Here is a 72,089-nt window from a genome sequence, read left to right as displayed (position 1 = left end):
GGGCTAACATCCGTGCCCATCTTCCTTTACTTTATATGTGAGAGGCCTGCCACAGCATGGCTTGGTAAGCAGTGCAGAGGTCCATGCCTAGGATCCAAGCCTGTGAACCTGGGCCACCAAAGCAGAGTGCATAAATTTAACCACTATGCCATTGGGCTGGCCTCTTCATAGTTATTTTGACTATACTGTTTCCACATATTCTGAGAAAGGAACAGAAAGAAAAAAATAATTCAAAGTTTTTTGATGTTTAGTGTTAATATAGGAAATAAATAGAATAAATATAAATGTTGGGGAAAAATGATATTTTGAACTCAATAAATGTTTTATGAGTACCAGGTATGTGAAAAGCCATCATTGCAGTGTAGGAATAGATGAATGCATTCCATGTGGTAAGGTTTATTACAGTTTCTAGAGATGGCAGAGTGTTAGAAGAGTTCACAGATGATTTTGATGTGAGTTAGTGTGACAAGACAAGTTCTCACTAAGAGGTATGGGTTCTAGAGAGTTAGAAATGATTGCACCTCCTTAGAAATTGTAGAAAAGGTTAATGGGGTCACTAGCTTCTGGAGAATGCCAGCTTTTCCATCTCCAAGAGACATTTTTGAATAGAATTTCTTTATCAGGGTATAAAATTATTACTCTATGTATGCTCCTAAAATAATATCGTAAGAATATAATTTGCAGTTGACACACTTAGGAGACTTAATTTAAAAATAGAATATTCACAGAAAGCTCCAAGGAAACATGACAATGAAGAGGCTAAAAATTGAAAGATAACATGCCATATATGAAGGTGAAAGGTAATATGCCATACATGTGGGAGGGGAGTTTCTGAAAATGTTTTGGGTAAGAATATTCCATTTTCATTATTTGTCCCTGCTCAACATTCTTCCACATATGATCTTATCTACCCTTCCTCTTCCATGAGGCTCCTACTCTCTTTAGTAAGATTGGGAAAGAAGAATAAATAAATATTAATTTCATGTCATTTGGGGCAACCAGATATAGCAAACATAAGTAATGGGTATTGAGCTTATTGATGACTTTTTGGTTCTCAGGTAATGCTGTTTCCCAGGGCATATCTTGAACAGATAAGCAGGAATCATGTGATTCAGTTACACAGAATGAGGATTTCAGGGAAGGTAGATTATATTACTCTTTTATTTGGGCTTTTGAGGGGTAAAGAATCTCAGCACAACTTATTAACATTCCCACAGAGACTGGTAAATTCTGTGTAGAAATAAACTGAGTGTAGGGATTCTCCTAAAGATAGAAGTCTAATGTAACTCAATTAGGGAGGAGTGGGTAGCTTAAGAGACTGTGCCTAAGGAAAGCAATGCTTCTCACTGTAGCATCTGCAATAAAACATAGGACAGAAGGAACAACCTCACACTCTGTATTACACCCTCATCTGTTCTCCACCTCTTCCCGTCTGCTTTTCTTTCAGTACTTCTTTGTTTCCCACCCATTCTCAAACCAACACATTCTCTTATCATTGTTTTTGCAAATTTAGCCGTTTTAAAGTTGGCTTTTCTTGTTTGAAGAGTTGAGTTGAGTACAGTAGTTATTAGAAGATGTGCTATTTTACTGATGCTGTTTTGTCTATGTTACTGATGCTGGATGATTGTAACCTGTTTTTGTGTCAGATTCTATTGATAATCTGGTGAAAGATGTTAACACTCCTCTGGGGGGGAGGAAATTGGACATGTGGTCATATATATACCACACATAAAAACATGAATCAACATTAGGAGGATATGAAAAATGTCTCTCTTTGTACCCTTAAGGGCCTAGGAGTCATGAAAAAAATGCTTTAAGATTATCATTTTTATTAATGTTAGAGATTCGATGTCTTATATGTCATGTGATACTGTTCAGAGTACAACATCTTCTACTCCAGGTTGTACACTATTCAAACATTATTAAAATTGATTTCAGTTTTCTTTTCCTTTTTCTGGTATTAAAAATTGGAAGTATATTTGTCTCTCTACCATGCACAATAGACAGAAGGCCCCAGTAAATTTATGTTGTGAATGAGTTTTGTAATCAATATAGTACAGAAACAATGAGATAAATATTATCACATTTTAAGGGGTAGTAGAGAATATTCAATTTAAAAGCTCTTACTGAGCACCTCCAAAGTGCAAGACATTGGGTTGGAACTGTGGGAAATAAATACCTAAGAACACATAGTTTTCCAATATTCTCATTCTGGGAAGGAAGCTAAAATAAGCACACTCATTCTTGTTTTATAAGCAATAATACCTAATATTATAAGAAAAGCTATTTAAAAACCCTTTAGAGAGCAGGAAAATGAATTTCCCTTCTCACAGGCAATCGCTGAAGGCCATCTGAGGATGTTTCTCAGCAGTTCAGTCCTAAAGTTCACAGAAGGTTGAAGCAGCTGGAAATGGAAAGGGGTTCCAGGAAGAAAGAAGAAGGCAAGGTGAGCTTGATCCACTACAGCTAGTTATTTTTAATCCTTGGCTTCTACATTACTTCCATTATAGAGATTCACTTGATACATTTACTAGTCTTTGCATGCTCCCATTGCATTGTGAACGTACCCTGTTTATACATAGATTTCATTAAATATTTGTTGATTTGAGCAGTATATTCTCCCTTGTCTAAATCATGGGGTAGTATAGATTATAAAGTAGATTAAAAATCCTTTTGTTTAACATAAAAGAGAATCCTTAAAATGCACTTGAGGCTGCAGAGAATATGTTTCAAAGAAGTTAATAAATTTATGACTAAATTAACTTGGATTGTTCGAAACATAAATGGATAGAAATGAGCTTTATGAAGGAAGATTGGGTTGTAGACTTTTAATGTCATGGTGAAACTATTGATTAAATATTTGATGAAAACCCATAGTTATTAATGTTTACTAAATTATATGTGTATTATTATTAATTTTTTAAGTATATATGTCCAAATGTAAAAAGAAAATGTTTGTTCTAGAAATGGACAGGCTAATGGGATTGATAGTGGACAAAATCATTGACTAAGTAGAGTGAGAGACTTTCCCATCATCTTGTTTCCAATGCCTACCATATTTTCAAATGCTAATATTATACGATACAGCACTCATTTAAGTAAATAAAGGAAAGTATAAGTTCATCATAATGATTAAGATACCAAGACTCACTTCTCTTGTAGTTTCAGATCTTTGTCCAAGGTCACAAGGTCCAAAAAGACTTTTTTTTATCCTTGGAACTCCAAAGTGAATGACTTCATCAGACATTTTCCCAAGAGTTGTTTTTGATTTGGAGGATGATAAGGTAAATTTCAAGTCTGTTGAGAAGAAAATTTACTAAAGGAGAGAAAAAATATATAAGAGTAATTTTGTGTCTATTTAGTCTATCATAGTCTGAGCTTTGGTCAACTCACAACTTCCAAGACAGTGTATTGGAGGTATGGATGAGATTGGGGAGGAAGACAATAAGATAAGTAAGTCTTCCAGATTATATTTAAATATATTAGATCTCAGTTTATATTTTTGCTTTCATATAATGTCTCTTCCAACATCAACTTGGCAATATCTAGAAAAAAAGATTTTATTCTTGGAAATGAGGGTCATGGTATTTGTTTTCAAATTTGAAAATAGAAAACTTCATTGAAAGAAGTTACATTTCAAAGTTCAATAATCTTTGACTTTGCTAAGACAGAAAAATTAGTAAAGAAGTCCATTACTGACTATATTTTTTGCCTGTTTCTAAAACCACATCTCTCTCCCGTTTCTACTTCTCTGCTCTGTTTCATGAGTGTGGAGTTTGGGGGATTACAATCAAGATCTGGTCCTACATCATCTGCCTGGTGACACCTCAACACACAACCACTTTAGATCTATAATGCTTGGGCTAAAAACTTGAATCGTGAAAACAAACTATTAAGGAATATCTCCTGTTTAATTTAGAAATGTAACTCTAATGTGCTTTTCAGAAATTGAAGATATATGAATAGAAATGGTATATTTGAGATATTAACAACTATCAAACAACATTCATTTCTCTTCATTAGTATTGGTCAAGAACTAATATGCCAATCTTTCTTGAAGTTTGCAGGAGATTATTTAAAGGCCATCAGTATTTCCTGTTCCTCCTTTCAAGATGGAATATCTGGGAGAGATGTGCAGAGAACTGGAGAACATTGTTTATTTCTAAATAATATATGTTTGTATAAATGTATATAACAATATGTGATATGTAAATGAATGTATAAAGAATACATTCTTTGTCTTTTTGGGAGTGGTATGGAAGTTGTTTATTATTATTCATGACCGACAAAGGCAGTCATGTATATCCTGAATGCCAAGTAGTACACCATGCAAAACGTGGGCTCCAAGATGTATTAAAATTTTTAAAAAAATGAATGAAATAAGAAAACAGAGACTATCTCTTAAGTTTATAGTTGTTGAATTGGCAAAATTAATCAGAATGATGTCAAAGTTAACAAACGGTTCTACTTGAAGAGTGCTGTAGGAAAATATCACTTTCACAAGCTTATTTGAGACTCAATATACCCTATAAACTGGTCATTAAAAATTGAGGAACAAAGTATTGAAGTGACATTAAGAAATCACAATTAAAATGTACCGCTGAAGAATATCCACTTAAAATATTCCATAATCTCACATATCATATTAAATTAATTTGCTTAAAATAGTCCATTATTTCTAAAAGCACATCATGAATTAATTCCTGTGTTTTTTGCAAATAATCTATTTCACACTCACTCTTTCTTCTTGTTCATGAAATCATGCTGCCAAAAAATAATGTGACTGAGTTTATTCTGCTTGGGTTGACCCAGGATCCTGTTAGGAAGAAAATAGTGTTTGTCATTTTCTTGCTTTTCTATTTGGGGACATTGCTGGGTAACTTGTTGATTATTGTTACCATCAAGACCAGTCAAGCACTTGGGAGTCCAATGTACTTCTTCCTTTTTTACTTATCCTTAACTGATACCTGCTTGTCTACTTCCATAGCCCCTAGAATGATTGTGGATGCCCTTGTGAAGAATACCACTATCTCTTTCAGTGAGTGCATAATTCAAGTCTTTTGGTCACATTTCTTTGGTTGCCTAGAGATCTTCATCCTAATCCTCATGGCTATTGACCACTATGTGGCCATCTGTAAGCCCCTTCACTACGTGACCATGATGAGCCGACGGGTCTGTGGTGCGTTGGTGGCTGTGGCCTGGATGCGGTCCTGTGTGCATTCTTCAGCTCAGATTTTCTGGCCTTGAGTTTACCTTTCTGTGGTCCCAATATGATTGATCACTATTTCTGTGACTTGCAGCCTTTGCTGAAACTTGCCTGTACAGACACCTATGTGGTCAATCTACTCTTGGTGTCCAATAGTGGGGCCATCTGTACAGTGAGTTTTGTCATGGTGATGTTCTCCTATATTATAATCCTGCATTCTCTGAGAAACCACAGTGCTGAAGGGAGAAGAAAAGCCCTCTCCACCTGCATTTCCCACATCATCGTGGTCATCTTGTTCTTTGGTCCTTGCATATTTATATACACACGTCCTGCAACCACCTTTTCCATGGATAAGATGATAGCTGTGTTTTATACACTTGGAACACCTTTGCTCAACCCTCTGATTTATACACTGAGGAACGCAGAAGTGAAAAATGCCATGAGGAAGTTATGGAGCAAGACGTTGATCTCAGATGACAAAAGATGAATGGAAGTTTCAAATTTTTCTTCATTGTTGGGATTCATCTAGAAGTTCATACAGAATATGGTCTTATTGTGAAGTTATTACAATCCTAACTTGGGGGTTGAGAGTTAGTTTCTTCAGGAAAATAAATAATGTGAATACATAAACTGGTCAGAGTTCAGTCAAATTTATGAAGGGGAAACAAGAGCACCAGGTATAAATTGGTATGTAAGGCCCACTGCCTTAGTTGCTGTTCACAGCTGTGTCTCTGCCTCTTGCCTTCCTGGTATCACTTCTGGTTTTGATTTAGTGTTTTTCCTTCTCTTCATCCTGTCAACTTCTGGTGTTTTCTGCTTCTAGACTAACTGCCTCCCCTCATGCTTATATCCACAGCCTAGCTATTTTTACCTCTTCCAAAGTGTTTCATTTATTAGACACTTCTGTCTCATCAAGTTTGATCATGAACCTTCAACTTAGTTCTTCTTCTTGACTCAGTAGAAAGTACCAGATTCAAATAATTGTGTAAAGTTCATGTAGTAAGGGAGAATATAAAATCTAGTAATCTCTCTTCTTATTCTTGAGTGTTTACTCCAAATTCTAACCATGCATTTACTTAGATCTTTCTCAAACAGTGACATAACAGTGAGGAAATTCACTCTTCTGAGTTAAGTCTCTGATCTTAGGAAGTCTTTGACTATTGGGTTTATTCTCAGAATAGTATTGTTTAGGTAAAATCTACTTTCTGCTATTAAGTTGATTACTTCTAATTTAAGGGAAGTCTATTAAGGTTTCTTTTGTATCATATAAACTAATTGTAGCATAGATGGTCCAAATTAATGGCGATATATTTATGTAATCGAGAAGTAGAGTAATCAATTGATGTACTGAATTTTAAAATACTAATGGAATAAAACAATGAATGAGATAACATTGAGGAGGATATTTAGTTTTTGAAACAGCAATATTTACATGATAGTTATGAATTATAAATTCGCTTTCAGGAAAAGGCAAAACTGTGGAAACAGTAAAAGATCAGTGGTTGCCAGGGTTCAAGGAAAGCAGAGATAAGTTGAATAGGTCGAGCACCGGTCATTTTTAGGGAAGGGAAACTATTATTTATGATACTGTAATGATGAATGCACGACATAATGCACAAGTCAAAACCCATAAAACTGTACAATAAAAAGTGTAAGCCCTAATGTAAACTTTAATGAACTTTAATGCAATGTAATTGACTTTAGTACAAATTTAACAATATTAGTTCATCGCTGTAACAATTGTACAAACTAATGCAATATGTTAGTAAACAGGAAACTGTGAGGGGGACAGAGCAAATATATGCGAACACACGGTACTTTTTGCATAATTCTTCTGTAAACCTACAATGGATCTAAAAAATAAGGTCTATTTTAAAAAGTTACATTCACAAGAGAAAGTTTAACTTCTTATTACCATGTTTGAAAATATTTTACTTTAATTTTTTATACTAATTAATTATATAATACCAATATATGTATTATTAAGCCACATATTGATATCCTCAAGTTTTTTCCAGTTTGCTCTTTTATGCTATACAAATATCATTAATGAAGATACAAGATTGTATTTTCTGTGTGAAAACAATTTTTAATTGAGATATAAAGTCACAAGCATTAATTTAATTAAACATTAAATGTTACTGATCATGAAGAATTTGCACTAAAAGACTTTAGCTGAATTCCACAGGATAGTTTTTAATACTATATATTTACATATCTAAAAAGTTTTTTTCTTATCCTTTTCTTTATTTTCTTTCTTGTTTTAAATACTATCTTCATAGATATTTTCATGTCAATAAACACAGAAGATACAACTTTTTAAATAATTTGTCTCCAATAATAACAAAATATGTTATTTTTTCTGACTCCCTTCATTCATTTTGCCCACTCCCCCATCCGTCACCTCTGGCAACCACCAATCTATTTTCCTTATCTATGAGCTTGGTTTGTTTTGTTTTCTTTCTTTTAGATTCCACATACAAGTGAGATCATATGGTGTGTGTCTTACTCTGTCTGACTTATTTCATTTAGCATAATGCCCACAAGGTCCATCCATAGTGTCACAAATGGCAAGGTGTCAATCTGTTTTATTGCTGAATAGTATTCCATTGTATATGTATGTATATATATATTTATATATATATACCACATACCACATCTTCTTTATCCATTCACCTACTTAGGTTGATTCTATATCTTGGCTATTGTAAGTAATGCTGCAATGAACGTGGGGGTGCATATATCTTTTCAAATTAGCGTTTTCGTTTTTTCGGATAAATACTCAGAAGTGGAATTGCTGGATCATAAGGTAGTTCTATTTTTAATTTTTTGAGGAAGCTCTATAATGTAAAAAAAAAAATTTTTAAATCTAACTATATGTTGTCTACAAGAGACCCATTTTAAAGTTAAGGACACAGATAGGCTGAAAGTGAAGGAATAGAAAAAAGATCCCAGGTAAATGGTAACCAATAAAGGGCAGAATCGCTAATATCAGACAAAAAATAGACAAAAGAGACAAAGAAGGTCATTACAAATGACAAATGGTCATTTCCGCACAAAATTGTAACAAATACATATGCATTCAACATCACGGCATCAAAATACATAAAGAGTATATTGACGGATCTGAATGGATAAATACACAGGACTACAATAATAGTAGAAGACATTGATATCCCACTTACAAAATCAGGCAGATCATCTAGCCTGAAAATGAATAGGAAACAACAGACTAGAACAACACTATTGGTAAAATGTACCTAACAGACATATCTAGAACATTCCACCAACAGTAGCAGTACACATGGGCACACAGAATTTATTCCAGGATAGATCATATTTTAGGGCACAAAACAAGTCTTAACAAATTTAAGAAGATTGAAATAATCCCAAGAATCTGAGCCCAATGGAATGAAACTAGAAATCAATAACAAAAGGAAATAGAAAAATTTACAAATACACGGAAATTAAACAACACATTCTTGAACAACCATTGACCAAAAAGAAGAAATCAAATGGAAATTAGAAAATATCTAAGACAAATGAAAGTGAAAACACAACATACCAAAAATTATGGGATATATTAAAAGTGTTACTAAGAGGGAAGTTTATAGTGATTAGCATACAAATTTAAAAAGAAGAAATATTTCAAGTAAACAACCTAACATTAAACCTCAAAGAACTAGCAACAGAACAAACTTAACCTGAAGTTGAGAGAAGGAAGGAAATAATGAAGATTACAGCAGAAATGCATAAGTGGAGAATAGTAAAATAATATAAAAAACTGATGAAAATAGGAGTTGGTTTTGAAAAGACAACTAAAATTAAAAAAACCCTTAAAGAGACTAACAAAGTTAAAAAGAGAAAAGACCCATGTAACTAAATAAAATTGGAAGAGGAGACATTGCAGTCGATGCCACAGATATGAGAAATAACATAATGGATTATTATGAACAATTATATGCCAAAAATTGGATTAACTAGAAGAAATGGATAAATTCCTAGAAGCATAAAACCTACCAAGACTGAATTAAGAAGAAATAGAAATCCTTCAGACCAATTAGTAATAGGGGATGGAATCACTAACCAAAACCTTCCAACAAAGAAATGCCCAAGACCACATGGTTTTACAAGTGAATTCTCTCAAACATTTAAAGAAAAATAATATCAATCCTTCCTAAACTCTTCCAATAAATAGAAGAGGGAACATTTCGAAAATCTTTTTATGAGGCATCATTCCATTGCCAAAGCCAGACAAAGACACAAAAAGAAAAGAAAACTATAAGCCAATATCCCTGATGAACACAGATACAAAATCCTTAGCAAATTATTAGCAAATATAACTCAACAGCACATTAAAAGGATGGTACACCGTGACCAAGTGGGAGTCATCTCTGGGATGCAAGATCTGTTCAACATATGCAAATCCATCAATGTGATACACCATATTAGCAGAGTGAAGAATAAAAATCACTTTATCATCTCAATAGATGCAGAAAACTTTTCACAAAATTTAATATCATTTTATGATAAAAAACTCTCAAAACGTTAGGTATAGAATGACCTTAATTCACCATAATAAAGATCATATATGAAAAGCTAACGGCTAACATCATACTCAGTGGTGAAAAATTGAAAGCCTTCCTCTAAAATATGGAATAAGACAAGGAACCCCACTCTCTCCAGTTCTGTCCAAAATAGTACTGGAAGTCCAAACCAGAACAATTAGGCATGAAAAATAAATAAACTGCACCCAACCATAAAGGAAGAAATATAATTACCACTGTTTACAGAAGACATCATCTTATAACTAGAAAATCCTAAAGACTCCACAAAAATACTCTTAGAAGTAATCAAGTAATCCAGCAAACTTGCAGAATAAAAAAAATCAACATACAAAAATCAGTTGCATTTATATACACTAACAATGAATTTTCTGAGAAAGAAATTATAAAAACAATCCCATTCATGAAAGGCTTGTACACTTAAACTATAAAACATTGATTGAAAAATTAAATGAGACACGAATAAATGAGGAGACATCCTATGTTCATGGATTGGAACACTTAAATATTGCTAAAATGTCCACACTACTCAAAGTAATGGATAGATACAATGAAATCCTTATCAATGCCCTAAAGGCCTTTCTTTACAGAAATAGAAGAAACAATCCTAGAATTCACATAGAACCACAAAAGACCCTGAATAAACAAAGCAATTTTGAGCAAGAAAAATAAAGCTGGAGGCATCGCATTTTCTGATTTCAAACTAAATTACAAAGCCACAGTAATCAAAACAGTATGGTACTAGCATAAAAACAGACACATAGACCAATGGAACAGAATAGAGAGACCAGATAAAAACCCTCTCATATGCAGTCAACTGAAATTTGACAAGGATGTCAAGAATAAACAATGGGGAAAGGCTATCTTCTCAATATATGGTGTTGGGAAAACTGGATATTCTCATTCAAAAGAAAGCAATTGGGCCCTTATATCACATCAAACACAAATAATCAACTCAAAATGGGTTAAAGACTTAAACGTAAGACCTGAAACCATAAAACTGCCAGAAGAAAACATAGAGGAAAAGCTTTTGGACAATGACCTTGGTGATGATTTTTTGGATATGACCCCAAAAGCACAAAAAACAAAAGGAAAAAGCGACAAATGGCATTATTTCAAACTTAAAAGCTTCTGCACTGCAAGAAACTATTACTATAAAGTAATACTTTATTACTTATAAGTAATAAGTATACTTATATACTTATTAAGTATATAAATAAGTATATTTATATACTTAACTATAGGTATATATCTATATCTATTTTAAAAAATGGAAAAAAAAGCTTCTGCACTACAAAAGAAACAAGCAACAAAATGAAAAGGCAAACTATGAAATAGTAGAAAATATTTGCAAACCATGTATTAAATAAGGGTTAATATCCAAAATATGTAAAGAACTCACACAACTTAATAACAACAACAACAACAACAAAATCCAATTAAAAATGGGCAGAGGAAATAAATAGAAATTTTTCCAAAGAAGACATCCAAATGGCCAATAGGTACATGAAAAGGTGCTCAGCACTGTTAATCATCAGAAAATGGAAATCAAAAACACAGTGAGATAGCACCTCACACCTATAAGAATGGTGATCATCAAGACGACAAGAGATAACAACTGTTGGCGAGGATGTGGAGAAAAGGGAACCCATGTGCACTGTTGGTGAGATTGTAAACTGGTTCAGCCACTATGGAGAACAGTATGGAGGTTCCTAAAAAAAATTAAAAATAAAACTACCATACAATCCAGCATTCTCACTTCTGAGTGTATATAACTAAAGGAAATGAAAACAAGTTATTGAAGAGATATATACACTCCCATGTCTATTGCAGCCTTACTCACAATAGCCAAGATGTAGAAATCACCTACATGTCTATCAAAGGATGAGTGGATGAAGATATGATGCGTGTGCACGTGTGTATGTGTGCGCGTGCACACACACACACAATGGAATACTATTCAACCATGAGACAAAGGAAACTCTGCTATCTGCCATTTGAAACAACATGGATGGACCTTGAGGACATTATGCTAAGTGAGATAAATCAGAGAAAGACAAACACTGAATGACATCTCTTGTATGTGGAATCTAAAAGGAACCCATCTCAAAAAAACAGGGAGTGTTGTTAATTATAGCCATTCTGACCAGCGTGAGGTGATATCTCACCATAGTTTTGATTTTTATTTGTCTGATAGTTAATGATGTTGAACATCTTTTCATGTGCCTGTTGGCCATCTGTATATCTTCTTTGGGAAATTGTCTTTTGAGAACTTTGCCAGTGGGAAAGAGGAGCTAATGGATACATTTGTCCCATTTCTAGCTATTTACGGATGGTTTGGAAAAGGAACATGTAGCATCTCTTAAAAGGTCCAGTGAGATCAGTAAATCAGCTATGCTTACTATCAAGTGGTGGGCAGCTCATAAGCTCCCTTTAAGAGTATGAACAACTAAGAGTATGTTTGAGTTTTTGGATGTTGTAATAAAAAGGAAGAAAGAGGTGAGTTGAGAGTAGAAAGGGCAAAGAAAGAAAAGCCACAATGAGGGGAACGGAAAGAGTAAAAATAGGAAAAAAATAAGAAAGTATATTAGTGGTCAAGAGTCAATTTTAATGGTTTACTATCAAAAAGTAAAAGAACGAAAGCCTGCACTATGAATCACTCGGGTATAGGCTGGAAGTGAACTTCTTCCCCTCAATTTCTCCAGAAATCAGCGCAGACTGAATTAAAAAGAAAAGCAGTAAACCCCAAATAGCACTATTGAACCCACTATTTTCCAATCAAATAGAACTTTCAAAAAGCGTAGAACAATTAAAATTAATAGAGAAATACTCCCAAAAGATATTTTATTATATATGTTATATTAAATATTTAATGTTTAATATATATATTGAGGCACATTCATCCAAGGAACAATCATAAAGCAATTACTTATTTTTTATTCAATTTATGTATTTTTATTGAGGTAACAGTGATGTATAACATTATATAAACTTCAGGTACATATCATTATATTTCAATTTCTTTGTAGAATACATCATGTTCACCACTCAAAGACTAATTACCATCTATCACTGTACACATATGCCCTCTTACCCATTTCATCCTCTTCCCTCTCCCCTTCTGTTACAGTTACTTCTGTTTACTGAAATGCTTTGTATTAGTGTTATGGTCTTAAATGCAAGAATTGACTGGGTTTCAAATTTAGCAAATAAAGAAAAAAATTTAATAGTTTTTTTAACAAATTGAAAAGGCATCTGGAAATTAAAGTTCATTTTTAGTTGTGTGATGTGGTTCTGATTATGGAGGGAGACTGGGAGAAAGGCTTTCTCTGAGGTCATTAACATTTTGCATCATTCTCTTTAAATAGACCTTATAAGAAGCAGAGAAAAGAGCATTTGTTACCAAAGATACTGTGAAATGGCAGATTTCAGTAGATGAGAGAGAGAACCAGGAACGATAAAGACTTGACTTCTACTAGTCTTTGAGTTTCAGGGGTCAGAGGTTCTCCAGTACTAATTATTCATAAGGCAATTCCTAAGGCATCACTCTTACTTTATTTTGGAAAGCTGCACACATATTATCTCAAGAGAGACAGGAAAATACAGCAAAACTCAAGCCCTGGACAATACTGGTGAGACTTTTTTTTCTTCTAAAGCTAATATAAAACATTTATGGAAAAAGAATTCAATCAAATGTCTACATTTTGAATACCTGTAATACAATTGCAAGACACTTCTCAGAAATAAGCGGAGAAGAAAATTATTAAGATGATAATAAGATAAGGAAGTGCATTCATACATGATGATGAAGTAGGATAGCATGGTGGTGAATAAGAAAACGCGAATAATTTTAAAAGAAATTGAGTCATTATCATGTGTGAAATGCTTAGAAAGTGGAGGGATGGGTCTTGATTCAAGGGGAAAGAAGAATTCCTCTAGGACTTATGCTATGGACAATGGAGGCACAATTCCTAAGCTTCTTCTAGATGAAATCAAGCAACACAACTAACGGTTGTCAAAAACTGCTATGATGAGCTGTCTTAAATTGAAGGGTTCTCTCAGTGAGAGTAGTATTTTTTTCAATACAGAAGGAAAAACCAGAGGGGAATGAGCATGTAAAAAAGCAGAGGGATGTGCTTGAGGCTGAATTATTACTATTACTATTACCATTACTATTATTATTATCATTATTTTGTACTGTATAAGAAAAGGCACACCTGTAATGACTACTCTATCAACTCTATTATACAGACCTGAGGAAACACAGCCCTGTAGTTGCCCAAAATCTGGAAGCACCAGGCACAATGTTGCTGGAAGGGGATGCTGAGCACAGAGTTCGGTCAGAGTTGTAAGTGCTAACTTGACAAATCGTCACAGGAAGTGGCTTCAGGTGGACGAAATTCCTAATGATTATCTAAGACACTATCTAATCCTATCCTAGCCTACAACTAAAGGATCATTTACATCTGTGGCTTGGTTTTGGGAATAACTTGTAAGCCCCTTTAATCAAAACTATTCCACATACCACTTTTCACAATACGTTCCAGTGACCCCGTTAGAACACCTGAAATTCCACCACTGAAGACTCATCCATTTGAGTTAAATATTGCCCTCTTCCCAAACCCATCTTTCCGTATACTAAAGTATCTCTCAGTGATGACCTCTTCCACAAATATTTAATTCATTCTACATGGGAGAGCTAATATAGACTAGCATGAAACTTGAAAGATTAAAAAGATGCATGAAAGAATGATGACACTAAAGGGCAGAGATTTTTTCTTTTGTTGGTTAACACACAAATCTTTAAAATACCAAGTCAAAGTAATTCCTGGGGAATGCAGAAATCACCCAAGACTTCTCCTCCTCTCCTTTCAAATCAAACAGATCTTGCTTTGTCTCCAGCAGTTTATTTTATTGTTTTATCTTCTCTTATTTCTGCTCCTTACCAGAGTTTTATGGCTATTCCATGCCGACGGAATTGATTTAATTCATGGTAGAAATAACTGTTAATATGATAGATGATAGTGAAATTGAAACTATCTCATTTCACAAATGGGATAACGAAGACCCATGGAGATACACAATTTATCTAGAGTTACAGCACCATCATGTCAGAATCAGGTTTATATCAGGTCATCTTTCTACTACACCGCACCACCTCTTGACTGTAAGAGCTTGGTATCAAATAGGGGACCATAAATTCATGTACAAAAAGATCTGAGTTTCATAAGAAGAAGAACCTGCAAAGGTCACCTAGTTTCAACTACTTGAACACTCATGGCAGTATTCAGAAGGAAAAATGCAGACGTACATTTGCATTTTTGTGTCAAAAATAAGATGAATCTTTTCAGATATATAAATGGTACCATATCCCCAAACACAGAAGTTGTTTCAAAATTAGGTTGAGTGCCTTATACAGGATAAGAACTAAGTAAATTTTTAGAAACAAACAGATGAAAAAACCTTAATAATAAAGGTGAGGGAGGTGAGACTCTTGGTTAGATGTGTGACTTAGGGGATTTGCTTTATCTCGCTGGACTTTGTTTCCTCATCTGAAGTAAATGAATGGACTATCATATGGAGGTAAGATGACCAGAATATGTGCACTTCAATTTCTTTAAGTATGCATGCTAAGAAGCAGTAAGTATCCATTTTTCCATTTTCAACTACTGTGATTATCCATTTATTTTGAGTCAGAAGTAAATTTTGTTGATCCTTGTTATATTTTTCTTTCAGATAATTAATTGTATCTTGGTAACTTGGCCTCCCAGATTAAGTCTATGGAAAAAATTAGCAATGTAACTGAATTCATTTTCTGGGGTCTTTCTCAGAATTCAGAGGTTGAAGAAGTTTGTTTTGTGATGTTTTCTTTCTTCTACACAGTCATTCTTCTGGGAAACCTCCTCATCATGCTGACAATTCACATGGGCAACCTATACAAGTCTCCTATGTATTTCTTTCTCAACTACTTGTCTTTTGTAGACATTTGTTACTCTTCGGCCACAGCTCCTAAGATGCTTGTTGACTTATTATCCAAGAGCAAAACTATCTCCTATGTGGGGTGCATGTTGCAACTGTTTGGGACACATTTCTTTGGTTGCACTGAGATCTTCATCCTTACTGTAATGGCCTATGATCGCTATGTGGCTATCTGTAAACCTCTGTACTATGTATCCATCATAGACCGGGACAGATGCAATAAAATGTTGCTGGGGACCTGGGTAGTTGGGTTCTTACACTCCCTTATCCAAGTGGCTCTGGTAGTCCAGCTACCCTTTTGTGGACCCAATGAGATTGACCACTACTTCTGTGATGTCCACCCTGTGCTGAAACTTGCCTGCACAGACACATTTGTGGTTGGTGTTGTTGTGACAGCCAACAGTGGTACCATCACTCTGGGGAGCTTTGTTATCTTGCTAACCTCCTATACCATCATCCTGGTGTCCCTGAGAAAGCAGTCAGCAGAAGGCAGGCGTAAAGCTCTCTCCACCTGTGGCTCCCATATTGCTGTGGTGATCATCTTCTTTGGTCCCTGTACTTTTATGTATATGCGCCCTGATACCACCTTTTCAGAGGATAAGATGGTGGCTGTATTTTACACTGTTATCAGTCCCATGTTAAATCCCCTCATTTATACACTGAGGAATGCAGAAGTAAAGAATGCAATGAAGAAAATGTGCAGGAAGGTTTTCTGGAAGGCTAATGATAAATAGTTGAAAGTAACAATGTAAGCTGGATGATCTTAAATTTTCTCACCTGTACAATGAAGACAATAAAAGCAACCTCACATATTTTTTTCTTTAGGAGGAACAAATGAGAGAATAACACATTCTACAGAAGTAAGGTATTATTAATTATTATTATTATACTTGTTCTAATATTTCATAATCAGATAATTCTCTGAAGTATCTAGGCCAGAGAAATCTTATTAACCTCAGAAGCTCAGCATGATCATACTCAGCACCATTATATTCTTCTCCCCATTTTTGCCTTTTTGTAATTTTCTTTAAAGAATGAGTGTCTACTGTGAAGTACTTAAGGCTGTTTTCTAGTGTTTACAACTGCAATTAGTACATACCAGGGACTCAATGTGTATATATTGTATTAAAAATAACAGAGATCTGAGCTAAGACATTCTTATATAAGTCCTCCCAAACACAGCAAAAACTAAACCTAGTCAAGTTGGAATGGGAGGGGAAGTGTGTGCAGAATGGGAAAGAGAGAAAACACATACTTAAAAAACAAAAGACAATTGTTCCTCCTCTGGTCTTGGGAAATTTTTTCTTTCTCTAGAACTCATTTTCTTTACCCAAACAATAAGGAATTTGGCAAAAAGAAAAACCCTCTAATATCTCCACTTTAATTGTAAAATCCCATTAAAATTCTTCTGCTAACTGACTCTAATCTGTACTTGTCATCTGTAGCCACTAGTCACTAGCATGTAAAGTGACCAACAGGAAAAAGTAAAGAAGCTGAATAAAAACAAAGACTCCTGTGATGAATAGGCGACTGTCACTCAATCAACAGGATATGCATAGTTTGTGGAAATGCATCGTTGGGAAACTATATTTCCTCCAATGTTTGAACCAAGCAGCCTTACTGAATACAGGGAGCCATTTATCACTGCTTCCTTGACTAACGTCACCCAAATTCCAACTGTGGACTCCAGAGAGACTCATTCTGGACAAACACGACTTTCTTATGTGAACTGACACTGGCGCTGGTGACACATTCCTCCTTCACTGTGTGCACCCTGAGCTTTATTTTTCTATAGAAAAGGAATACATCACTGATTATCTTTTTGCCATTGTTTTATTGTCTTTTCCACAAAGCTGATTATTCAAGTTACTGCCTATACCTGGGTATGTGTTGATGGTTGTGGAGTATGCGTGTGTGTGTACACTATGTTAAGGATTGTACACAGTTAGTGTTTTAAAATATGATCTCTGATATTGATGCCTTCACAGAATTAATGATAAAAAAGACCAAAAGGGAGCAAGACATCTGGAATAGAAGTTATAATTAAGAAAACCTTGCCCTGGACCACAAAAATCCATGTTTATTGTCCCAGCTGGGACAGATACTCACTGGATCTCTATGGACCTCCCTTTGCTCAACTTAAAAATGATGGCTAGGTCAGTGCTTCTCACACTTGTCCAATCATTGGAATCATCTTGAGAGATTTTTGGACTATAACTGTACCTATTCTAAGAGTTTCTGATCCACTAGGCCAGGGTTAAAGGGTATAAAAAATCTATATTTCTAATAAACTCCTCTGGTAATTTTTATACGGTCAGTGGTACATCTGGGAACTTAGATTTGGAAACACTGGGACTAGATGATGCTTGATGTTGTTAGAGCACGAGAGGTCTATGAGTCAATGAAATCCGAAGATCCCTATCTTTGGAGATATACCCCCATCCATTCTGCTAAACAATACAAACGGAGCTAAACTTGAACTGAATTTAGAAAACTGTGAAGTAAATAAATGTTATCCATTTGATAACTTTTCTCCACAATACTCTTTCCTTTGTATCTTTGCACTAAAGTCTTGGCTATCAAGGGACATTAGTGATATTGAAATTCTGAAGTCCCTAAGAAGATAAAGCTGACACATTCTTTATTCTCAAAGACCAAGAAGTGGAGCATATAAAATAGTATTCAAGTTTCTACCAGAGACTTTGTAAATGTATTCCTGTTCTCAAAATTTCCTCAGAGTCAATCCCAATCAGAGGATCTTAGAGAGTCTCCTCTTGGTTTCTTGGAAAGAAATGGCCAAGAATCATGAGAATTCAGACTCTCCCCACTTTCAGTGGGGGTGAGTCTGGTCGACAACACCATCTTATTTCATGGATGTATGATCACAACATTGGCTGCCAGCTTTATAGTTTTATAACCTTGCTGTTACAAGATGGCAGGTGTACCTTTGATTATAGTCTTCAATGATGAAAATAAATGGCAATCTTTCTCATTTTCCAGATGAATAAATTAGCTTGTTTTCTAGTGGAAAACAATAAAAGTTTGTCTCCCTGTATCTTCTAGCCAGTGATTATACTCCTGTCCCTGGAGTAGCCTAAAATATTTTAAATATGTTTCCATGCACTGCTCAATTGAATATATAAAGATAGCTTTTATGTTCCTCAGTATGTTATCCCTTTCTCACTTAAACATATCCAGGAGATTAAAACATTTATCACATGTCAGAACCTCCAGAATTTCACTGTTTTTGATAGTAACTGGTTGGGAACATCTCATTTTGACAGTGTTCTGATGTGTCCAATTCCTGCATGGGGACCAGTTTTGTTTTGTTTTGAGGTATAATGCAACTTCATCACTTTATTCACATCTTCAAAATAGTGTTTATTGCACAATTTTAGTATGAAAATCTGCAAGTTAAGTGCACCACAGGGTAGAGAGAGACATACAATGCTGAACTTCTATAACAGTTAATGTACAAACATCACATGTACAGAGCACAAAAGTTCAATTTCAGCAAAGCTAACACTTCTATTTTACACATGAGAAAAAGAAGAACTATGTGAAATATATCCAAACCGACCCTGAAGTCTGCAATTAAGCCCCATCAAGCTCAATTCCAACTAGATCTGCTGAACCCCAGCTTACCAAAAGACACAAAAGAGAGAATTAAATGTTTATTAGTATAAGGCATGAGTTTTGGAATGGCTTGTTATGTGGTATTATTGAGCTGGCTGATCCAAGAATAGCATGGTCAAACTGTAGAAGTGGGGATTCTGAGGCATATTCTTGAATTAATAAAACCTCTAATATATTTAGTGTAAGGTACTCTGACAGGAGCAGTATAAGAGGCCAACTAGAGAGAATGGACATGAAGGACAGCACAGAACCTTGGTCATGTACATAAAGGACAAATTCTAAATACCTAAGTGTGCAGCCGGTCTCCCTCCCACTATTTCATCCACGGATAACACACAGGAAGAGAAGGACATAATCTAACCACACTTGGGTAGATTCATTTTCACCCCTCTTTTGTTAATAAATTATATGAAGAGAGTTAACAAAAGATAAATATGAGCCATATTCAAACAGACTTATGAAAGTTCTGTCTTCTTTTGGGAGAAATGAAAGAGCAAATTTGTCACAATAAGCAAATTTAATTCATTACCGGAGAATGTGGCCTACATATGCATCAATAACAGGCTTATTAAAAATAAACACCAGAATTAGCCTCGTGGCTATAGACATTTATGTTCACCTTAACCATCCTGAATTGAATAGTCCCACCAGGAGGTAATTGCCACCAGATGGTCAACATCAAATCTAAACCATGAGTTGATCTGCTATTGTTTTTGTTATCTCCTTTTCAATATACTTCATTACTTTTCTTCCTCCCCTTATGTTCTAAGTTCTCTGACTTTTCAGACAGTACACGTCAGGGGTTTTTTGGAAGAGAAAAAGTATTGTTGAAATCTTGACCAAACTACGGCTAATTTCTGCAAATGTACTCCTCACCTTAAAACTTGGATTGCTGTTGAACAAGCGACAATAATAATTTAAGTATATACAATACAATTTCTTAGTGTGGACTATGGTGGAGAGGATGGAGCGCCAGAAAAAAACAGAAATGTCCATATTTGACTACTTGGTGAACCCACCCTGTAGCCTCAGTTCCTCAGGTGTATGTTGTGCTAGTGGATGACCCTAGAGGACATCAGAAGTCCCTTCCGATTCACAAAGCTTGAGGATTCTTGTATAAATTAAGGACACGCACCAATGTACCAAAGATAATCTTGGCTTATGCCCCAGTTTTCAGTTGGTTTTACCTGCTTCTTAGTCTAATCTTCTTTAGTTCTCCCTAGTATAAGGGCCTCCCTAAGTGGAAAAGAGGCAGATTTGCATAGTTTGGATGGTAGAACAAAATATCAAAATATGCTAATTAGCATAAGGAGCAGTTAGAATTGGGCTGGCCCCGAGGCATAGCGGTTAAGCACGAGCACTCCGCTGCTAGCAGCCTGGGTTCGGATCCTGTGTGCACACTGATGCATCACTTGTCAGACCATGCTGTGGCAGCGTCCCATATAAAGTGGAGGAAGGTGGGCACAGATGTTAACCCAGGGCCAGTCTTCCTCAGAAAAAAAGAGGAGGATTGGCATGGATGTTGGTCAGGGCTGATCTTCCTCACAAAAAACAAAAAAAAAACAGGAGCAGTGAGGATTAACAAAATGCACCCCAGGAACATACATTTGTTCAGCTACGTGCCTTCTTAAGCCCAGGTCCTTTCCCAGGATGGGAGATTTTCTATGTTGCACATTTACATAGAGCATTAAGTTGTATACTAATGAAGACTTTTAAAATGAGGTAATAAATACAGTCATAGAATTACACTTATAGGCTTGAAAAAGATGTTCATCATCCAATTTGAAACTTCTAGTTACTGTCATCTCTCAGTATCCACAGTGGATTTGTTCCAGGACTCCCCCATACCAAAATCATCTAATGCTCAAGTCCCTTGTATAAAACGGCATAGTTATTTGGATATAATCTATGCACATCCTCCTGTATACTTTAAATCATTTCTAGATTACTTATAATACCCAAATCAATATAAAGGCTATGTAAATAGTAGTTATACTGTATTATTTACGAAATAATGACAAGAAAATAAGTCTGTACATGGTCAACAATCTTAGGCCTTTGGATCCATGGTGGGTTGAGTCTGCAGATGGGGAAGCTGCAAATATGGAGGGCAGACTGTACTGTAATACACCACTGACAGGGTACTAAGAATTAATGACAGTAACTTCCATTACTAAAGTGTGAGTAGTATAATACATTGCATTGCATTATTTTAGATGCATGATGTTAATATAAAGAATCAAAATATACAACAAGTAAAATTTTTGGCATTTATTTTTTTATTGCAATGGAAACCTCAAAAATATGGAAGTGCTTAGGACTCTACCTGTGAGAAGTGTCTCAGCCAAGATATCTGTTTCCAAAGCAGGGCACAACGGCCAAACTATGCAGTCTCTACAATTTGCCCTGATAAAAGTGCTATAATGTCCACTATGTCAGGGATCATAAAAAACAGTAGGGTCCAGAATGTAAGGCATAAATTCCAAATCCTCAGAGCTGGAAGAGACCTGGAGATCATCTGATCCACTCCCGGTCTATACAGTCTCAGAAAAGCAACAGAAAGACAGTGGCTGAGGGGCCTTTTCTCTTCAAGGCTTGCGACTTTTGATGACAGCACACCACCTCTCTGTACCTGCTGTATTTGTTGACATTAATGATTCTGTGGATAGAGCAGGATTTGCCGAAGGGCTTGAACACCAGAGGCCTCATTTCCCTCCAAACAGTTTGTCTCGGCACCACACTTTCCTCATGGCATTCTTCATGTCTGTGTTTCTCAGCGTGTAGATGAGAGGGTTGAACATGGGGGCAATCATGGTGTAAAACAGGGCAAAAACCTTGTCGTTACTGACAGAACCAGCTGTGGGGACATAGGTGAAGATGAGGGGCAAGAACAACATGAACACAACAGTGATGTGTGAGCCGCAGGTGGAGAGGGCTTTGCGGCGGCCCTCAGAGGAACGGGTCCTCAGGGTGGACAGGATGATGATGTAAGAAGTTACCAAGGCAACAAAAGTCAAAATGGACAGCACCCCTGTGGTGGTAATGATCACAATGACCAACAAGCGGGTGTCTGTGCAAGCCAGCTTCAGCAAGGGGAAGACATCACAGAAATAGTGGTCTATCTGACTGGGGCCACAGAAGGGAAGTTCAATAATAATCAGTACATGCAGGATTGAATGGATAAACGCTCCAATAATAGAGGCCGTCACAAGGACATAGCACACCCGTCTGCTCATGATGACCATGTAGTGAAGGGGCCTGCAGATGGCTGCATAGCGGTCATAGGCCATGGCCACCAAGATGAAGATCTCAGTGGCACCAAAGAAGTGGGCATAAAACATCTGGGACAAGCAGCCATTGTAGGAGATGGTCTTCCGCTGGGCCAGTAAGTCTGTGATCAGTTTGGGGGCCACCGCGGACGTGAAGCAGATGTCCATGAAGGACAGGTAGCTGAGGAAAAAGTACATGGGCTGCTCACTGAGGTAGCTGCCCCTGATGGTGAGAAGAATGAGCAGGTTTCCTGAGAGAATTGCGATATAGAAAAGTGAGAACAGGACAAAGCAGGCAACCTTCGCATCCTCATCACTAAAAAGTCCCAGGAGGATAAATTCTGTGACATTTTCATGCCCCATTGCTTCTGTGGGTTTGATTATGTGGAGGGAGAAGTTAATATACCTGAAACACTCGACTTTTTGAAATTATTGATTTATTTTAAAAGTCATTAATTTACTCAATAAAAATATATTGATTGTTTATCACTATAATTGGTGCTAAGGGTACAGCAGTGTACAAAATACATACAATCTCTACCGACAGCTAGAGTCCTGTAGAGCAGACATACGGTAACGATGATACCACACATCACCAATTAATCGCAATTATGCTGAGTTCCAAATTCTCTCACTTTCCATGAATAACAAGGTGAATACTTAAAAGATGAAATGTTCTTTTTCAGGTCAATTTTGAGATGCAATTTCAGAATTATACTTTAAGAGTGATGTTTGAATCTCTGGTATGTATAAAATAGCACTGAGGTTACCTGTGCTTCAAGGGCCGGAAGGTCATTATAATTCTCAGTCCTTCCCAGGGACTTAATCTCTGCTAATTCCAAAAAGTTCAGTAATGTCATCAGACTTCAATGAGCTCATAATTCTAAATATTTGGCCTCTGGGTGACAATTTCAGAGAGTGCCCTTAGAACCATTTCACGAACATTAAAATAAATGGAGGGAGAGAAAGAGCAACAAGCAGACCTTTGGGGAAAAGTGTTGCTCCATTGTATGGGCTTCTGGTACATTTCCGGCTTCCTGGAATTGACCTTATTTCCCGGTTCACTTCCCATCTAACCCAGGAGTTCTAATCATTTATATCCTCTAGTCACATGTTCTGGCACATCCTTTTATGACAGCAACCTTGGAGGGGCAGACTGCGTCCAGAGATTCTTTTTTACTTGATCTGTTTCAACACCTTGTATCTCTTTGAATTGAACCACTTTCTTTCTTTGCCACGCTGATTATAACTCCTGCAACCAAGTCCTGGAATATTTTAGTTAAAAACGAAATATTTCTTTAGTGCAAAATATGACACTACATCTCTTACTTCCTTTCTGAAACCTAATCTAAGACGTATTAAAAAATGCTAAACTCAAGGCTTAGTTTTATAAAAAGACAAACCCTACACATTGATAAATTTTGTCAGCCTGTTTATGAAGAGTTACAACATCAATTGGACACTGCGATTTACTCCGAGTTCCCATTGCATTGTTTTAGAAAAATGCTCATTTGACATACAAAGAGGTTTTTAATAGGATTTTAAGGAAGAACATGGACTTCTGATTTGCATTCCATCCATGACGCCGAAGTTAACACCCTGTGGTCTGATTTCGTGCAAAATCTCTAGAAGTATCACTGTCACATGTGGGAGATCAAGATTTGGCCACCCTGAAATCTATCTCTTTACCTTGGTTGTTTTCTCTAGGGACATTTGACCTCCCCCACTAACTGCCTAAAGAATTTGACATGGTAGCTCCTTCCTGGAACAGATCTATCATGATGGCTGTAAGATAATGTAGGGTAAATGTTAGAATAGGAAAGGCACCAACAAGCCCCTCTTATCAGAAGTTCTGTCTCTCTGGCCACATAAGGGAAATCTCCATTTGTAAAGGTATCTCCCTCTCTGTTTGGAGAAGAGAGGGGGATGAGCTCATCTCTAGTGACTTATCAATGTGGAAGGTGAGGCCTTGAGCTACATAATAAACCTTACTCTTGTTTACTGTGCTTTAGTGGTAATCTCCTGTAACTGACTCCCCCCACCGCCAAAATCCTCCTTTGTCATTGGCTGAAAAAGATATTTAAGACGAGAATTTCTGCTATTGTGTTGAGAAACGCAGTGTCCCTGCTTTCTCCCATGTATACATGTTACTAAACTTGGTATTATTTTCTTCTGCTAACCTGTCTTGTTGATTATTTGGCCAGCCAGAAGAACCTTAAGGGAAAGGGCAGAGGGAGATTCTCCCTCTTCCCCCGACACACACAAGCAAAACTCTAATTGCGATGGTTCGCAATTAGAACCAAGTGGAGATATACCACGTTTATGAGTAGAGGGGATCAATATAGAAAAGATGTGAATTCTTCCCAAGTTAATCAGTTCAGACAATAATTAAAACGAAATTCTGACAAATTTTTCATGAAATTTGAAAATTTGATGCAAAAATACAGAAATAGTTAATATCTAGAGTAGTTAAGCTAACTTTGTAAAAGAAAGAGCGAAAAGGATTGACATACCTTTTAGAATTGGAGTATATTATAAAACTATGACAATTGAAGAGTTGTTCGTGAAGACAGATTGCTGGAATGAAGAGAGTCATAAATAAACACAGAAATATATTGGAATTTATCCTATATTTAAGTTGAAATTTCAAATTGATGTGAAATAATGAACTTTTCAGTAACTGATGTTAAGACTTTGCATCTCTCTTTGGAGGAAAAATAAAACCTCGTAAAGCGCAAAAAATTATATTCCAGATGATTGAAAGATACAAATGTATCAAACAAAACTAGGAAAAATATTTCAGAAGTAATTAGCATGGATTTATAGCATAGAGTAGGGAAAAATTTTTAAGCAAAGCACAAAAAGAAAATTCATAAAGAAAAAATATAATACATTTAAAATTTCTGTATGACAAAATTTCTTTTGAACAAAGTATTTTAGAAAGTAACAAATTGGGAGTAAGTATAAATGCTACAAATCAATAATGTAAAAATAAGTAACCCAATTTTCAAAAAGAGCAAAATATTTGACTAGGCAAAATAAAGAAAGGAAATGACTACTATCAAAAAACATATGTAAAAGTACTCAACCTCATTGGCAACAGATTAAAGAACAATGAGATACTATTCCCACTCATCAACTTCATAAAAATAAAATTAGAAAGCCTGTTCATATACCATTTTGGTAAATGACCCAGTGAAACTACTGCAGAAAGCATACAAACATATAATCACTGCAGGCATTCAAATTTGGAAAATGGAAATGATCTGAATTCCTGCTAATAGAATGGAAATAATGCGTGGTATGTTCTTGTAACGGAAAACTAGGCATAAATTTAAATGTTGGATCCATGTAGCATATCTACCATGATACACATCACTAAGATATATTTTTAAATGGAAAATATAATAAAGTGTACAAAGATAATCACAGTGTGATAACTTGTATGTTAAAAAAAAATCACACACATAGTTGCCAAGAAACCTCTGTGCTTACAAATTAACAGGAAAAGGTGTGGAAGGGAAGATTTACTTCTCAGAAATAAAAAGGGTGATAGTCAAAGGGGACTTTACTGTTATACAATATTTTGTTTTCTTTTTAATTTTTTTTTTTTTTTTGAGGAAGATCAGCCCTGAGCTAACATCCATGCCAATCCTCCTCTTTTTGCTGAGGAAGACCGGCCCTGAGCTAACATCTATTGCCAATCCTCCTCCCTTTCTTTTTCCCCCTTTTTATCCCCAAAGCCCCAATAGATAGTTGTATGTCATAGTTGCACATCCTTCTAGGTGCTGTATGTGGGACGCCGCGTCAGCATGGCCGGACAAGCGGTGTGTTGGTGCCCCCGGATCCGAATCCAGGAATCTGAATCCAGGCGGCCAGTAGCAGAGCACGTGCACTTAACTGTTCAGCCATGAGGCCGGCCCCCTTGATTTCTTTATCAAAGAGATTACATTCAGTATTATTTCTGTAATTAAAGTTATTTTAGAAACTCATTATTTTGTAAAATGGTTTAATAAAAATATAATACATAATGAATGAAATTAAAGAAAATAAAATATAAACCATAATCCTTTACTGGAATTTAATAAATCATATAACTTACCACATTATTTCCTCTGTTACTTTAGTAAATGTAGACATAGATGCTAGTCCCTAAGCATTAGATGCCATCAATTGTCTTAAAAAATGTAAACATAACTAGACACATGCATTTCTTACCCCCCTACTCCTCCGGGAGGAGATATTTGACATAAGGAATCAGAAAACACATCTATATCAGCATCTACGTTTATACCAATATCTGCGTGTTCTTTTACACCTATCTCTGGATTTGGTTTTTATAGCAGCATTAAAAATCTAGTTATACTTTCATAATCCTGACAGGATTTAAATAAACTCCAAGATGATCTGTTAAATCTAATAGCTGTTATTACTAAAAACTCAAGTTCATAATTTGCTCTTTTTCGTGGCTCATTTTGCTGAACTAATACTGGCTCTTATTATAATTTTAATGGAAGGAAACAATAAATTTGTAACAGAGGATGCTGAATAATCAGGGTCCGTTGCACGAAAGGATAACAGCCTCTGATATGTGTGGACTAGTAGAAATGCCACCACATCTAAAACTTCTGATTATCTGAAATCTTCATTTCTGCTACAAGTTCATTAAGAAAATCTACTGTGGACAGCATCCTAAAAGGGATAGTCAGGACACAATGTTCACCCTGTCTTACCACAACCTCTAAAAAGGAATAAAATGGGAAAAAAATACTCAACCCCTGATTTTCAGGGTCATCTTGGTTTCCATAGTCTCACAGAAAATGTTTCTTAGGAAACCAGACTGGCTAATATCCAATTTCTAAAATAAAATTGTCAATTGTGTCTTCAAAGGAGGCAGGTTATAATTGGTGGGTGAGAGTGCCTGAGTTAGAGTAAATGGGTTCCACTATACGGTGCACTCCTTAACCGATGAGTAATCACAGGAATGTTACATACTCTCTGAGCCTTGTCTTTTTTCATGTGTAAAACAGTGATAACAGTACCTACCACATAGGATTCTTCTGAGAATCAAAATAAAAGATCCATATACAACGTTTAGGTACGGATAGGTGCATCTAATACATTGCAAGAATTAACTAGATATTAACTCTATTATTATTAACTGTAAAAAGATTAATATTCTATAAATGTTTCACCGTTTATAAGCCAAGGGGAGCTCAGAAAACAAATTTTCTCCAGTGAGTTTAACAGGCCACTGAATATAGATTTCCACAGAAGTTATAAAGATTTTGGCAACTAACCACTGCCGAAAATCCCAGACTACTTCCAGGACATGGGGTAGGTAATAGGATTTCCCATTTCACAGATGGGAGAACTGAAATCAAGGTAAAAATTCATTTATGAAGACCTACCCTACAAAATACAATCTCTGTTTTGTAATTAGGAATAATTGAATCAAGCCCTTCAAGAAAATAATTATTTTATCCTTATATTCTACTTAGGTCATTTAGTAGTTCTCTGCAGTTTTGTTTTTCAATTTTAATAATACATGTCTGATCTACCTTTGTTAAAGAAATAGCCATTAATGATATAATTTGAACTTCTCCAAGTGTGGCCACTGAAATTTCCTTCTATACTATCCCTGTCCATTTCAAATATCAGGGATTTTTGCAAAGTGTTACAGACCTGTGACACAGTAAGGCAAGAATTGGATGTTCTGCTCCTGATCAGCCACTCCCTGATTATGTGATTTAGGAAAAAGTCCCTCAAATTCTCTAGGTATCTGTTTCCTCTTAAGAAAATGAGGAATTGTAGTTTTCATGGATTCTTCCAGCTGCAAAGGACTATATTTTTTTAATCAAATGATTTCTCAATTAACTTATCAAAATGGTCAGTTATCAATTCTATCATTTTCTTAATATCTTTATTCTGCAATTGCTTGTCTTATTCAATTAGTTGATTTCTTTCAAACTTTCATGGTGTTTTTTCATTGTTTTTCTATGTGAAGTAGAGTACAAAACATTCCACAATTTTTCTTAGCCTCCCGTCCCAGCATCTAACAGTCGCAAGTTTCAAACAGGATTTCAAGAGAGCGTTCCCATTGTCCGTTTTCTGTTAGAACAAACCTCCTAAAGTTGTTTTTTAAACTATTAAAACGTTAAATTCTGACATGAATTAGAAGCCTGGAAAGGTTATAAAAGAAATAGTTACCAAGCAGATATATTTTTATAATACATATTCATGGAAAAAATAATTTCCTTAAAAAATAAGCAAATAAGGATAGATGAGTCTATAGCTATTGAAATAGATGACTTTACATAGATTCAGGCGTGCAAAAAAAAAAAGAAATGCAAAAAGAAAATAAAAAACAATAAGAACTCACATACTTGGTATCAGCCAATTGCAAACAACATCTGAAGGGATATCCTTGTCTTCTTGAACTCATGACAACAAATGAAAAAAAAATCTATTCCAAATGAAAATGAGTAAATCTCTTAGAGGAAAAAAGCAATGAAAGAACTCTCACACTTTGTATCTAGCTTTTAAATTATATTTAAAATAAGTATATCTTAAAAGCTGGCTTTATGTATACTCAGAATGAGAGTGAGAATTATATTACAAAAATGTCAAATGCGTCTGGCCTGTCTCTCTTGTCTTTTTTCCCTTCGAGGCAACAGTGAGCAGCAAGGTCCAGTTCCCTAAATGCCCAGGATTTGGGGACTCACGGAAAAGCTGCACTGAGAGTCAGGAGGAGTATTTAAAGGCACTGGAGGGACCTGGGTGCCATCCCAATGGCAATCCCCATGGGGATTCTTGGACGAGGCTGGTAAAAATAAACTCTGGTGATGTTAAGTTGCTATTGCTTTGGCTTTTCAAGTGTGCCTTTTAAAACATATTATTTTAGATTGCTTCAAATACATGATGTTAAATATTAAGTGTAGGTGTTATGGTCGGTGACTTAAATTTTAAGCGTAGCCGTATTACTTTCTATTCGGGGGATAAACCCAGTGCAGTCATTACATTTATCAAGAGGCTTCCTCTGCTTCCACCACCAGGGCTAATCATTTATTAACATTAAAGGTATTCAGCTTTTTTCCAACATAATTAAGTTCAAACTTAAGTGTCCCCATTTCCACAAAGTTTATCCTCATTATATTGTCTTTCCTCCAACCTAATTCCACACCCCAAGTCATCCCATTACACTCCCAATCCCTAACTTTGCCAGACCATTTGATTCTCCCTTTATAGACAGTCTGAGGTTTTTCTGTTTTGTTTTTTGGGTATTTTGTGGGTGTCTTTTTAAATATTGGTGTTCTTCTCTTATCTTCTCAATAAACTATTAACTCCATGAAATCAGGCTCTGCTCTTTCCCGTCTTGTATCTAATAATTTAAATTCTAATGATGGCAAGAGTAATAGCAACAATTGAAAACAGTTGCTACAATGTGCTAGTAATTTTGGTAAGGATTGTAAAGATTGTTTTAATTTAATGGATATAATGATGCTATGATATGGTGCTATTAATATTTCCACAGAGGCACAAAGCGGTAATTTGACAAGGCTAAGCAGCTAGTAACTAGTATACTAAAATTTGACCTTGGCTAAGATGCTTTACTAACACTGCAATGACTTTCGATAGTACTATCACACTTTACACACAGTAAGCACTTAATAAATATTTCCGGATTTTCAATTTAAAATAAGATAAAATAATGTGCTGAATATTTCAAAATCATGTTTAAATTTTGAATTGTATACTTAGGATTCAAGTTTTACATTTTTCTCCAAATTATACAGTCCATTCATGGTAGAACTTCAATAGCAACAACAAAATAAATTACTAAGACAATTTTCATGTTTTGAAATTTTTATAGTTTCATATACTTTATAGTTTCATAAATTTTATAGTTTCATATAGTTTCATAGTTTCATATATTTTATGATGGCAAAGTAACATACAATTCAAAAGATTTATTTTTTTAAACTTTTCTTGAAATAATAATTGTTTTTCACTGCCTAAACAATTTAATTGTTATGTTTTTTATGTCAGAAACATTGCAAGGAGGAATGATTATTTTCAAATGTGTGTGTGCATACTTGTGTGTTTGTGTGTATGCATGTGTGTGTGCATGTGAATGGTAACAGGAAGATGGTTAAAAGATGCAACATAGCAGCAGTGTCAAGATCTAATTAGGTGAACATCTTAAGTATTCAAAAGAAGAAGAGGCAATTTTATGTGAGATGCATTTGCCAGATGTCCAGGATCATTTATTCATCACCACCTCAGACACTGAAGCCAGAGTGTCTGAGTTTCAGTTCCTCATGTGCCTGTAACCAGCTATGTGACTTTGGGCAAGATACTTGTCTTACTGGAATTCGGATTCTTCATCTATAAATGCAATTAAAATATGGATGTTATCACACATAAGTAATATGCATTCTCCGTTATTATTATAATTAGTATTGTTGCTAGTAGTAGTAGATTAATATTATTATTAGAAACTCTCTGATGCAATTTCCAAGGAAGTTAGTGTAGGAAATTTGGAAATATTTAAAAGACAAAGCATTCAGAGCACAGTCTTCAGACTGAAGTAAATGATATATAAGGGCAAAATAAAGCAATAGCTCATCATGCAAAACTATGTGAAACTGAAATTTCAGTTCCCACTTTAGGCCCTCCTCCACGGGATTTACATATTCATGCATGTAGACAATTTGTTATAACTGAATGGATTGTGGAAGATATTTGATGAAGATTATGTATTTAGTTGGATTCAATGATTGTTTAAATTGATGTAAAATGTCACTTATACTTCCTCCAAGACTCTCCCCCTTGCCTAAGAGAATATCATATTTTCCCATGGATAATATTTTGGTAGGCGAGGCAAAGATGGTATATTTAATAGGAAGCGTAGAACTATCCTCATTTTAGAAAAGTTGAGTTAGACATTCTCTGATTCTTGTGTTAAAGCTACAATTTTTCAAAACTCCTTTATTGCATGGTAGACGTAATTTCAAAATGCCCCTCAAGATATATTGCCCTAGCCCCTAGGACTGTAAATATGGTAATATATTACAGCCATATTAAATTACATGTCAAAAAGTATTTCAAAAATGTGATTAAGGTTACTAATCAGTTGACTTTGAGTTATATGTTTGGACCCTATCTAATCTCATAAGCTCTTTAAAAACAAAGAATTTTTCCTGGCTGGTAACAGAAGAGTAAGTTTGAGAGATTCAAAGTACAAGAAGAATTAAGTTCACCATTGCTGGATTGAAGACAAGGACCTCCAGAGCTGAGAATGACCGCCAGCTGACAGCCAGCAGGGAGATTGGGGCCTCAGTCCTGCAATCACAAGGAACTGAATTCTGTCAACAGCCTGAATGAGCCTGGAAGCAGTTCTCAGAATTTCCAGATAAGAGCCCAGCCCAGTAGATCTTGGTTTTGGCCTCATCAGTGACAGAAACAAGCTCACTCAAACTCCTGACAAGAAGCACTGTGATAGTAAATGGGTGTTTTCTTAGCTATTAATTTTGAGATAATTTGTTATGCAGCAATAGGAATCTAAAACAATCACAATAACTATTTAGCTTTTAGATGTTTAGTTTAGTTTTAGAAGCTTACTTTATTATCTAAGTTTAGTTTAGTTTAACCTTACTTTTAGATTTATTATCACTATACCTAAACTTAGCAAAGCTATGAATTTTCAAAACTCTTTTATCACTGTGGTAGACATGGTTCCAAAATGCCCCTCGAGATCTCCTGCCCTAACCCCTGGGACTGTAAATATGGTAATATATTTTACCTACCTTAAATTACTTGTCAAAAGGGATTTCAAAATGTGATTAAAAGGTTAAATCAAGTGTTAAAAGTTGTAGAAAAGTTAAAAGTGATAGAAACTCTGTTATGATTTTCTTTAAAACAGCTGAGGGATTTTAGAAGAAAACAGATTGTTTTCCCATGTAGTCTAGGCACACACAGACACATACGCGAAAATAACTCAAGTGTATCAAATACAATGTACTGGTAAATATATGATAACATGTCAACATTGGGCCTCAACTAAGCTCCTTATATATGTAAAAGACACAGTTGGATGGTCCCAAGGGTATAAAAACAATTAAAACAGCAAGCCAAGTAATTTAACAAAAAAAATGATTTATATTTATCAATAAGTTAAAATGTTATGTGACAAGAAATTGTCAGAATGGCAAGTAAATGAAAGATTTGAAGATGTACAAAGGTAGATCAGAGACTGTCAGAATGTTAGATGGCCAAGACAGTTCTGTAGATAAACTAATGTGGGAAGATTACACAGCAAAATCTACTTGTTTTGTGTGCATTTCTCTACCACTCTTTTCTATCATTGGTAACTTGAATACTATTTTTCCCTCTTCTATCTCACTCAAAAGAAAAGAAAGATTTTAAAGAAATCCACCTGAGTATAAGAGTATGTTTACCTGATGCCTGTTTGTGGTCAGCTTTTCCTTGCCTTGAGACAAAATGGACTGGATGAACGGGAAAGGGAGATGGAGGGCTTAATGGATAATGAAGAACTAACATGAAAATAGTGGATGGGATAAAGAAGAGCATTGATGTGGGAGCTAGTAATAAGGGAATTCTTGGACACTAAGACTAAAGAATAGCCCAGAATAAAACTGAGGAGACAAGGGATCCCTTTTTGTGAAGCCTAGCCCTCCTACATTAACCCATCACATTTGAAATATGTCAGTTTAACAGTCCTAAAAATGTGCAACCTGTCCAAAAGGAGGGGTTGGAACTGGTCACTGGTGTGGAGTCTGATCACTTCCTCACCAAAGTGGAACTGAGAAAAACCACTTGGGAACACAGTGGGAAGTACATTGTCGTTATTGCTCAGAGGAGAATTCTGCCTAAACCAACTCAAAAAAGGCATACAAAAAAATAAGCATAAGTGTTCCAGGAGCCACGCTCTGTCAGCCCTCCACGATGCTACCCTGGAGGACGTGGTCTTCTCAAGTGAAATTGTGGGAAGGGAATTCACATGACACTGGATGGCAGCTGGATCATGAAAGTTCATTTGGCTAAAGCAAAGCAGAACAATGTGGAGCACAAGGTTGAAATTTTTCTGGTATCTATAAGAAGCTCATGGGCAAGAATGTTAATTTTGAATTCCAAGTTTCAGTTTTAAACAAAAATGACTAAATAAAATATCATTCACAATAAAAAAAATACATGCACAGAGCAAATTTGGGCATACCACCCTTCTTAAACTAGCAATTAACACCTTGTAGATAGACATCCCCTGGTCGTCCAGAGAAGAGTGTGTTTTGGAAGAGGAGGAATAATGTAACTTGAAATAAATAAATTGAAGCCTTAGATTTATCTAGGAAGGCTATCAAAGAATATTGGTCACAGTACAACAGCATCCATTTTGGGGGAAAATAAATAAGTTTAAAGAAGAGTGGAAATTTCAAAATCATTTTCTCAAATCCAAGGAATATTCAGTTTCTGAGATGTTTCAACTCAGTAAAAAATAATTATTAAGAATTTGAGGAAGGTGGTCCAAGGGTACAAATTTCCAGTATAAGATAAATAAGCACTAGGGATGTAATGTACAAGATGATGACTATAGTTAACACTGCTGTATGATGTACAGGAAAGATGTTAAGAGAGTAAATCCTAAGAGTTCCTGTCACAAGGAGAATTTTTTTCTTTTTTTTTTATTGTATCTATATGAGAGGATGGATGTCAACTAATCCTATTGTGGTAATCATTTCACAATATATGCAAATCAAACAGGCATGTTGTACACTTTAAACTTATGCAGCAATGTATGTCAATTATTTACCAATAAAACTACAAAAAAGCATTTAAAATAAAGGATATTAAAACAATAGAAAATGAATCGTGCTTAGAAAACAACTCAATGGAATGGCTATTATCAAAAAGAAAAAGACAACAAGTGTTGGTGAGGCTGTGGAGGAGAGGGAACCCTTGTGCACTATTGATGGGAATGTAAATTTGCATAGCCATTATGGAAAATGGTATATAGCTTCCTCAAAGAATTAAAAATAGAACTACCATATGATCCAGCAATTCCACTTCTGGGTATGTATCCAAAGGAAATGAAAACACTATCTCGAAGAGGTATCTGCACACCCATGTTCATTGTGACATTATTTACAATAGTCAAGACATAGAAATAACGTGTCTATTAATGGATTAATGGATAAAAAAATGTGAGATATATATCTCTATCTAGCTATCTATTTATATCCATCCATCTCTCTATGCATCTATCTATCTATCTATAATGGAATATTATTTCAGCCATAAAACCAAAGGAAATTCTGCCTTTTGCTACAGCACTGATGGACCTTGAAGACATCATGCTAAATGAAATGTCAGACAAAGAAAGATAAATGTTATGTTCTCACTTATATGCAAATCAAAAAAGGCCAAACTCATAGAAATAGAGAGTAGAATGGCGGTTTCCGGGGGCTGGGGGTTGGGGGAAATGGAGAGATGTTGGTCAAAGGGTAAAAACTTTCCCAGTTATGGGATGAATAAGTTCTGGAGATCTAATGTACAGCATGGTGACTGTAGTTAACAATGCTGTATTATATACTTGAAAGTTGTTAAGAGAATAGATCTTAAATGTTGTCACCACACACACACACACAAAAAGGTAATTATGTGAGGGGATGGAGGTGTTAATTCAATTTATCGTGGTACTCATTTTGCAATATATATGTATATCAAATCATCACCTTGTGTGTATTAAACTTACATATGTTGTATGTCAATAATATCTCGATAAACCTGGAAAAAAAAAAAAAGAAAACCAATCAAATTTACCTAAAATGTCTAAGTAAATTTTTGATAACTATTATAATGTTTTCATCATTTTTCTCAGCAAGCTTGGCTAACAGTCCATGCTAAACAAACATGAAAGACTGCCATATTTTGAATCCCATTGCCCTTTTATCTCCTTCTTCTAAATCGTAGCAGACGGCACCAGGGATGACACCTGATGTAAGGCAGTTACTCCACAAGTTGGCCAGTGACCTGAGTTTAGTATACCTGGTTCCGCTACCCAAGCAAACTTATTCAGATTTCCTCTCTGGAATTCTGAATAGGGAACCCGGCAGGCTCGAGGGAGGAGGGAGAATATCATAAGACATGTGAAGAGGAATCTGTATCTTGATGACCTAGAGCCATGTGAAAGCAGACATTTTGGGTAACCAGAGAAAACAAAGACCATAGGGAGCAAAAAAAAGGAAATTAATAGAAAAAAGGTGAATCATGTCTAAGCTCAGAGAATACCAGATATTACAGGAATCTGGTCTGCCAGAATCCTGAGCTTCTGATGACTTTCTGGTTTATCCTAAAGTCATGAAAGTCCTTATTATTAACCTGATATTACAAAAAACGTTATACATTCTCTGTTTTTAATAACTAAATAAGCCTGAATGACCTCCAGTGCCTGAGTCATTATCTCTAAAATACAAATTGTAATTTATGATGATATGCAAGACATAAAACAGTTAAATTCTTCCCACCATTCTTTAATGACAAGGAGCGTATAGAAGATGAACATCCACTAAAAAATCTGTAGAGAACTGCGTAATACGTGGTAGGCAGAGATACAATGTCTAGTTGCTTGGCATGAAGGGTGAAGTAAGGACTCTTAGGATTACATAGGTATTAACAGATTAATAACTAGTTATTAATAGATGACCACTAACCTTTGCAAGATATAGGAAGATGAGTCTGGTCAACTACAGAGCCTTAATTTTGCAAGTTTAGGATAAGAGCTAAATTATTAAGGAAAATAGAGAAGCAACTGTACCCAATGTGTAGACTAGCAATCCAATTGTCTCCTTGCTTTCATTTAAAGACAGGTTTCTACTGATCTATCTTCCCATTCACTAACCTTGCCACCCTACTTGAAAGCAGAAAGTCTCCATTTATGTTTAATCTGAGGAAATGAATTTATTTCGAATCTCCAAATGTGTAGGCAAGGATCGCATATTTGGGGGCTTAATTTGTGGGTTATTAGTCAGTATGATATAGATCTTATATTTTCTCCTGATAAAAAAACTCTCTACCTCCTTACTTGGGCTCTGTGTATAGCAGCGGGAATTGGTGAGGTCATGATGTGTGCTGGCTGCTGACATCCTGTGAGCAGTGGGAGGAAAGAGCCTCGTGGTTCACTAGGTAGATTTTCATTTAATCCCAGTATACGCTGATGCACATTCCATCACTGCCCTCCACAGTGATACCAGAAATGCTTTAGCTCAATTTGTTAAAAGAATAAATCTTCAATCTTTAGTGGGATAGTGTAAAGATGATGTCACCTGGCTAAGGAGAAAATGACCTGGGGAAATAAACTAATCCTCATGTAATCCAATGTATGTTTCACCCCTACATTCTGTGGAACCTGATGCTCTAAGCTTTCAGCATCTCAGGAGTTTTGCAGATGAACTAGCTTGCTATTTTTCTCTATCCTACCCTATTTATCTCTATTCTCACTCTGCTAAGTTAGCTACCTCACACTCTTCTCCATGTTCTGAAAAATGTGTGAAAATCTTTCACCAATTGGTATCTCCTGTATGGTTCCTTTTGTCTTTATGGATTAATACATAGTTTTCTGTTTTACTCTTATTTTAGTGAGAATTTATAACGGAGAGGAAATACTTTTTCATGGATAATTCACCATGTTTAACACAAATTTCAATGTTTTAAATATACATTTATAGGTTTTCTTTTATTTATTTATTTATTTATTGTGTGTGAGGAAGATTAACCCTGAGCTAAAGTCCGTTGCCAATCCTCCTCTTTTTGCCTAGGAAGATTGGCCCTGGGCTAACATCTTTGCCCATCTTCCTCTACTTTGTATAGGACACCGCCACAACATGGCTTAACAAGCAGTGCTTCAGTCCATTCTGGGATCCGAAACCTGAGAACCCCGGGGCCACGGAAGCGGAAGCGGAAGCGGAGCACACAAACTTAACCCCTACACCACCAGGCCGGCCCCTATAGGTTTTCTTTTTTATAATATTATGGAATAAAAATTTTTTAAAAGGTACATAATGTCACCATCTGGATGACCTATTTACATTAAAATATAAAGGAACACATGTATGAGTTTTGAAAATTTAAACATTTCAGAGATGTACAAGAATAACATCAAATCTTCTCTTTCCCATCCCCTCCTGAAAAGATAGTTCCTATAAATGGCTTCTTATGATTCCTTCCATTAAAAAATAATTGTACACCTATATCCACATATACTTTCTATTTTATATTGTGTTTCTATTCACAGAAAGGGATAATAGTATAAGCATTGTTACATAACGTGCTCCTTTACAGAATAAAGCACCATGACTATCTTTCCATAGGAGCACTTACAAACAAACCTCCATGGTCTTGTCGGATTGGATTTGGGTGTTCTTACCACAGCAGATGCAATGGAGTCCAGGCCAGACAATAGTGCTCTCCCAGGGAAGGTTACAGCAGCTGGCAGTGTGAGATGAGATGAATGTGGTGGCATCCAGTGTTTGCAATTGAGCATGTGGCCAAAAGTTTGGGAAGTAGTAACTCAGAATCCCCGTGAGGATGGTGGCTGGTCATATTTTCTTAACTAGACCTAAAGAAGGATACAGAACTAAGATATATTTCTTACTGTTGCAGCGGTTCCCAGAACCATAACCAACATTGAACATCTCTCTCCTTCACCACCCATTCTAGATTCTTCTCACCCTTGGCCAGCACTTCATTTGGTTGGGTTGTTTGGGGAGTGACTGAAAACGTTATCTCCAAGAGTTCTGTTCCTTAGTTCCCTTGTTCTTATTGGGCTGTAGTTGTTGCAATTGCCCAGTTACAGTATTATTGGGTATGCAAGTGCTAAAACACACTCACGGAGTTATCTATGTTCTGGATAGTCATCCATGTCCTACATCTGCCATAGCAACCCTAGATATTCACAATAATCAGGATCAAGCACCCCATCCAGAACAGTAACTCTTCTTTGCCTGCTGGTTCACTGGTATAAGGAGCACAGAATGGTGGTACCGGTTCAACAGGACCCTTACTGTGTCCCTAGGAGATATGTTTTCCTCTACAGACGCTAGGACCTGTATTCTGGTGAAACTGAAGTCTCTAAAGTGGATTCCTGGGAGGGGGTTAATAGTGAAGAACATTTTACTTTTACTTCTCATGTCTAAGAATGATGTATACTGTTCATTGCAGCCTTATTCACGATAGCCAAGACTTGGAAGCAACCTAAGTGCCCATCAAGGGACGAATGGATAAAAAAGCTGTGGTATATATACACAATGGAATACTACTCAGCCATAAGAAACGATGAAATCCAGCCATTTGTGACAACATGGATGGACATTGAGGGCATGATGCAAAGTGAAATAAGTCAGAGGGAGAAGGTCAAATACCGTATGATTTCCTTCATTAAGTAGTAGATAATAACAACAATAAACAAACACTTAGGGACAGAGATTGGATTGGTGGTTACCAGAGGGGAAGGGGGGAGGGAGGAAGGTGAAAGGGATAATTGGGTACATGTGTGTGGTGATGGGTTGTAATTAGTATTTTGGTGGTGAACATGATGTAATCTATGCAGAAATAGAAGTACAATGATGTACACCTGAAATTTTTACAATGTTATAAACCAATGTTACTGCAATAAACAACAAAAAAAAAAAAAAAAAAAAGAATGATGTATACTAGGCAAATAGGGACCCCACATGATATATTGGACATTGGTTCAGTGTTCAATGCATATACTGAATCCTGAGGACAGAATCCCAACTTCTTACAGCGTTGACTTCCAGCTAGTTCTTTAATTGAACTCTAATAGGCCTTTTCTCTCTTCTATCAGGCTGGCTGCTTATCGGTGATGGGCTACAGGTTAAAATCCGTGAATGCAGAGATCATGAGAACATAGTCACATCTCTTTTCCCACAAATAGGTGCCATACCCTCGGCAATGTTTATGGGATATTATGTTAATTCATCAGTCTGAGAGCCCTCAAATGTTTAGGTAGGTAAAGTCACTTTGGAGATGGAAGGAAAATCTATATCTGAAGTATTTATCTCAGAATAGCAGATGTAGGAGAAGGTAGCAGAAGCAATACTCAGAACTAGCAGAAGGTAAGTCAGCTTTTATGATAAGGAGCCCATATCAATGAGCCCAGGTATTGCCTACACCCCTGCAACTATAGGCACTGTATTCATGTGCCTGTTGTGCCATCACTGGGATATCCTTAGACTGGCTTATATCAGAGTACGGTTCATCCTGGTCATCTGGATATTTAAAGTCTACTCGCTTGTAGATGCTTTCTAGTTGGTGGTGCCCACTTGAATAGGTCTATTCACATAACTCTTTCCAAAGTCATCTTGTCTAGTCTTTTACCTTCCAGATCCTTGATCAGCAACCAAAACATTTGCCACTTCTCCTGAGACAACCTATATCTATAATACAAGACACCTCTCCCTCTATACAAACAGGAAAACAAGTGTATTATTCAGGGCTTTGACCACTGGCAAAAAATTCCTACACTACTTACTTTCAAGGCCACCATTGAAGAGGGTTTAATGGATGTAGTCCTTTTCAGGTTAGTACCAATGCATTGTGGTGACTTGTCTGTAAACGAGACCATGTGTCAGTTGACCATAGATACTCCCTATGAGGCCACATGTGTGAGTTGAGAGAGAGGCATTGATTTGACAGAGGTGAGTGATATGAGAGTCATAATCATCGTTTTGCCATCCATCCATTTGCCTTCTGAACTTCCAGGCCAAGTTTTGACCAGCTCATGCTGGTACAATCTACAGAACTTCAGAATTGTTGAATACTATAATATCCAATAAATAAAAGGTAGACCAGGGTGAAAATCTCTTTGAATCTCTGATAAGTCACTCAGTACCTTTTATACTTGCTGTGTACAATTGAACTGAGTCATCTCAGAGTCTGTGATTGGAGTCCTGCCATCATTCACCATAATACAACCATGTGCTGCATAAGGATGTTTCAGTCAACAACGAACCCTGTATACAATGGTGGCCCCATAAGATTAGTACCATATAGCCCAAATGCGCAGTAGGCTACACCATCTAGGTTTGTGTAAGCACACTCTGATATTCGCACAATGCCAAAATCACCTAACAATGCATTTCTCAGAACATATCCCCATCGTTAAGTGATGCATGATTGTACATTTGATTTTTTGAATGATTGGACAGATTAATAAAGGAGAGAGATGACAGAGACTATTGTCCCTGCATTATTCACTTCTCTGATAGTGGCATTATTCTCTGCAATATCTTCCAAGATTGATTATTGCTTCTGATTTACTGTCTTTTGGGGGATCAAGGAATGCTTCAGGAGCTTCCATTTGGTCTTTCCTATCATATGGGCACTATTCCAAAGGATAACAACCAATAATAATTGTGCCAGCTTCAAGTACATTAAAAGACTGGGAAACAACCTGGGTTAAACTGAAACTAAACTGAGTGGAGTCTAATACCCCATTAGCCAGACTTTCAGATGTACTTGGGCCACATCTCTGTCGCTTGGCCTCCATAATCTCTTACTTACACAAGAGAGAACCATAATAGTATTTTGGGTACCTAGGTATTATTGTTAGCTCTGAACTCATACCTAATAATACTTGAAAAGTCTTGGCAACCCCCTCTCTCTATTACACAAGCTACACTGGCACTACAGGTCCCTTGGGAGGAGGATCAAAGAGATATTCATATATTTTCAGTGCAGGGGTCCTTCCTCAAAGAGATTCAACATACCATTCAATCATTGGGTTCTGAAAATTCATTTAGTTCTGGCCCTGGGTCAGGGACCACAAATTTCCACTGTGGTGACTGACATTACTGTTCTCAGCTCCTCTTATTGCTGTTATTAAAGTCCTGCAATATCTTAATTGCGTGTTTATCCATTTAGTTGGCTTTCTATCCATCTTGTCCCTAGAAACACTGTTGTGTATTTGCCATTGTCATAGAGCCCTACAAGAAAATGCACCTGATTACACTTTAGTTTTGCTGTCTCGATAATTGTATCCACTTTCCCTCTAGCAGTTATTGACTGCTGCTACCTGTTATTCTAGAATCCCACCATTCCTAATAATACCAGGGAACAAAGTTCTAGGGGAGAATCTTTATCTATTAATCCCATGAATCTTCTCAAAAATGTGTGTGCTCTCTGTACCAGTACATTTTTATTGTATTAGTGAAGGGAGCATTTTCTGGGCCCTTCCAGAAAACAGTCAGTTTGTGGATTCTCTGGCCTTAGATTCTAGCATTCTCACAAATCTGAGCCTTCTAATCTCTTCCTCAATACTATGCCAAGAAGCTTCCTTCATCTTCATTTAATTTACTGAGGTGTACTGTGTTAGGCAGAATAACGGTCCCTAAAGACGCCTACAATCTAATCCCTGGAATTTAGAATAATATTAGTTTACATGGCAAATAAGATTAAGATTACAGATGGAATTAAAGTTCTTAATCAGTTGACCTTAAAATTGAGAGATTATCCTGGATTATCCAGGTGGGCCCAATGAATCATAAGGGTTCTTAAAAGTAGAAGAGGAGGGAGGAAAAGAAAATCAGAGGGAGATATGACAATGAAAGAATAGTCAAATAGATGTAACATTGATTGCATTGAAGACGGAGTTGAGAGGCCACAAGCCAAGGGAGGTGGACAGCCTCTAGAAGGTGGAAAAGCCAAGGAAATGGTGTCTCCCCTAGGGCCTCCAGAAAGGAACACAGCCCTGTTGACACCTTAATTTTAACCCAGTGAGACCTGTGTTCAATTTCTAACCTACGGAACTGTAAGAAAATAAATCTCTGTTGTTTTAAACCACTAGGTGATTGTTAATTTATTACAGCAACAGCAGAACACCAATGCAGCTACCATCCTGTTTATGATTTAAAGATCCAGATCCAGATGTTCTGGTCAGAACATCAGTATTAGTTTCTTGGCACTACTATAAGAAAGTACCACAAACTGGGTGGCTTAAACAACAGAAATTTATCTTAGAGTTCTGGAGGCTAAAAGTCTGAAATAAAAGAGTTGGAAGGGTTAGGTCCTTTTGAGAGCTATGAAGAGAATCTGTTTCATGCCTCTCTCCTAGCCTCTGGTGGTTTACTGAAAATCTTTGGCATTCTTTAATTTGGAGATGGATCACTCCAATCTCTGCCTTTATTTTCACATGGCTTTCTCCCTGTGTGTGTGTCTGTATGAGTCCAATTTCCCCTTTTTGTAAGGACACCAGTCATGTTGGATTAGACCTCACCATAAAGATGTCATTTTAACTTGATTACCTCTGTAAAGACCTGATTTGTGTTGGTCTCATGCTATCATGGTGATGCTATCAGCTAAGAATGCCTGGGGGCTCTCAACTGAGTCATACTGCTTGTAGAGAGCCCTCACAGACACTTCCTCCACTGGAGCCAATGTTGTTGCTGGACAGATCCTGTTGTTCTTATTATGATTACAAGACACACCTCAGCAAAGATCATCAGGGGACTTTGGAAAAAAGGTTTATTACTCATAGGTCATGGAGGGTACATGGCACAGCCAGGACCACACAGTGAGGTCACAGGTAAAGAGAGAGAGAGAGCTCATGGACCTGGAGTTCTAACTTTATTGGCGTCAAGAGTAGGGTGCTTGTGGTTTTTCCAGTTCACTCTTTATTGATGAATTTAAAACATTAAGAGAGGGGTTAAAGCACAGGAACAGAAACGTAGGGTCATTCAAATGGTCAGCTATAGGTCACCAGGGCTTTCTAAAAGGGAAACTGCATGGACAGGGCAGTCTGGCTCTTTATCTAGTTGTGTAGCTGGCAATGAGTTTATTTGAGAGGGACGTCTTTGAAATGGATGCTTAGACAATCTAAAGCTTAATGTCATGCACTCACATTGCAATCAAAAAAGCCGATTATCATGCACTTACACTACAAGATCCTATCTCTAAATAAGGTCACATTCTGAGGTACTAGGGATTAGGACTCCAACATATTCTTTTCTTGGGGGACACAATTCTACCCCTAACAATATCAAATTTCAAGTCAAGGGTGAGTGCTTCATGTCAAAATATTCTTCAGTCTCTAGACTTATATATATTTTAAGTGTAAAGTTTTTTTTTATGTGTAACATTAGGTGAAATTATTTAAAGTCAATAAATTTTATTTAAGGAATTTCACATTTTGGGATTCCTTCCACTGCCCATGAAGGTGTCCTAGTTCCACCAAAGTTTGAGTCAAGATTTATGTACAAGATAGCCCTTTTAAAAATAACTTACGCTTTTTTTTAATTGAAATATATTTGACATATAACACTGTGTAAATTCAAGGTGTACACTATGTTAATTTCATACATTTATATTTTTTAATATGATCGCCATTAAAAAAAATAAGAACTTGCAAACCACATTGAGAACAGTGTAATGTCAGTGAATGGAAATTATACCCATTCCGCAATGCATATAGAGAAGTGTTTAAGAACACTTGTAATGAAGATGTTTCTAAGAATGCTAAAAAACACAAAAATTGAATTAATTAATTAATTCACAGAACCTATGTTTAATCCACAGTTGTCATCTCAGTCAGCCCACCATTCTTTTAGTTGGGCTTATTTTATCTCCTCTTGAATATGAACACACTGATGATATACTTCAAAATTTTCCAGCTAGAAACTTTGGGATCTAATTTCTTCAAGCAATTTACTTTAGGGCCTTCTAAACATGAATTAAGTTCAAATCATATTCACTCCTAAGCTATCACACCCAAGAATAGTATAGATTTTTAAGATATTTCCAATAACTAAGAGTAAAAAAAGAGAATGACTATTGAGTCTTTCATATTTTTAGCAACTCTGTCTTGTAGTTCTTTCCCACAGATCTGACAGATAGTTATATGAATAAAGCAAATCACATAGTTACTTGCTGAGGCATTTCCAATGATGTGAGTCCACAGAAAAAGCCCCATTGGGATAGACCTCAACCCCAGATTTATATTCTGCCATTCTGTGTTAACACCTCCCATAATGAAGTGCTCCCCTGGTTCACCCATGTACACAGTAGTCAAGTCCTTCAATTTTCTCGTGCATATCATTTCCTCCTAGAGCAAGAGTATACTTTCTTGCTTGAACTTTCCTGTGACTTTCCCCTGGTTAGCTGTTTGAAGGCAATAAGGGGTGTAGGAGGAGGTTCTTGAGGAGAACAAATATCATTGCATGACAACTTCTTCAAATGAAGTAATAGCATGGGGTCTAGGCTAGGGAAGACTGTTCTTTCCTCTCTTTCAAGAGAGAGGAAACTACTTATGACAACCAGGAGGATGTAAGATCGTTTGTGAGTTCATGGTTCTCATCCTTCCCACACAAATGTGTCTATTTACATCTCAGAGTCCCACTCTTTCCTGCTCAGAACATTGACTTCAATAAAATATCCTGGTGAGGTTGTAGACTCAGTCATCTTTGCTGTTCTATTATGTTTATTGTAAAATCCTGGACCAAAATTGGATCATAATCTCTGTCTGCAAGAGATGTGGTGATAGTAGCCATGGGAGCTCTATGTTAAAAGCAGGCCCAGAAGACATTTTAGGCAGAGTGTATCCGGGGCAGCACCTAGACTGGATCTGACTAGATTATATATATATCATCCCTTAAAACATGAAGATTCTACAATTGCTTGAATCTAGTACTTTCTGCTAAGTCAGGAAGAACAACCAAGTTGAAGGTTTATGATCAAACATTATAAGAGCACAGTGTCTAATAAATGAATTTTTTGGTAGGAAAACCTGCCAGGCTGTGAATACAAGAATATAGATGTGTAACTATAAGTAGAGAACATCAGAAGTCAATAAGAAGGAGAGAAAGGCAAACATTAGATTAAAACCAGTCATGATACTAGGCAGGGAAGAGAGGCAGAGACACAGCGGTGATCAACATCTAAGGTAACATGGCTTACATGGCTGTTTGTATGTTGTGCTGTATCTTCTACATAAAATTGACCCAACACTAACTGGTGTATGTGTTCACATTCCCTATATTCCCAAAACAACTAAACTATATGTCCCAAGTTAGGATTATATTAACTCCACAATAAGAAGATAATATTCTCTATGGACTTTTAGATCAAGTTAAATGATGAAGAAGAATTTGAAACTTCCATTCATCTTTTGTCATCTGAGATCAACTTCTTGCTCCATAACATCCTCATGGCAATTTTCACTTCTTCATTCCTCAGTGTATAAATCAGAGGGTTGAGCAAAGGTGTTCCAAGTGTATAAAACACAGCTATCATCTTATCCATGGAAAAGGTGGTTGCAGGGCGTGTGTATATAAATATACATGGACCAAAGAACAAGATGACCACGATGATGTGGGAAACGCAGGTGGAGAGGGCTTTTCTCCTCCCTTCAGCACTGTGGTTTCTCAGAGAATGCAAGATGATAACATAGGAGAACATCACCATGACAAAACTCACTGTACAGATGGCCCCACTATTGGACACCAAGAGTAGATTGACCACATAGGTGTCTGTACAGGCAAGTTTCAGCAAAGGCTGCAAGTCACAGAAAAAGTGATCAATCACATTGGGACCACAGAAAGGTAAACTCAAGGCCAGAAAAATCTGAGCTAAAGAATGCACACAAGACCCCACCCAGGCCACAGCCACCAACGCACCACAGACCTGTTGATTCATGATGGTCATGTAGTGCAGGGGCTTACAGATGGCCACATAGCGGTCAACAGCCATGAGGATTAGGATGAAGATCTCCAGACAGCCAAATAAATGAAATGAAAAGACTTGAATTATGCACTCACTGAAAGAGATAGTGGCACTCTTCAAAAGGGCATCCACAATCATTCTAGGGGCTGTGGAAGTAGAGTAGCAGGTATCAGATAAGGATAAGTGGAAAAGGAAGAAGTACATTGGACTTCCAAGTGCCCGGCTGGTCTCAATGGTAGTAATAATCAGAAAGTTACCCAGCAATGTGCCCAAATAGAAAAGCAAGAAAGTGACAAACACTATTTTCTTCCTAACAGGATCCTGGGTCAACCCAAGCACAATGAACTCAGTCACATTGTTATTCAGCTGCATGTTCATGGATGAGGTGTAGGGGTGAGTGTGAAATGAGTTATCTGCAAAACATAAAGGAATTAATTAATGGTGTGATATGTGATGTTATGGAACATTTTAAGAAAAATAAATATTCTTCATCATGGACATTTTAGCTATGGTTTCCTAATAAGTCATCTCAAACCTTTGTTCCACAATTTGTAATCACTACTTCATAGGGTAATTATGTATCTCAAATAAGCTTGTGAATGTTACACTTTCTGATGGCACTCTTCAAATATAGCCCTTTTTGGCTTCTACATGATTCTGAGTAATTTTGCTAATTCAATTAATATAAAGTTAACAGCTATGGCTTCATTTTATTATTAACTTATATTTCCATATTCAGTGAATCTTGGAGCCCATTTTTGGATGGTGTCATTTGGCATTTTGGAACTATTTGTCTGCTTTTGGAAGTTCATGATATAATTGTAAAATCACACTCTACTCTTACCCCATAAAGAATGTCTTCTTTATATATATATTACCCACCATATATTTGTTATATATACTTACTATAAATGTATATATTATAAATATTTAATATGCTCCACTTCACTACATACTCACTGGCAGATATCATAGCTTGAAAAGAGAAACAGGAAACACAGCCTCTAAATAATACGCTGTTATCTTGAAGCACCCTTGTGATATTTAGTATTTGACATATATTAATGTAGAGAAGTGAATGTTCTTTGATAGTTGGTAATATCTCAAATATTCCCATTTCCATTTTCCTTTTTCCCATTTCTTAACAACGTCTGTCAGTGGACCCAAAGTCCATGAGGTTACATATAAAGGGGTTTATTATTACTCAATTGTTCATGTTTTCACAATTCAAGTGTTTAGTTTAAGCATTTTAGATTTGAGGTCATTTGTGGAGATGTCACCAGGCAGGTCATGGAGAGTCAGATCATGGTTGTAATTCCCAGTAGAGTTGGTATTATCCAGGTACCTGAAAACTCCACATTCTTGTAGCAAAGCAGAGATTCAGAAGAGTAGGAGGGATATAATTTTACACAAGAGGAATAGTGGATAGATAGTAACTGACTTCATTCCACTTGTTTTCTGTCCTGGAAAAGTCAATAATTATTCAACTTTGAAATTTCACTTCTTTCAATGAAGACTTCTTTTATTTTTTTGAATATGGAAAGGAATATTATCACTGGCTTCACTTCTAAGAACAAAATCTTTTCTCTAGATGTTTCTTGTCAAGATGGTGCTGAAAAGGACACTACATGCAAGTAAAAATATAAGCTGAAATGTGATGTATTTAGATATAATTTGAAAGACTTAGTTATCCCATTGTGTTCTTCCTCAATCCCATCCATGCCTTCAATACAGTCTTGAAAGCTGCAAGTGGCCAAAACACAGACTGTGATAGACTGAACAGGTACAAAATTTCCCTTGTATATTTTTTCCTCTCCTTTGGTAGATTTTCTTCTCCTCAGCAAACTTGAACTATACCTTATCTTTCTCCAAATCAAAAACTACTTTTGGGAAAGTGTCTGATGAAGTAATTTAATGTAGGATTCCAGATTTTTAAAAAAATGCTCTTTGGACTGTGTAATTTTTGACAAATACCTTAAACTATGAGGAGACGGAGACTTGGTATCTTCATCTGTACAACAGGCTTATTCTTTCCTTATTCATTCGAAAGAGTGCCCCATCATTAAATATTTGTAGTTGAAAATAACGCCTAAGATTGTGGCCACTCCACTGTTAAGTGTGTGGCTTTTGATTTGTATGTTACCAATCCCATTAGAATGTTCATTTCTAGAACAAGCTTATTTATACGTTTGGACATATATTTTGAAGATAAAATAAGAATCATAAATATATACGTGTTCATCAACAGGTTAATAATTGTGAGTTCTTAGCAAGTATTTAATCATCAGTCTCCTTCTTTCCTGGAATGTCATTTCATTTCTAACTACTTCAACTGTCTCGAAACTTCAGGACCCAACTTCCAAGAAACTTCTCTGGCAGCCTTCAGTGATTGGATTGTGATAAAGGAAATTCTCTCTCCTTTTCTCTAATGGCTTCTTTTACAGCTTTTCTGATAATGTTACATGCTACTACCTAAATTCAATTATGTGTGTGCTTCCCTTAGCTTCCTGCTTGGATAAGAATCTTTGAAAATTAAATATTTTCAGGATTTTATTCTCCATAGTTCAAAATCCAATGCCTTATACAACATAGGTGCTTAGTGTTTCTAAATTTAACTTTGTCAATTACCTCTTAACATATGATATTTATCTGATTTTTTTAGTACTATTCTGATTACAAAATGCATTCACATCATTAATCTACTGTGGCCTTCTATCTATTATGTAGGAGAGACAGACAAACATGCTCCCAATTTATAAACTGAGAAAAAAACCTGAGATGATTTTTAAATAACTTAGTAAATCAGCTCCACAACCTGGAGTGGAAGATGTTGTACTCTGAACAGCGCCACAAAGCCATGTAAGATTTGGGGACTCTGACACCCATAAAAAGGATCATCTTAAACATTTGACGTTTCTTTGCATGAATCCTTGGCAGCTAAAGAATGCAGGGAGAGCCTTGGCATTTTTCATATCCTCCTGATATTGATGTATGTTTGTGTGCATGTCTTTGTAGATGACTGTAGGTCCATTTTTTCCAGAGGTGTGTTTACACCTTTCATCAGGTTCTCAAAGGAACCTGACACAAAAAATGGGTAACAATGATCTGGAGGCAAAGCAACACTAACAAAATAGTACATAAATAGTACATATTCTGATGACTACTGTACTTACCTCAAACAAGTTTCGCCAACTATAGAGTGGCTAAATTAGTCAAAACAATAATAAACAGGTAATGTGTTGGGTGGAGAGGTGACAGAGGAGAACTGAAAGGAAAACAGACAGAAAAAGGCAGAAAATAGATGAGGGTGGAATAGAGTCTTGGGTGGACGCTTCTACTCTAAAGATCTGTTTTATTGCAGAGGCCCCAGTGAGAATCACTGCTTTCCTTAAGGACTCTCTCTTAAACTACCAAACCCTCCCTGATTCGGTTACACTAGACTTCTATCTTTGAGAGAATTCCTACACACATTTTATTTCTATGCAAAATTTACCATTCTCTGTGCAAACGTGAACAAGTTGTCCCAAGATTCTTTATCCCTCAAAAGCTCAAATTAAAGAATTATAAGAAACTCCCCTCCCACATATATGGCACACTTTACCTGTCACTTTCATCATATAGATTTTAGCCTCCTCATTGTCATTTTCCTCTGAACTTTCCATGAGTAGTTATTTAGCCTTTCAAACTAAATCTGAAATGCATATCAACTGAAATTATATTCTTATGCTATCATTTTTGAAACATGCAAATTCTATACTGTGATATGCAAAATTCTATTTAAAGGTGTCATTTGGTGATGGAAAAGTTGTCATTCTCCAGAAGCTATGTCAGAGTCACTACCCCTATTGACCTTTGCTCTAATTTCTAATCAGGCATAATCATCTCTTCTAACTTTTAATAGCCATTGTGAAGACTTACCTTGCTCAGTCACCTTACATGAAAAGCATTTGTGAACTTTTCCACACTCTGCCATCTCAAGAATCTGTAATAAACCTTAGGACATGGTATGCATCCTTGTGTCCGCACACAACAATGATGGCTTTGCTCATACCTGATACTCATAAAATATCTGTGGAGTTCAAACGATTCTAAAGTTTTATTCTAAAGTTTATATTCCATTCTACACATTTACTACATTAACAGCAAACATTTAAAAACATTATTTATTTTTTCTCTTTATTTCTCAGAGGAAGTAGGAACAATGCAGTCACAAGATATATAGAAATATATTTAAAAATTATGTTGGATTATTCTGTAATGATGCCTTTCGGAGTAAAAAGATGTTAAATAATCCGTCACTTACTTGTTAGAGCATTCTAAATTAGCGTCAAGTCTTTCCATCCCTTTTTGAAAGCAGCCATACCACAGAATACTGGGGGAAAATTCCCTTTCTCAATTCCTAAGGGAATAGTTTAAGTCATAATGATGTACAATATTAGCATCCTAGAGAGTGGCATTCCCTAAAGTTTCCTCTGCTTTGCTAATCAGAAACATCCCAGATTCCAGAATAAATTTAACTCTGGGTTCCTCCATTTAGCCCATAGAAGAGTAAGTTAACCCTCCTCAAACTCAGTAACCAAATACAAACAAGGGTTTGAGGGTATTAGGTGCGTCAGGCTGACCAAAGATACCAGGGGAAAAGAGGAAAACACAAATGGATGGCAGGGAGGATGACAGAGAACAGGAAGAAGAAAGAAATGTGTCTGTGGGAAAAGAGGAAGAGGATCAGCAGAGAGTGCTCTGCTCTCACCCAGCTCCCTAAATCGCCCCTCTGTGCGTTAGGAGACAAATTTTCTAGCTCTTATCATTTATTTGCAAGTTCAATCAGGGAAGGAAGGTGGTGTGAAACCAGAGGTTCTATGGTTGGGCTGCAGAATCCCTCAACAAGGAACTATAGATTTATCACAAGTGGTTTCCATTTTTTAATGTCAATTTAAAATGTCAATTCTTAGCCACTTTGTGTCATATTTGGAATAAAATCTTTGAACACTAAAATAGCCTGTTGTCCTGCGAAGGAAAGAGAGTTTCTTGAGGCAGAAAGACTTCCCATTATTTATTAAATGTTATTAGAATATGTGATCTAGAAACTTAGATTCGAGGTATATGATTATCCTTCTACTAACGAAAAGCATATTTATAAAAATATTTCCATCTACTCCTGCATACCTATTTAATTAAAGATGACTTACAAAGGTCAGGAGTGGCATTGTAATTAAGGATCTTAGAGTATTGTATGATATCATAAAGTTCTTTCTTCTCTAGAATATAGGCTGTGTTCAAAAGTCTAGCCAAGTAGAATAAGATCTTCTGTTTGGAAAAAGACAGTGAGATGTATCATCTTTAGTCTCTTATTGATTGTTAAAGAGCTCTATAAATAGATGAACTTCCAGAACCTTGAGTCCTAAGAGGACCTGGTACCTTCTAAAAGCAGACTCTGTCTGCAGGTACTTTAGCCTGTAAGAAGTTCCTTAAAAGAGAAGAACTCAAAAATAGATAGATTTACCTTCATTCTATTTCATAATTTAAAAACCCAATATGAAGAGGTGGTGAGGGAGATGAACAGGTGATGCACAGAAGATTTTTAGGGCAGTGAAAACACTCTGTATGATACTATAATGATGGATACAAGTCATTATACATTTGTACAAACCAGCAGAACGTGCAACACCAAGAGAGAACCCTAAGGTAAACTATGGACTTTGGGTGATTATGATGTGTCAACGTAGGTTCATCACTTGTAACAAATGTACCACTCTGGTAGGGGATCTTGATAATAAGGGAGGCTATGCATGTGTTGAGGCAGGGAGTATTGGGAAATCTCTATATCTATCTCTCAATTTTGCTGTGAACCTTAAACTGATCTAAAAAATAAAGTTTTATTAAAAAAAATCCAATATGATTTATTAACTGATGTATAGACTTTTATACACATGTGCCAAGTGGTTAGGGTGTAATTTCTTGGGGTCATGAACTATATTGAGGCAATGACAGTGGTGTGTTCTTTAGATCAGCCTTACTTACTGAGACCTTTTGGAACTCCAGCCCCCCCTCCTTGGCTCATGAAACACAAAAAGAAAAAGTGCATTCCCTGAGGTGTATGGTCAACTGTGGACAATATCTCCTTCCAGCATGGTCTCTCAGTCTCCAAGCGTCATGCAATGCTATAATTATTCAGAATGCTTGGTGCCAAAACCACCTCCACACTAATAGGCACATTTGTTTATCAACTCCCCAGTGATAACTTCTTCTAGCAACCAGTGCTTTCTTGGCAAGAAGCTTCAGAGCTGAATTCTACGATTTACCTACTGAAAATGGCTCTTGCTAGCACAGCCCTCAACATAATAGTGCCCTCAACATAATAATTCCCCCAACATAATAAAAAATTCTCTGAAGGCATTACATCAGCCACTTTGAAGGTGTTTCTGTCTCCAGTGCCCTGTTCAGTCAAGAACTGTGACTGAGGCCTCTTTCCTTTCTCCGCAATCCATGAGTTCATGCCAACTCTCCACCCTTGCACAGAACATCTTCCTAAGATCACTGTTCTCCTCATTCCTCTCATTCAGAACATGGGCACAGTGCCATCTTCACATTCAAGACTTGTGTGTACCATTGTTTATATACATGGCACCTAAGGGTATCTTTTTTGTGTGTGTGAGGGAGGTTAGCCTCAAGCTAACATCCACTGCCAATCCTCCTCTTTTTGCTGAGGAAGATTGGCCCTGGGCTAACATTCGTGCCCGTTTTCCTCTACTTTATATGGGACGCTGCCACAGCATGGCTTGACAAGCGGTGTGTCCTTCTGCGCCCAGGATCCGAACCTGCGAACCCCAGGCTGCCGAAGTGAAACGCACAAACTTAACCACTACGCCATTGGGTCAGTCCCTAAGGGTATCTTTTTAATGTATAGGCAATTGCTTGTCAAATTTGAGTATCTTGCAAGCGACTTCTAAAGAGGGATACTCTGAAGTCCAGCTTCAGCCTGGGTATTCAGCCCAAATCATTTATCAGCTTCCACTTCAGCATTTGGAAGGCGGAAGAGCTGAATGTCTACACAGTGTCATTTCTGACATCTCTGCCCTTCGGGGGTGTGACTGTGTAGGTTACCACCATGTCCAATCTGCATAATGGTACTTCTACAAGTTAGTCATGGCATTCAGATTCATTATTAATATATGAATGTTTACTCTCAAATATTGATGAACATTCAAGGTGTGACTTGGAGGGAATATCTCCTTATTTGTTGTATTTTCTTCACATTGGTTTTCTTTTGCATATGACACATTAATCAGATCAACACTCTTTTAATATCTATAATCATAATACTAACCTCCTTTCCAAAATGTGAACACAGGTATGAAAGCCACAGCTGCAACTGATAATAAATCACTCCAGGAACAAGCAAACAGGATCACAAAGCAAAATGAAATTGCACAACTTTTTTATTCCTTCATTTTTTTAAAAATCCAAAACCTCGTTGAGAAAGAATGGAATCTTCTTGCTTCAAACTAATTAAGAAAATTATCTGATAAGGGTAGTACAGGTCTGTAATGTTTAAATTTTAACATTTAATTCTATAATATTTAAATTGCTTAGATTATATGGAATTTATCTTTTAAAGATTTTTTTTATTCTTATTTGGTTTGGACTTTTGTAGAGAATAATGACCATTGGAGGGTGTCTTGGCGAATTCCTTCAAACAGATGTTGACGAAAGTTTTCAGGATGTGGCAGGAAGGACGAAGAGGAGAAAGAAAAGTTAAGATGCAAGAGACTGAGTCAAGTCAAAAATGCACAGTCTTTGGAGGGAATGGAAATAAGCTCTTCCTCAAACCACTTAGGGATGGTGGATGCTCTACGTACCACCTCTGCTACCCACAAAGATTTCCAAAATGATCTCTCTGGATTGCTTCCCAGCAGAGCATGCTAAAACAGAATTTGACCTATGGTTCCCAGCTACTAGAATGAGACTGGGAACTAACAATTGCCAAGATTTCTATCCTTGTTGTGTGGCATCAGAGAAGAGTGCTAGCACACCTGAGTATGTAGGGAGGTCACTGTGAGATCAGCGGTGTATGATAAAGTTAACTCATCATGGTGATATCTGGAATCAGCTCAGGGGCGCACATTGTGTGGGGACCTAGGCTTCTGGGAACATGAGATCAGAGCTCCCCCCGTTAGGTCATAGGAATACATAATGAAATGTGCTCTCAGGTTGGAGGAAACTTCAGTTGGATTTGGAGTCACCATTTGTTTGCTCTTGGCCATTTTGTTATTGGTGTTAACAAACTCTAACCTCAGGGTCTCTGGGTTCTTGGAATGAAGCAAATGATGTTCAACACATATTGGTCCACTTCTCCTCCCATCCCAGTTGTCAAAGGTGACAAAACCAACCAGCTGCCTGGATGTAAACTTGATCAATGACCTTCGCTAACTTAATTTTTTTTTCCCTTGTACTTTTTGTATTATTTATTATGTCTGGATTTTTTTTTTTTTTTTTTTGGAAAATATGATTTACCATGTATACTATTGTACATTTTGGGAATTTTCCTCCTGCTGATATTTTGAGATGGCACAGTGGATATTCTTTTTTTTTTTTTTTTTTTAATGTGCCGCTATCTTCTGTGAAAAATTTCCAAAGAGTGTTTTTTCTTGAAGGTCCCTGATCCAAAAGAATTAAATATTTTTAAATAAAATAAAGTTTTTAAAAGTTATTTTTCTTAACATTATAAATGCTAAAAACCAAACTTTGATATGAAGATTAAGAATTTTAGCATATTCTAACCACGATTATTCTCCTTGATTTAAAATTATTTAAATTTTTGAAAAGATTTCTTAGCTCAAAAAGGCTATAGCAGTCTTCTCGATATTGTATGGAGCCAACATACTCTCTTAATATTCACATTAGCTATCAATCTATGTTCCCATTTGTTTAAATATTTGAAATCCCTTAGTTGTCTTGGAGCTATTTAATACTTCAGCTTTCGTGACTATGGCTAACATTGGAGCATTTTACTCTTGCAAAAATAAATGCACTCATACCTCACCTTGCTTATAGAAACTCAATACGTAAAACATACAAAAAGGGTCAGATTCCCAGAACCTTCCCCAATTGCCATCTTTCTCTGCCTCCCGAACCCAATAAACCATTGGAATCCCAGCCCAGCACGGCAGCTGCCACACATGCCCCTTCTCTAATCACCACCCGGCCCCATAATCCTGAAGTTTTGATAAACCTCAGGCATAACAGGTATCTGTGAACAGCTACATTCTCAAACACGTTGGATCACAGGAAGCCGAGCTCCTCTGAGAACGTGAGGCTGGGCTTCCCGGATCATTCACGTCTTTCCGCAAATACTTATATGACCAGAAGGGATTCCCAAAATATAAAGCACAGGTCCTCCTCCTCGCAATAATTTCAAGAAAATTACCATCTTACTGTCCTTCTCTCCTTCTCGTTTCTCCTCAGTGCTTACCTTCCCCATCTGCTTCCTCTTGCTGTGGAGCCTCTCACATCCAGCTGCTCTTGTGTCATAATCAGGAAAGCCTTCTCTACTGCAAAGTTGTAAAACAATTTCACCATAGTTTCCTCGACCACACTGACAGATATTTTCCATTTCAATTTTTATCTATTTTTATTTGCCGTGGTATAAAGAATATTTTTCCAGACAGCTATACACTGGCCCAGCAACATTTTTGAATAATTAACTTTTTTCCAGTAATTTGAGATAGTACATTAACCTTATTCCAAAATCTCATACCTATTATATTCTATTTCATGGTTTGTGTTCAGTTTCACTGATACACCTATTCTATTGTTAATACCACAAAAATTTTGTAATTATTGTAGCTGTGTGCTATACCTCCCATTTTTTGTTCAAATAGATCTGCCCATGTTTTGCATATTTATTTTTCAATATGAATAAACTTGTCTGGTTAAAAAGTGTATTATAACTAATTTTACTTGGGAACTCTTTAACATGTAGGTTAACTTGGTGAGAGTTGAGATCTTTAGATTGTTGAGTATCTTTAGGACATCAGGAAGGATTAGTGCTGTTAGAGGAAGCAACCCCTGTAACTCACACAGGACCTGAATTAGTTTGGATTTCTCACCCAGGAGAATAGAAAACATCATAATTCACAGGTCACCAGGTAGAGTACTCAGAAATGCATTGCCTCAGTAGTGATGAACAGTTAACCATAAACTGAATACTGCTCTAGTCACACTTAACAAAGCTCAAGAGTAATTACAGGAATGCAAAATACCCAGCAACCAAGGTAAAATTCATAATGTCTAACATCTAAACAAAAATTACCAAACATGTAAATGCATAATCTACAACAAGGGGAGAAGAAACAATCAATTCAAAACAACATAAAAAATGACAATGATTATAAAATTAGTAATGATTAATGAATTAATGAATTAGCAATGAATGAAAACAATTTTAATAACTATATCAAATATTTTCAAGAAAGTAGAGACAAAATTGAATATGGTAAGTAGAGACACAGAAAATATAAAAAAAAAGACTCAAGTCAAAATTCTAGTGAAAAATGCAATAACTGAAATGAGAAACATACTGGGTGGCAGGTTAATAGACAATTAGATACTGCAGAAGATTGGACACCACAACAGAAAAGGTTGGTAACTTGAAGACATAGCAATAGAAACTATGTAAAATGAAAAATGATGAAAAAAACAGACTGAAAACAAATACACAGAGCACCAGTGGGCTATGGAAAAACTTCAAACAGCCTAATATGAGTAACTGAAATCCTCAAAGCATAGAATGCGAGAAGGGATAGAAAAGATATTTAAAGAACTAATGGAGAATTTTTTTTCCAAATTTAATGAAAACTATAAATACGCAGATCTAAGAAGACAACAAACCCCAAGCACAAAACTCATGGAAGAAATTGCACTAAAAGACACATCCTCATAAATTGGTCAAAAGTAGTGATCAAGAGAAAATGTTAAAAGCAGCCTAAGAGAAAAGACACTTTATGTACAGAGGAACAAATATAAAAATTAGAGCAAACTTCTCACCAGAAACAATGTAAACCAGAAGACAGTGGAGCAACACCTCTAAAGTACTCAACAAAGATGGTCCACATAGAATTTGACTTGTCAAAAACATCTTTCCAAAACAAAGATGAAGTAAAGATGTTCAGAAATACAAAAGTCAAGGAATTTATCAACAGTAGACTTCCCTACAAGAAAGGTTAAGGAAGCCCTTCAGTCAGAAGGGAAATAATATCAAACGGAATTCTGGGTCCCCTGGAAGGAATGAAGGCCACCAGAAGTGGTAAATATATGTGCCAATACAAATAATATGATTTCTTTTTTTTTTTTTTTTTTAAAGATTTATTTATTTATTTTCCCCCCAAAGCCCCAGTAGATAGTTGTATGTCATAGTTGCACAGCCTTCTAGTTGCCGTATGTGGGATGCAGCCTCAGCGTGGCCGGAGATGCGGTGCGCCGGTGTGCGCCCGGGATCCGAACCCGGGCCGCCAGCATCAGAGAGCACGCACTTAACCGCTAAGCCACAGGGCCGGCCCAAATAATATGATTTCTATGTCAGCAAAAGTCAACATTAACTCATTTTTCCTTATTGTAAAATGTGAGTTTTTTCACAAAAGAATTTCCATCTTAATGCTTTCCCATTCTTGTACCAAATATTAAAAACTCAAATTTAAATGTCCTCTTGATATAGTCACAACCTCCCTACTAAATCTCCTGAAAGTTATGGGTGCTGGCCCCTATAACACATCCCCAAACCAGGCTTAAAGCAGAGTGTACTATAACTTTTAAAGCCCCATGCACTATGAGAAACATCAGAAATGTATCCTAAAATGCCCTCATCATAAAGAAAGGACCAGTAGATTTTAAGGACTAGCTCTACAATGTAATCATTCTGTGTTGTCAGATATCTATCACCTTAGGTAACTGTCCTGCCCTCTGCGATTGGAAAAGGTCACCAACAGAGCAGAGGAGAAGTGAGCCAGCCCCACAGTCTTGGGACTGTAACATAGTCTAAGTGGAAAATGAAACTGTGTAAGAAAAGTGGCTTTAACAATCTATCCCGAGAACACTGAGCTGAACCACATTTATGGTTATAGGGGCAATAAAGTGGAGGAATCTTGCTAATTACAGGAAGAGTTAGCAATAAATATTTGGGATAAGATCAGAAATAAATGATACTCCAGGGACTGCTGCTGGGGCAACAGTAGCCACTTTCACATCTGGCTTGCTGCCAGATTTAAGATGTTTTGAAATCTGTTTGGAGAAAGTGCCAAATGCACCATTTACAGAACTTAATCGAAGCACAACACTGTTCAGAACTTTCAAAGAAAAATGAAGGACGAAGACTCTAAACCTGAAGGGAAAAGGAGTAGCTTATTAATAAAGAGAAGTGACAGTAGATTTTTTGAAAAGTGAGAAATTTGTTACACCTGTGGACAAACAAGTTAAGCCAGTGCGATGATAAATGTTCAGATAAAGACCAATTCCCAGATGATTTCCTAACCCAGTAGAGGAACAAGCCACACAGTCTCATTTTTGCTCAGATTAGGACAACCTGCTAAGTGGTAATTTCTGTCACTCGACAACTCTTTGATTAATTTGGCCCTTACATGATTTTCCCACCAGGGGGCGCTCCTTTGATTTAATCTAGTCCTGGAGGATTTTGTAGATTTGCCTGTCTTCAGAAAATGCTGATGGATTGTGTAAATTTTAATCAAGTTGTACTTGGTCCTGTACATGGTATTTTGGGACCACATTAACCGGTTTCACTTTAAATTCATGACCTGGATCTCGAAGGAGCCCTTGATGCTGCTACACCATCACAGTGAACAGTTCATTTAGCTAGATCATCACACTGCAGGTGCACAGTCCATTTACTCTCTCACTGTGCCAAAGTGACTAGAAAACTATTAGGACTATCAGTAATAACGCACTGTATGTCCTAAAGGACTATTTCCACCTCTTTGTGTTTAAAACTCCAATACCTTATTCTTTTTCCTCAGTCTCAACCAATGACTTTACTTTCTGTTTCACAAAGAAAGCAATCAGATGAGACTTGCACTCTCATAAAAAATGAATATTAATGCAATGTACAAAGCCCTATGTGATCTGGACCCACCACTCCCTCTCTGACCTCATCTCCTCCTACTCTCTGGGTTCCCACCTCACTGGCTAGCTTACTGTTCCAAACCCACCAGACACACTTCTTCTTGCATGGCTGACCCCCTCCTCCCTTGAAATATTTACTGAAATGTGATGCCCTGCACACAGACTAAGCTGACCTCCTATTTAAAATTGTAGACTGCCCCCAGCTCTAATGATCCCCCTTACCATCCCCTATGTTTTATTTTTCCATAGTACGTATAAACTTCCAGTAAAACATCCTGTCTACTTATGTGTTAGTTTATCATTTATTTTCCCTCTCCTTCACTAGAATCTAAGCTCAGGGGCTCAGAAATCTTTATTTATTCTGTTCATTGTTTTATGTCAGACACCCAAAGTATATCTGGCACTTAATAGTTACTTAATAAACATTTTTAGAAAGAATAAGTAAATTTCTACAATGTATAGAACCAAAGTACAAAAAAACTTGGTAGCTCAGATCTTTGGTCATATATAGTGAAAATAAATTGAACTAAAATTAAACAAATCTCGACTAGACTTCAATGAGTCACCAAAACATTTGCAGAAATTTTCAAAATCTTTTCAAAACATCTCATTGTGTATTAATTAGTATGAACTATATGAATATTTTTACATATTTTTAAATATTGGTTACTTAGTAAATTTGAAGAATTGACCATTAGATAAAATGATCACTTTATTCCTATATTTTTAGCAAAATGGCTTAGAATTCAGTGCCAGGCACTAAGGATAGAAACTACACCAGTTACTGAGGAATTTCTATTCTATCTCTTTTTTTTCCTTTCCCAATTTAGTAAAGCCTTTAAAGATCTCCCTGTATGAAAAATTGATTCTTTCTTGTGAACAGATATAGTCCATACTTCAAACTCATATTTAGCACCTTGCATTGCCTCCTTTGACTCCCATTCCATCCACCTTCACTTTGGAAGGTGCCGGAATGCTAAAAGCCACATTTCCCACACTCCCTGTGTATTGGTCTCTGGATGTACATTAGGTTCCTCCTGTTAGCTGTGCTCCTGAGGGACTTGGAAGGTGATACCAAAGAGGCCATATTCTTTCAGCTCTTGGCAACAGATGAGCAAATAAGACCAAGAGAAGATTAGCAGTTTCCTTATGCCCAACGTTCCACAGCTAGTAAGTAGCAGATAAAGTATTCCAACTTATATCTTTAAACTTCAGTTCAGTGTTCTGTGTACCTAAACATAGCTTCATTTGATGTGTAAGTGCTTGTAGATAATTTTTGTTAACCCAACTTCAATTACACCTTCGGTCATTTAAAAATAATTTGACTAACAAGTTGGAAAATTATGACAAAGTTGTTGCAGTGCTTCATCAAATGTGACTTTTAGCAATGTTCCTCCATGAAAATGCACAATATATACTTGACAGAGAAACATGTTGAGAGTCTCTGAACGTGATGTTTTATGTTAAATTCTCACAATATCTTTCTTTTCCCAAAAGCTCTGTGTGTCTCTCAAACCCCTTTGAGTCTGTTGAAGATCTGTTAACACGAGAGTGTGACATTCCCACTGCTGGGTGATGGCAGCTCTAAGGACTGCTTTGCTCATTAGGTTTTTGAGCAATTACACTTGCTTCCAGAAATTCTAAACCCTAGAGTATTACAAGCAATACTTGGACTATTAAAATGACAAAAATTTCAATTGTTGCTGAAAATTAGAAGTAGCAGATATTAGAATAAGAATAAAAGAATAAAGAATTCTTTTCTCATCCTCTGATGGTCATGTCCTGCCTGGGAGGCTGGACTACAACCACGAGCAAGTCAAGGGTCAGCGTTGGAAACGTAGTGAAAAGTACGCTTTAATTCAGGGCGTAAGCAAGTATTTAAATAATATCAAAGCCAATGAATGGGAGTCTGATTGAATGACACCACGAGTTCAATGAGGGAGGTACTAAAATAGTTATGAATGAGACACAAAAATTAAAAATTGACAACAGCAAGTCAGGAAATTGCAGGACTCTGGGAGGTAGTGTAAGTCAGTTTGACTATCTCAGGGTAGACAATCTGGATAGGTTAGGAATTCTTTTAACAAACCAAGTCTTGCTTTCCACTTATATCGCAGAACTGCTCAAGGATACCAATTACCATCAAATAACTTCTTGAGCTTTAAAAAGAAATTATTCTAAAGGGAGAAAAAACAAAGCAATGCATGTTAAGAAGCATATGGCTCTGCTGGATGGTGACGTGTGTGGCCATTCTGTGACTGAGGTATAGATCACAGTGTAGGAACAGATGATTACATGGTTAACACTGTGATCTAGATCTGCTTGTGAAGCGGCATGTTGATATGGTCCCAGCATGTTCTTGCCCCTGGAAGCACCTTATTATTAGGGCAGGTGGGTGGAAATTCACTGGATTAGGGATTAGCACCTCCATCAGTGGAGAATCATCCTCAAGGGATGCAACTAGAATGATGCAAGTCTGTGCTGTCACAGCTGCTCAACCAGGCGCTCTGACCTCTTAAAGCCCAGGTCCATCACCCAAAGGAGAACTTTATCTTCGTAATGTATGTTCTAAGAAGATGAACAAAAACTGTTTCTACTTTGACCTAAAAATACAGTCAACTTGGATTCAGAAAAGAACCTGAAGGATTTGGTGAACACTACACTTGGATACCTTTGAGCAATCGTCCTTAATTGGAGAGAATGTAAATCCCTTGGTAAACCAGAAAGGTTATCTCTTCATTAGGATCATAAACACGTAAGGCTTCTGTTTTAAATCTGTCTTTGAAAACAATAAAAATTCTAGTTTGAGACATTTGACCAAGACATAATAATTGGATGAATTTCTCCTCGTGTATGTCCCAGATAGCTTGCCTCCACAATTAGAAAACCCAGCTGGAATCATTCACCTGGTTCTTGGACTATCTGAAGTTACTTCATTTGAAGGAATCTTGAGTTTGGTAAGATCTTAGGTTAGACTTGAGATGACCTTAGAATCTATTTATACAACTTTCTATTTTTGACCAATTGTTAAAACTAAGCTCTAAGAATCATCTTTATTATTTGGTTAAGTATTTAGTGTGTAGATTTTAGTTATTGCATAGAATTATAGCATAGAAATTACTTACAAAATATGACAATTATTAATTGAATTAATTATATTGAATAAGTGCATACATATCTATTCCTCTTGAATTATGTCAATAATTCATACTCAATACCTGTGTGCTTTATCTGTAAGCAATATTTATTCTCTGGGTAAGAAAGCTTGAGTTATGAACCTGAGTTTATACTTGAGTTCTAACTTGAATTAGATCAAGTTATTTTGCTTGATCTGTTTTTATACTCTTTTGAGCAAATTTTTAAAAATTAAATGAATGAGCCTCTACCTTAGGCATAAATATTGGTGAATAAAATGTGTAATTTTCCAAAAAGTGCTCATAGGCAGCAAGAAAGGGAGTGGATAACATATCTGGAAATGGTTCTTAGGAGATTCTCTGATGCCCTTTTTTCCAATTTCACTTCTCTCTCTCATTATTTTAAATTTATTAGTCTTGCCCTTATTTAAGGAAATGGACCACATTTGAAAAATTTTTTAAGTATTTTTTGTCTACTTAAATACTTAGAGAAAGTGAGGGAAGTGGACCGGCAAAGGAAAAGAAAAGCATTAATTATAACTACCCCTGTCTTCGCTTGAAGAGCCTTCTAAAAATAACTCCTCACGACCTGCTGTGAAAGGGACTATCATGAAGGCAGCTGATGGTGTGATTCAACACTGAACTGGAAGTTCAAGGTACTGTTCAGTTCTTGGTTTTGGCCGAAACCAAGTTTCAGTCTTTGGTAAAGACTACACCCAGTAAATGGCATCATTGTTCCTGGTTGACAGAGAAATAGCAACCAGACTCTGATAACAGATCTGCTCTCAAACTTGGAGGATGAGCATTACCTGTGCCCTACAGCACATTTTAGTTTCCTTCCAGTTCATAAAATGTCTTGGATTGTATTGCTGCCCATTGCATCCTTACTAATTTATTAGGAAATTTGAGAAATATGAAACAAGTAGCAATCCTTAAACATTTCCCAATGGAAATAAGAGAAACATGAAATGGATTGGTTGATGGAGGGAATGGACAAAGGCAGTTGGCAAGCCTAGAGCTTATAGACATAAGGACACGATCAGGAAAAAAAAAATACACATATATTGCTTTCCAAAACTTTCCCATATGTATTACTTTCTTTGGCCTTCAGAGGAGCTCTGTGAGGCAGGATTTTAAAGTACTGGGGGGCTGTAAAGCATAGTAGTTAAAGTCTATGCTTTGGAATTAGTCTTGTATGCAAAGAAACTGTAAGGTAGTTATACAACTTTTCTAAGCCTCAGTTGCTGCTTCAGAAAATCCACACAATCATAATGCTTATATCATATGGCTGTTCATTATTATTAAATGAGAAAAAGCCCGGTGCACATTCCACTCAAATAGTCAGCAATACACACATGGTATCTGTGATTTTGCTTTTACTAATTGTGCTACTGTAGAAATTAAGGCTTGAGGAGGCTGAGATTACAAAGGCAGTAAGTGGTCTGCCTGTGACTTAGAGGTAGGTTTTCTATGTCTGAATCCAGTGACATTCCCTGCAAACAGAAAGGCAGATGTGGAAAGAAATGGTGTGAGTCTGGCAGAAGCTGGTGAGATGACATTGGGATAAATAAAGTGAGGAGAAGAGAGAAATGAAGTTGAGCAAGTGAGGGGTGCTGGTGACAGGAGTTGAATGTTAGGTAGAAAAATTAAATTCTGTACTATATCAATAGGGTGTCTCTCCAAGTTCCAGGCAATAAGAATGGATGAGGCATTAGATATTAGAGTGCTGGCTTTCAATTCTTTTAAACGTGAAGTGAATCATTTCTTTGGGAAAATCTCACCTAAAGGCATAAACAATTAATGCAATGAAGAGATGAGTGTTTGTGTGTGAAGAAGACACAGTCCCCTCTGTTGTTACTCATCTAGTGAACCATCTTTATACTGCAAATGAGGAAACTGAGGCTCAGAGATGACAGCAACATGCCAAATAACAGACTAAGTTAGTGATGCAACCCAGAATAAAACCCACTTCTCATTTCCTGATTCCTGAGCTAATGCTCTTTATAATTCACAAGGGCTCTTCCAAGAAAGATCTCAGTTCTTGGGCTAGGTCAGAGAGGATGAGATTAAGTAACATGAATAAAATAGCACTTCCATAGTCTGCTGGATACTTTGCATTTTGTGTAAGAGATGGGTGTGGAGGTGCGTTGTTAAGTAGCAAGAGTAACTACTTATTATTTATAGAGTCTTATAGTCTAAATATCGGTTGGAAGCTATGCTCTTTGCAAAATTTCTAAGATATGGCAGCCAGCCTCTGCTTAAAAGTCTCAAGTAATATGAGATACGTTTTCATTGTAGCTTCTCTTCTAGGTTGCAATACTAACTCTCCTGAAACAACACAGACTCTGTTCTTCTCTTCTGCAGTGGTGGAATATAGTGGTTAAGAATTTGAGCTGTGGGATTAAAATACCAGCTTCACAGCACACTAGTTATAAAATCTCATATAAGAGATTTAACTTCCTAAGACCTCAGTTTATCCTTTTTTCAAAGGGAACAGTAACGATACCTACTTCATATGGTATCATGCGGTTTAAATGAGGTAACACATACATCGTACTTGGCACAGTGCCCAGCAACATAGTTAGTGAACCTAAAAGCTAATTGTTTAATTATTGTTGTTACTGTGTTCTGGGATCCTTTGCTCCATTTAAGGAACAGAGGAAACCAAAAGAAATGACTTGGGCCTATGGAGTTTGAGTTGGCTATATTGTGGATGTATGTCTTTGCTAGAACATCACGGTTTGTAAACGTCATCATTGAAAAATATATTAGTCGTGGATTATAGAGTCACCAGTTTTAGATGTATTTTGATCATTTAATATTTAGAAGTGAAGCATAAAATTACAAAAGAATTGCCATATTGTTTGAAAAAGAGCACAAGAAGAAAAACCCACTTCAGATTGTTTCGAAGATAAAACAAGATAATGATTGTGATGTTACCTAGCCCAGTGATCGGTAAGTGACAGACTCACAGCGTGATTACTAGAGAAGCAATGTTGACGCTGAGGGCACTGATTCTGGAGTCAGAAACATGGTCCACAGTCTGGCTTCATCAGGCACCAGCTGTGCCATCTTGGTTAAGCTTCCTAAACTCTATGCAAGTCAGTTCTTTCAGCTGTTAAATAGAGTCAATTGTAGGGTTATTCCAGCCCCTGGAGGAGGGTAGGCGCTCAAAAAAGTTGGCTATTAGTAACAACAATCATAAAGGAGGAGAAGGAAAAACCTATTTCACAAGGAAGAATCATTTAAAAAGAGAGAAGAAAAGGCTTGGAGAAAACCTTTCATTAAAGAAGTAGTTATCTTTTAAGCTCTTTTTTTAGCACGTTGTTAAAAGCCAAATGCTTGGATGGAGAGAATAAATGAATAAAAACAAACAACGTGATCCTGAGGTCCTGGAAATACGTGAAGCCATATAATCAGTAATTATAAATCATATGTTGCTTTTTTGAGTTTTCCAACTCGCAGCCGGAGCTCATATCAGCACCTGATAAATGGGAAATCAAAATAATGTGACAGAATTCATACTTTTGGGTCTTACAGAGAACCTGGAGTTGCGGAAAATACTCTCTGTTGTATTTCTAACCATGTACGTGTCCACCGTTTTGGGAAACCTACTCATTGTGGTCACCATATTGACAAGTCAGACTCTGAGATCACCTCTGTATTTTTTCCTTTCTTCTTTGTCCCTGTTGGATGTCACCTTCTCTTCTGTCATTGCCCCCAAGATGATAGTGGACTCCCTCTCTGAGAGCACTACCATCTCCCTCAAAGGCTGCATGGCCCAGCTCTTTGCAGAGCATTTCTTTGCTGGTGTGGAAGTCATCCTTCTCAGTGTGATGGCCTATGACCGCTATGTGGCCATCTGTAAGCCCCTGCACTACATGACCACCATGAGCCCTCGGGTGTGCTGCCTGCTGCTGGGAGGGGCCTGGCTGGGGGGACTTATCCATGCGGTAACACAGCTTCTCTTCATGTATCAAATACCCTTCTGTGGCCCCAATATCATAGACCATTTTGTTTGTGATTTGTTTCCATTGTTGAAACTGGCCTGCATGGACACCCACATCTTGGGCCTCTTAGTCATCCTCAACAGTGGGGTGATGTGTGTGACCATCTTCCTTATCCTCATCGCCTCCTACGTGGTCATCCTCTGCTCTCTGAAGTCTTGCAGCTCTGAAGGGCGGCGCAAAGCTCTCTCCACCTGTGGCTCCCATCTCACAGTGGTCGTCTTGTTCTTTGTGCCATGCATCTTCTTGTACATGAGGCCTGTGGACACTTACCCCATAGACAAGGCAATGACCGTCTCCGATTCCATCATCACACCCATGTTAAATCCCTTGATCTACACCTTGAGGAACACAGAGGTGAAAAATGCCATGAGGAAACTGTGGAGGAAACAAGGGACTTTTGTTGGCAAGTGACTGTCTTTGCTGAGAATATCGTGTATTTCCCATAGGGAGAAGTCATTCTTTCAGAATGTGTGAGATATAATTGACATATAACATTCTATTTGTTTCAGGTGTAAAACAGAATGATTCAATATTTGTATATATTGCAAAATGATCACAAGTCTCGTTAACATCTGTCACCATACATAGTTACAAAAATTTTTTCTATAAAGTAACTATACCTCAATTAAAAAATAAAATAAATATTTAAAAAAATAAAAAAGAAAGGTGTGAGAAATAAAACTGTCCATTCTCCACTAGCAGCCAGAAGGATCTCTTAAAAATATAATTCTGATTTATGATTTAGAGTATTTGCAATTTAAAGATTATGATCGTCTACTGCTTTCTATCCTTCCTTGGATTCCCATTGCCTTTAGAAACTCCTTACCTTGTCCAAGAATTCCCTGATTAATCTCTCTACTACCTCTGCAACTTGAGCACCTCACCTCCTCCCTCACCGTGCATCAATCACCCATGTTGGGCTTTTTCATCTGCCTTTAGAGCTATGCAAGACTTTTCTCACCTTAGGGTTTTTACTTCTCTCTCTCTCTTTCTGAGAACAAGCCTTCTTCCTCTTTAGGTGGCTGTTTCTCTCTAACTTCTAGTCCTAATTAGGAGACTAAGTGTCATTACATCACAGAGCCTTCCCCCATGACTCTATTCAAAGATTCTTCCACTCCTGCCATTATTCCCTATGTCAATACTTCATTTTCTTAGCAATGATGATCAAATGTATAATTATTTTGTATAATTATGATTTGATTTTTGTTGCTTTCCATCTCTCTCTAGACTGGACATCTGTGAGGGACGGATTTTTGTTTTTTTATTTTTGTGTGAGGAAGATCAGCCCTGAACTAACATCCATGCCAATCCTCCTCTTTTTGCTGAGGAAGATTGGCCCTGGGCTAACATCCGTGCCCATCTTCCTCTAGTTTATATGTGACGCTGCCACAGCATGGCCTGACAAGCGGCGCATGGGTACACACCTGGGATCCGAACCCGGGCCGCCAGCAGCGGACCGCGCGCACTTAACTGGTACGCCACAGGGCTGGCCCCGATTTTTGTTTTATTTATGCTCAGCACCTATTAGATTTTCAATAAATATCTGTTAAATAGCTATAGAATACAAGAGCTTTGTTTTTAAAATAGCCAAATTCAGATGGTTAGGGGAAAAAAAAAGAGACAACTAATATGTAATTAAAAATAAAGAAACAAAACAAAAGTCAGAGAGTGATCATTACAATAGAGTTAATGGAAGTGGAGGGCTATGATTATTTCATGGAGGCTACATCATATTGGGTAGTCAGAGGAGGATTCTATTAGCAGGTAACATTTCAGCTCATTTTGAATTCTGTTGAGACATCTTTAGGAAAAGTGATGAAATATATTAATAAGTTTAATAATGATGAGCACCAATAATTGACAAGAATGATCAGAAGCAAACAACCATAAGAAGATTAGTGGGATAAAGATTCTAGAGAGAGAAAACTATAATACAAGAACCACAATCGTATTTTCAAGGAACTATAAAAGATCAGAGTGAATGGAACACAAGAGTCCAGGTGGAGAGTTCGAGAAGCAGAATCAGAAATGTACACAGTGGTCAGATTGGGTAGTGCTCATACATCAGCCTTCCCTGAATCCTCAAAGAGCATAAATTTTATTATCTCTTAAAAATGACCCAGCTCTCTGGGTCAAAAATTCTTTCAGAATGCAGATGGACTCTAGCTTTTGTGCTACAGAGGACTTGGGCAACATGGGGTGAAAATCTTTTGTAGTCAGCTTCTATTTGTCCTTTAATTTTCAATTGTAGAAGAAACTTCACAATACCCTTTTTCAATATTGCAGAGTAAAATACTCCCCTTAACTCTACATTTCGTTATATTTTCCCATATATAAATACAGAAGAAAAAATCCCTAATAGTGTGATTACCTAGGTCTTTGGAAAAACCTTAGGGTGATCTTTATTTAATTATAATCATATGATGTAAACACTGGGAAGGAGCTTGGAGTGAGGTCCTTGACTTTATATTTGTGTAATATTTAATAATCTGAGGTTTAATAGCTTGATAAAGGTCAATCAAAGAAACAATGTATTGCTAGCTTAAGTTTATGTTTTGTATTGTATTGATGAATTTTTTGTGACTGTGTCATCTTATAATTTAGAGTCATCTGTCTGTTTGCTCACATATTTTTTATATATGACTGAAATTAGTTCTCCTAAAATAGAGTGCCTCTATTTCTCATTAAATCATTTTAGCAAGTAAGGCTGAGTAATTTTTTATATACTCTGCTTTCTGAATCAAACTTTGGCTCACTGATTTCTGTTGCTAGGACTTTCTGTTAATAAAATTATATCGTTTTATAAAAAGACAATTTCCAAGTTGCCAAAATGGGATTTGATAAGATTTAGTCTGAATTATAATTTAAAACACAGAAAACTAAAATTAAAATGAAATTCTTTAACTTCATGAAAGGATACGTTCCAGAAACATAAAGAAAATGTCACAGTTAATAGTAAATTAATTGGGGCTGGCCCGGTGCCTTAGCGGCTAAGTGCGCACTCCGCTACTGGTGGCCTGGGTTCGGATCCTGGGCGTGCACTGACGCACCACTTCTCCGGCCATGTTGAGGCCGCGTCCCACATACAGCAACTAGAAGGATGTGCAACTATGGCATACAACTATCTACTGGGGCTTTGGGGAAAAAAAAAAGAAGGAAGAAGATTGGCAATAGATGTTAGCTCAGAGCCGGTCTTCCTCAGCAAAAAGAGGAGGATTAGCATGGATGTTAGCTCAGGGCTGATCTTCCTCACACACACAAAAAAAAAAGTAAATTAATTGAATTAAATTAACTGAGTTGGAAATTCATTAATTAATTTCCATTAAAATCAGGACTAAGACAAAGCCACTTTTTATAATGCTATTATTATATATTTTGCTGAGTGTCCTAAAGCAGTGTTCTCAATCTCAGATACCTACAGTGGTCAGAAAGACAAAACAAATTAGAAAAGCCAAATTGTACAAAGACATTTCAGACATTTTCTCCCTCTGGAGCAATGTCCCCATGAGAGTCTGCATGACTCAGCTCTGATCCATGGTTGTCTTATGCGGAGTGTATGTCCAAATTTGTGACACACTCAGATTTCAAGAGACATCAGGCATCCATATTTTATACGAATTTTGATGATTTGAATATGTTGATAACTAATTAATTTTTAAAACCTTATGTTAAATAAAAATTTTGGATCAAACAAATCTACAAATTTTTAAGTTAATTGGGTCCATGGGCTGTCACTTTGGAAACTCAGCATCAACCAATGAAATAACAGCAAAAAGAAATAAGGTAATCAAAACTGAAAATGAGGTCACACAGTTCATCACTGGCCGACATGTTCATCTACTTAGAAAAACCAAGACAATCAACTGACAGATTATAATGTTTATTATGAAAATTTAGTCAAATATCGGCATAATAATACTTTCAAATATAATTACAATAAATAGTTATAAAATATAATGTCTGTTTCATAGTAACAATAAGACTCTAAACAACATAATAAAAATCTGTACAGTCTTTATGAAGAACACCAAACATCTTCACAAAAGACAACTTAATAAAGACTTATAGAATTCATCATGGGAAGATATCATATTTTAAAGTTGTTAATTTTTCCTGATTAATTCAAAAACTGAGTGGAATCCCAATCAAAATCTCAAGAAGAGTTTTTCCTGGAAACTGAGAGAATGATTCTAAACTCCACGTGGTTTGATATGTAGATGAGAATAGTCAAAGATTTTCTGGGGGTGGGGGAGAAGAAGAACCAAGAGCAAATATATCGTAAAACTATAGTAATTTTAAAAATAAGATATACCCACAGAATAGACAAATATGTTACTAGAACAGAGTATTGAGGATAGAATTCAGCCATACAGATTTGGTAATTTAATGTATGATGAAGCTGGAAATTTTTATCAATAATGCAAATAAATTGTATTAAGATAAATGAATATAAATTTGAAAAAAAGTTAGAACCTATCTCACAAAGTCAATAGAAAAACATTCCTGATAGCATTTTATGTGTATAGGATACATCAAAAACAAAGAGGGAAAGGACGCTGAATAAGCTGAAAATATTTTTAAAATTCAATTACAGTGAAAGTGGGGACCTGAGAGACTGTGATGCAAGTAGAAGTGATGATATTAAAGTTGATTATGTGCTTGCTTGTAATGTTTTCCTTTTTTTAAGTAAAGGAAATGCATTATTTTTCACTTCTGTAATTAATAATTAACATTTTTTAAAATAATATAAAAACAAATGATATACATACTTTTAAGAAAACACAGTGCTTAAAATTTCTGGACATAATGAAGAAACTGGACTTTCATATTGCTATAAGTAACTAAAACCTGGACAAAATATGTGAAACAATGGTTTTCAATATTGGACAACAGGCAATAGAGTCCTGGGGTCCTTAGAGAAAGGAAACAAATCTGGTGGGCTCTAGGGTAACTGCAGGCTTCTGCTGGAGAACATTCTGGACTGTGGTGCAGGAAGGGAGGACCCCAGCAAGGCCCCACGGTTCTCACTGAGATGGGGGTACAGAGATGAGAGTCAGGGTCTGAAGAGGCTGTGGTCTGTGACGCAGAGCACGGGAGCAGGAGCAGCCTGGCAGAGAGAGAAACAGCAGTCTCCAAAGAGTCCCGGGCAATCTAAGCCAGCTGCTCAATACTATGAACGCTAAGTTGTGTATGTGCGGGGTGAAACTCACCAGACAGAGAAAAGAACAGAAAAAAAAAATTTATCTCTCATTCACCTTACATAGTCCTTGCAATCTAGGCCTCTGCTTCACACAGTAACTCAGGGACAGGTTGACAAAACTCTGTCATCTTGTAACTGAATAGACTGTCCCTTCAGCTGCCACTGCAGAAGATGACAGAAACTGGAGATTTGGGGATGTTTTCTCTAA

General features: G+C 36.5%; 5 protein-coding genes and 1 non-coding gene across 6 annotated transcripts; 3 read left to right on the top strand and 3 right to left on the bottom strand.

Annotated features, from left to right (window-relative positions):
- The first annotated feature begins 4,761 nt into the window (after positions 1–4,761).
- LOC101400103 (olfactory receptor 4C16-like) lies at positions 4,762–5,693 on the top strand. Its single transcript, XM_014792470.2, is given in 2 exon segments — positions 4,762–5,233; positions 5,236–5,693. Coding segments are annotated over 2 exon segments (930 nt in total).
- Positions 5,694–15,536: 9,843 nt separating this feature from the next.
- On the top strand, positions 15,537–16,484 carry LOC101390346 (olfactory receptor 4S2). Its single transcript, XM_004436976.2, has one exon. It carries the CDS (start codon positions 15,552–15,554, stop codon positions 16,482–16,484), a length of 933 nt encoding a protein of 310 aa, XP_004437033.2. The 5' UTR covers positions 15,537–15,551.
- A 5,607-nt stretch (positions 16,485–22,091) lies between these two features.
- On the bottom strand, positions 22,092–23,018 carry LOC101403643 (olfactory receptor 4P4-like). Its single transcript, XM_004443480.2, has one exon. The coding sequence runs from the start codon at positions 23,016–23,018 to the stop codon at positions 22,092–22,094; it is 927 nt and encodes a 308-aa protein (XP_004443537.2).
- Positions 23,019–44,543: 21,525 nt separating this feature from the next.
- Positions 44,544–44,674, bottom strand: LOC147912622 (small nucleolar RNA SNORA18). Its single transcript, XR_015549813.1, has one exon. It is a non-coding gene; the product is annotated as a small nucleolar RNA SNORA18 (small nucleolar RNA).
- Positions 44,675–45,845: 1,171 nt separating this feature from the next.
- Positions 45,846–46,778, bottom strand: LOC101403898 (olfactory receptor 4C16-like). The gene has a single exon (XM_014797690.2). The coding sequence runs from the start codon at positions 46,776–46,778 to the stop codon at positions 45,846–45,848; it is 933 nt and encodes a 310-aa protein (XP_014653176.2).
- Positions 46,779–66,162: 19,384 nt separating this feature from the next.
- Positions 66,163–67,092, top strand: LOC101399590 (olfactory receptor 4C6-like). The gene has a single exon (XM_004436995.2). The coding sequence runs from the start codon at positions 66,163–66,165 to the stop codon at positions 67,090–67,092; it is 930 nt and encodes a 309-aa protein (XP_004437052.2).
- The last annotated feature ends 4,997 nt before the right edge of the window (positions 67,093–72,089 follow it).

Source organism: Ceratotherium simum, chromosome 34, assembly GCF_057802395.1.
Source record: "Ceratotherium simum simum isolate JZ-2026a chromosome 34, ASM5780239v1, whole genome shotgun sequence".
Lineage (NCBI taxonomy): Eukaryota > Metazoa > Chordata > Mammalia > Perissodactyla > Rhinocerotidae > Ceratotherium > Ceratotherium simum.
This window is presented reverse-complemented; position numbering and strand designations above follow the sequence as displayed.

Excerpts from the sequence above, each read along its gene's own strand:
- LOC101390346 (XM_004436976.2), top strand. The coding sequence starts at position 15,552 with ATGGAAAAAATTAGCAATGTAACTGAATTCATTTTCTGGGGTCTTTCT.
- LOC101403643 (XM_004443480.2), bottom strand. The coding sequence starts at position 23,018 with ATGGGGCATGAAAATGTCACAGAATTTATCCTCCTGGGACTTTTTAGT.
- LOC101403898 (XM_014797690.2), bottom strand. The coding sequence starts at position 46,778 with ATGCAGCTGAATAACAATGTGACTGAGTTCATTGTGCTTGGGTTGACC.
- LOC101399590 (XM_004436995.2), top strand. The coding sequence starts at position 66,163 with ATGGGAAATCAAAATAATGTGACAGAATTCATACTTTTGGGTCTTACA.